Raw genomic sequence first — 72089 nt, 5'->3', positions numbered from 1 at the left:
AAAATTCATGAGCTGATGCAAAGCATTAACGTCATAATAAATCATTTTCACTGAATAATTTATCAAGGAATGGTTCATTTGGTCATGCTCAACTATGGAGTTGGTGAATCCGCGCATCGGAGGAATGTGTGATGACTAAAGCCACGGCTAATTGGTGGTTAAAAAAAGAATCGGTGATTCAAAGGCGTAAGTCCAAAAAAATCTCTCCAAACATTCTCTCGTTAATATTTGTTGGACTTGTCTTGCGTGACGACCCTCTGTTCTCTTCTAGTCACCTGTCTGTTGAAATTACCGGTCATGGTTCGTTAAGGTTCATTGTTCCGAAGGTTCGTTAATTCGATAATGTCATAAGGTTCGTTAATCCGACAATGAAAAAAAAAGGGGGGGGGGGGGTTCGATAATCCGACAATGAAACGAAAAGTTCGCTATTCTGATGAAGGTTCGTCAATACACCTTTTTTTTTTTTTCATTTTCGGACAAACATATCTTCGGAAAGAGAAAAATTATATCATTCAGGGGTGAACGAACCTTCGGGTTATTAAACTAACCTTATTTCAATTTCGGATTAAAGAAATTTTTGGACAACGATTGTCATTTTGTTTCCTAAAAGCGAACCTTTGGATTCATAGACCTTCTTACTAAGTTTGGGTTGTTCAAGCATCTTTCATTTCCCGGATTTACGAATATTTAGTTATAGGGAATTTGTGTGTTTCAGAATGCATAATCTTCGGAAAAACGAATCTTTTTATCATTTTTGGATTAACAAACCTTCGGAACAACAAATGTCATCCGATATCACCCGTACCAAAGGACCTTTGACAAAGGGTACGTGGGTAGTTTATCTTTCCATCTCACACTTTAAACTTGACTTTGGATGCGTTAGTCGATCGTTGCCCCGTAATCGTTCTCCCAAATGTCGAATATTTCTTTGAATTTATCACCTGGCACGTTTGGATTGATATCACTCTCCTTCAGTGCTGAACACCTTTAGAGGATGGCTAGTAAGTGATCAGTGGGAATCAGTGGGAATGCTGGGGGATGATTGTTCCAATCCTTGTGGGATTCATTTAAGAGTACATTATAAATCTATTGTTGTGTGAAAATTGTTTCCTTCAGAATGGTCTCATATTCAAGAAATGTGCAATTTAATGTTTCCAGGTTAGCATGCCTGTACAGTGACGGGGTATTAAACTGCACGTTACTTGAATATATAAGAGTACATCTATTGTTGTGTGAAAATAATTTTCACACAACAATAGATGTACTTTTAAATGAATCCCACAAGAATTGGAACAATCATCCCCCAGCATTCCCACTGATTCCCACTGATCAGTTACTAGCCATCCCCTTTAAGCTCTTTGTCGATAGATTACATAGTTAAACTTTTTATTGTCATACGATGATAAGATATCTGGCTGCAAATCGTCAAGAGGACGCGGTCGTGTGGGTGAACACTTTGAATGGCGGGGAAAGAAAAGAGTATGGAAGCAGCAACGAATATGACCCACCGAAGTCCAAAGTCACCTAACGTCGAAAAGCCCAAATTATAAAGAAAAAGTATTGTGTGTATGTGTGTGTGTGTGAGGGTGTGAGTGTGTGCAAGTGTGCGGTGTGTGTGGATATAAATATAAAAATATATATATATATCATAGAACTAGGGGTGAACTTAGATGAGAAATAATGGCTATGCGCAAGTCAGAGATCCCTGTCATAAATTCAAAACGTTGAAAATGAAGCATCTTCAAAACATCAAAACAAATTGTCCGAGGAAAGTCAATGATTGGAGCTGTATTGACCAATCAGCTGCTATCTGGGGACGTCACAAATGTCATAATTCGACTGCATGCCTAAAAAGTTGGCAACTTGCCAACGGAGGTCTCTCCGGGTAAAGTCGAGTCGTGTATACATGTCTACTGTAAAGCTACTTACGACTCACGGAGAGAAAATCTAAAAAAAAAAAAAATATGTGTTCATAGCCAAGACATCATATTCACAAATCATTTTCTTTGTTCTGGAGATCCAGCTATTGACAAATGCTTTAGGCCAAAAATTTCAAAAATTCCCATGTTATAAAAACGAAAGGTTAACTGGATAGAGAGCTCGGCATACATACCAAGCATTTTTACGAAATAGTGCTTGGAAATTTGCTTTTATAACTTCATCTGGCTTTAACATTTGTTCTTTCCATCTTATATAACACTATGAATGGTCAGACTTGAATTAAAATAAGGAAGTTGCACCACTAATTTGGCATGCATTTTCTCTTTGCAACTGATACGATAAAATCTAGAATAATTATGATATGCTCGTACCAAAAAGAAAAGCAGCGTAACATTGCATGTCTACGTTGTCTGAAGTGGGTAGATCTTCAGATAGGACGCAAGAAGTTTCGTTGAAATATATTTCTGTTCTTTATATCCATGCAAATAAGATGTCTTAACAGTCTCCAATTGACCCGTAAATAAAATCTTCCATGAATTTCCTGTTTCATGAAACCTGTACGCTGTCTTTATCAGTCTTAATTGATTGGTTTTACAGAGATAGGTGGAACTGTAGACGTTTAAATACTAGCTCAGAATACCAACAGGTGTAGGAAAAGGGAATGGAAGTATACAAGATAGATATCACCCATGCATCTTTACAAAACATTTGCAAGTTGCCACGTGACAATTACATTGCCCAAATCTGTCTGGAGGGATGCACTATTCTATTACGTACATAGACCACTGATAGTCTTTCTGACATATGTCTATATAAATCATCAAGTAAGTGCTATTATACCAGGACTTTCACCATGCAAACAAGGGTTGTTAAAGACCATTGGCTATTGAGGTAGGCCCCTTCAAATAGTACCTTTAACACGACTAAACCCATTGGCGGGGTCCAAGCGTGGGTGCTCCGGGCGCCCCTCTTTTATTTATTTGTTATTATTTTAACAAAAGAAATAAAAAGGAAAATGGGCAGGGCACGTGCGCCCCCTTACTTTTCTAAAGGCACCCCTCTTTACGGAATTCCTGGATCCGCCCCTGAAACTCCCTCAACATTTATCTGCAAAGCTATGGCGTGAGTTTCCTCGAGGGAGCCTGTAGACCAAAAAAATGTCTAGGAATCTTTTCGTGTGTGTACATAGTATACCTTTAACAATAGGAAGTGATCCTTGATACAAGCAGAGCTCCAATGCGACATGAAACATATTAAGTCCAAAGTCCTCAACCGCCATATTTATACATGTTGGCCCCAGCCCCCCCCCCCCCCCCTCCCCCCCCCCCCCCCCCGAAGTGACGGGGGTGGATGGGACAATGTGTGACAACAAGGGCTTGCAAGGTATAGTAACATAGTCTTGTTTGAACGTCTTCAATTCATGCCAGGTGCAAACATCGGCGCTTTCATCCAAACAAACTCAAGTAAATACAGATGCCCCCCCTTTTTTTCAGCACATTCTGTGAAGACCATGAACATTCGTATTATCCCCAAGTTGGAACTACACTGAACGCCAACTCATACTACAACTAAAAAGAAAAAAAAAACACACACAGACACACACACAAAACAAACACTCGGAGACGGCAGACCTCCACCACGCATCTCATGCATCAGGGGAAAATAAAAACTCCTTCAAACAATGCATATAAGAAAAAAAAAATTGGATCCCGACGGTGATCTGGATCAATACCAAACCTGTTTCTGTTGTCATCATTAACTCTACCTGACAGTAATTCATATTAATACGCTCACAACTTATTGCATATTTTGCAAACAAACAGGCAATCAAATCAACAATCCAACAAGCACGGAACCGCCGTGGGGATGTGATGTACAAACGAATACCCACCGGAAAATTATGTGACAGTGGAGCTACAACTCCATGATGCGACGCTATACGCTTAGGCAAATATGAACACTATTAAAGAGAAACATCAAGTCTCGGCATATTGTTATTTTCTTATATGCATTTATCTGCTTTGTGAAATGCAGTCTGCTAATAACATTCGTGCTGGGGTATCAGAACTTTTCACCTCAATATCTATATTCTTTGAGCCTTCAACTCTTCCGTTGGGAACCATGGTGTACAAGAATTCATTGAGTGTAAGTGTGAATCAATTGTTATTTTGTAATCAACCTTTTAACCGTGAGACAACATAACGAAACAAATGGCCAAGAGTCTGCTTCATATAGATGAAAGGGAACTACATTGTAACGTCTTAGCAGTGATAATGCCCAAATAGATTAACGATTTTGCTCAAAATCTGACATTGTACGAGGAGAAAATATTCTAAATAAATCCAGTCTATAAACACATTCATGATTCAGATTATGATAATGTCTTAACCTTTTTTTAATAGAGAAAATTATTCGTGATCGCGTCTCAAGTTCACCATTTCATATTACAACTCAGCCTACTCAGACAAAATGATAAAAAAAAAAATGATTGTTCAACTACCTACTCCTCTCTCTCAACGGCATTTAAATGTCAAAGGCGCTGTTCGTATTTGTTTTTCCCCCGCCTTGCATTTCTCCTTAACCTTTGACCTCTTCCTCTCTGACTCTACCTTTCTTTTGTGCGTGCATGTGCGTTTAAGAAAGATCACCTTGTTATCTTCTAAATTGTTTTCCTGCTTTCTTCTTAATGAGCGTGCTTGTGTCATTTACAGTTCGACTCATGAATGAATTAGCCATATAACTCACTACCTGAGCGTGACATTCTACTATAAATCCATTACGTGACATGGAACTCAAATGACTTTACTGCGTTATAGTGGTGGTACATTGTACTTCATGATATCCACAACATGCGAAAGTTTATGTGCAATTATGCACTGGTGTATATAGACAAGAGTTACGTATAAAATCATAGCAATTCATTGCACACCAAACATATACAGTTGAAAACAAAATAAACGAAACAAAACTGATAATTCTTGACCATTGACGATTGAAAAAGTGGAAAAAACACCGAACAAACACATTTACTGATGAAATGGCGGTGATTTGGCTCAGCCAGTGGCGCGTCTGCCGCTAGATCAAAAATATATGAATAAATGAATGAATGAATGAATGAAGATATAAATAAATAAATGAATAAATGAATAAATAGATAAATAAATAAATAAATAAATAGATGAAGAAATAAATGAATAAATTAATTAATAAAAAATAAATGAATAAATAAGTAAATAAATAAATATATAAATAAATAAAGAAAAGGACATGGATTCGATTCACGAGTACGGTCCTGAACAACACTGTGTGTCTTTTCTCACAGGGTTTCATCTGGTAGTAATGTTCTGTTTCACATTTAAAGGGGATGGCTAGTAACTGATCAGTGGGAATCAGTGGGAATGCTGGGGGATGATTGTTCCAATCCTTTTGGGATTCATTTAAGAGTACATTATGTATCTATTGTTGTGTGAAAATTATTTGCTTCAGAATCGTCTCATATTCAAGTAATGTGCAGTTTAATGTTTCCAGGTTAGCATGCCTGTACAGTGACGGGGCATTAAACTGCACATTACTTGAATATGAGACCGTTCTGAAGCAAATAATTTTCACACAACAGTAGATATAACATGTACTCTTAAATGAATTCCACAAGGATTGGAACAATCATCCCCCAGCATTCCCACTGATTCCCACTGATCAGTTACTAGCCATCCTCTCTAACGTTCTGATTTACACGTGACTGTGCATTGGTGATTCACAATGTGTTCACACTGTTTAAACAGTGTGAAGAGATTTCACACTGTGTTCATAATGTGTTCACACTGTGTTTCACATTGTGTTTCACACTGTGTGACACTGTGTTCTTTCCAGCAGGACAGTTTGATTGTAAAATATTGCCCCCAAAACACAGCGAAAGCATCGTAGATATTAGGTTGTCTGCAGGCTCATTAATCGGAACACACTTTCTGAAAGACATCGGACATCGCACACACTTAGAGCTTACACCATATAAATATTTCGCGATAAAGCCTAAAATATAAGGAGATATCACAATTTGTCTCAATAAATCATAACTGTAGACTGTTTATGCTAGAAACATCATAAATATTGTTCACATTTTGTTTATTTAACAATACTTTCATTTCATTTCATTTCATTTTATTGTTCCTTAACATTGATAGTACTAATTTGCATTGGTTGTTTCTACCCCTAACTCACATTTAAGAAATATTTTAAGCACTAATACTGGCTTTTTGTTTCATCTGCAAATAGTGAATAATGCCTTCAAAGAAAGACGTATAGGCGATGTACACAAGTATGCACACCCTCCTCACTGTGAAAAGCTGCCCTCTCTTGGTAGCTAAAGGTCCAATCAATCTGGGTCAAAGAACTCTTACTTTTAAGATGTCAGGCTAAATGATGTGAAAGTTTGCCGAACTTTCGAGAACTTTCAGTGGATTTATAGCTTTGTTGTTGTTGTTGTTGTTGTTGTTTTTTTTTTTTTTTACTATATCTTTGCAGAGGTTGTTTGTGAAAGATTGGAGTTGGCTGGAAATTAAAAAAAAAAAATGAGGTGCTGGAGTGTTATCGAATATCACTATAACGGGAGGCAGCTCATTAGTGGTACAGTATCAATTTCTATGTATTAATGATGAAGCCTTGAACTCATCATTTTGAATGGATGGAGACGTATGGCAAGGATATCAAATCTGTATCCGTATCAGAAGAATATTGGGTTATGAGTGATGGTACTCAAAAAAATAAAGGTACAATGTTCAGATGGAAGCCCGGGGGGGGGGGGGGGGGGTAAAGAACTTTAGACATATGGCACATGATGCTTTAAAGGACCTGGTCCCGTTTACCTTTGGAAGCAGTGATTTCAAAAATATTCAAGATACCACTTTTTGATGCATAATAAAGTGTACGTCAGTTGTATCATAAAATATCCTACCATATAAAATAATTGCAATAAAGCCTAAAATATAAGGACATATCGCTATTTTTCTCGTTAAACCATAACTGTAGATGGTTTAGTCTGAAACACTTTTATTATAACTATTGTTCACATTTTATATACATGTATTCAACAATACTTAACATTATACTGGTTCAATTTTTTACATTGGTTGTTTCTATCCCTAACTCACATTTTAGAACTATTTTGGAGCAATAATGCTGGGTTTTTTATTCATCTGCAAATGGTGAATTATGCCTTTATTGATATTTGGGCTTTGGTAATTCCGGGGTAGTCACGATAGCAATCTGACGACGGACGCGCTGGCTATTTGAACTGAATCGCGGAGTTTGAAGTGACAAATCCATCAAAAATTCAGAGAGATTATTAGGTGTGCGTTGTTTTATGCCTTAAAACAGTAGTCTGAAATGTATAAATATCACCTATTTGTCTTTTAATTGATGGTATAGGGGACTGGAATGGAATGAGATTAAAGTCTCTTCGGGATCACTCACCAGAAAGCAACAAATTATATTGTTTCGATAGCGCTCCCAGCTCACTCAATATAACAGGAGAACCAATTATGTTTTCTCGATCTATCGATAGTACTCACTAGTTCACTCACAAAAGGAAACAGATTATGGTGCCTCGATATCGCTAACTGGCTCACTCAATAGAGGGGAACAAATTACGTTATCTCGATAGTATAGCACACTCAATGGCCGGGAACAAATTATGTTGTCTCTATTGTACAAACGAGATGACAATAAAACATAAATGGTTGATAGCCTGTTGCTAGGATACGTGAAGACAAAATTATTCAATAATATCATTCCCCATTTTTCCAGGAGGAGGTAGGATAGCCTTCCATTGTGCGCATGTTTGTGAAATTCCTAGTCTGATACTTTGTTCATATATGCAGTGGTGGATCCAGAGGGGGGCGCACCAGGCGCGCGCCCCCTCTTTATTTTTGGTTAAAACAAAAGAAATAAAAAGAAAAATGGGGGCCCTTTAATTTTGCAAAGGCGCCTCCCCTTTACGGAATTCCTGGATCCGCCCCTGTATCTGTATGCTATTAGTGGCACTATAAGTTCCACATTTTCCATAAAATATAAAGAGTCGCTAGTTGCGTCGTCGTCTTGTCCTGTGCTTCTGTCTGCCACACAACTTGACATGAATGTATAATTTCTATTCACGATCTCATCACTCGGTGAATGCATCTTTTGAAAAATGACCCCATTGTTGTACCCAGTGAATGGCGCTACAGAGTTGCTTCGTACTTGACGTAAGTAGGCCCTATATAAGATATAACCAACGGAAAGTCAAGCCAAAGCTCATGTTTGCCCATCCCCTCGTATAAACAGTTGTGTATTGTTGCTGTACGCATTGTTCGTGATATAGTCATGTACACGAAAGGTACAGACGAATTCAATGTATGTCTCGATGAACGGTCTGGCAGAAATATTTTCTCTCATTCCCGCCCATTCGTGTTAGTCACTCTGTCGTCTGTCTCACGGACAAATTTTCTTTTTCCTAGCATTGGCATCTCTAGCGCCCCCTCCCCCAATCCATATGATAATACAAACAGATACAAGATGAATCAAACCACACGACCTCTTTTTCGCACTGTATCCTTGATTAAAATCAAGGCTGGATGTGAGCGTAGGAGAATAATCATAGTACATAGTTCTGGTACAATTGACAGTTGAGTGCAAGTGCGCATGCAACTCTATTATTATGAAGTTGATGGGGGGGGGGGGAATAATAGAGGTATTTACTATACGAAGGTAAGACATTACTCAGACTAACAGGGGATTTCCTGTATTCTGATTTTGTTGACGTTCTTTGTTCTAATGGAAATACTTTACGGAGGAATGTCACCCGCTGTGTTGGCTAATAAAGCTTGGCGCGATTAAAGTTTCTTTTGAATCATCGAACAGACATAACGAAAGTATATAACACAATAAATAACTTTCCCATTGCTAGCCTGTTGTTACACAAACTTTTTTTTTCACACTTTCATTCGTCCAAGAGATCATGAACAGTCACCAAAAAAAATATGAAGGGTATAAATTATAAAAAGTCATTCGGTCGAATGATTTCATACGATTTATTCTCTGAAGAAAAGATCACATCCCGATCTTGAAGGGACTTATGGTAACGTGATCATTGTGTTAAAGAACATTGCTGCTGTTTCGTAAAGTTATGATGACATTACTAAATTCAATTTTGGTGATCAGTTTGTTAGTTGGATTAAGGTTTTGTATGCAAAAAGGAAAAGTTATGTAATTAATTATGGAAACTTAACTGAGTGTATTAATATGCAAAGAGGTACTTTCCAAGGATGCCCAATATCCCCTTATTTATTTTTGCTAGTAATTGAATGTATGGCACATGCCATTAGACAAAACCCTAACATTAAAGGAATCCCTGTCGAAAATATTGACTTAAAAATTTCCCTTTTGGCTGATGACTCCACTTGTTTTATTGATGGCTCGAAAACTTCATTCCAATCCTTATTTGATATTATTGAATTTTTTTTCTGAGAGTTCTGGTTGCAAGTTAAATATTGGTAAATCGGAAGCTATATGGATTGGATCAAAAGTGGGCTCGTCTTCTCACCCGTTTATCGAATATGGTCTGAAATGGAATAAATATACTTTTAAAACACTAGGTATTCACTTTTCATTAAATATATGTCACTTGTATAATCTCAATTATAAAGTAAAGCTTAAATCAACTGAAACTATACTAAACTGTTGGCGAGTTAGAAATGTATCACTTTTGGGAAAGATCTGTGTGATAAAGACCCTATTGCTACCACAACTCCTTTATTTGTTCTCAGTGTTGTGTATTAAAATTCCTAAAAGTTTTTTTAAGCAATTGAATTCACTGTTGTTTAAATTTATTTGGAACAATGGTAGTGATAGGGTCAAAAGACAACTTATGTGTAATGATTTCTCTAATGGTGGTTTACGCATGATTGATCCCTATATTTTTTCTATCGCACAAAAGATGTTATGGGTGAAATTGTTATTGGAAATAATAATCAGAGTTTATGGAAGGTTATAGAAATCTCTCTCTTGTATAAGTTTTGTCCTAAGAAAAATATGTTATGGCATGCTCATGCTCCTCAATGTGTTCTTGACAGATTATCTTCATCACAATTAGCTGAATCGCTTCAAACGTGGTATATATTTAGAGAAAATGTTGTTAAATTAAAATGGAATGTCCCCTTTACATCAATTGGTGATTGCCAGACTATCTGGTATAACAAGAATATTAGCTCTAAATCTAAGAAGTATTATTTTTATCAGGACTGGCTAGATAAGGGAATAGTATTTATTTCTGATTTATTGAATCCTCCTCTTCCTGGTAATAAGTTGTTTGAAGAATTTATAATAGAATTTGAAATTAGCCCTTGAGGTAGGAGGAAATATAATTTTTTGATGAAGAATATCCCAGAAAGTTGGTTAGTCTTACCTGTACAAGTATCAGGATTAACTCCTGATATGATATTTGATGAAATTAAAACAAAACTTCTTTCTACAAAAAAATTCCAAAATATGCTTATGAAGTAATTCGAGAAATTCATGTCCCAGAAAAACAAATTAAATATTGGGGGAACTTCAGTGATTTGGATGGAAATAATTGGGAGAAAATCCATGTTAATAATTTAAAATCTACTATAATTACACGTGTACGCTCATTTTATTTTAAATTATTTCATAGAGCTATAGCTTTGAACGATTTTTTGTATAAGATAAAGAGGAAGGACTCTCCAGATTGTGTTTTTTGTAGCTCTGTCCCAGAAACTTATATTCATTTGTTTGTGGAATGCCCTGTGGTTAAACCTATATGGGATCGGATTATAAATTTTATTAGTAAGAAGAGAAATCAAGTTATGAACCCAACAGTTTTTGAAAAAATGTTTGGTTATGAAAATGATAAATTTGTCACATTTCTGTTTCTTTTACTTAAATATTATATCTATGTTTGTAAATTTCAAAGTAAAAATCCATCTTTTGAAGGATACAAAACACATGTCGTTAGTACTAAAGATGTAGAATATGCTATTGCAAAAAAGAATAACAAATTACCTTTTCATTTTAAGAAATGGAGGTTTAAATTATAAATATTTCATTATGTAATATACATGTAGTTACTGTTTAATTTATGACTGAATTCAAAATGACTGCCAACAAGTAGCTTAAGTGGATATATTTTGTATTGCTGCTTAAAAATGTTAAAACAGTGTTTCTCTGGGGTGGGGGTGGGGGCTATTTTTTGTTGTTGTTTTTTCTTGTTTGTTGTTATGTTTGGTTTGTTTAATCGTTCCGAATTGTTTGTGAATGCTGTAATCCACTTAATTCAATAAAACACATAAAAAAAGTTATGATGACATTCAAGATTTCCCAACTTTTGCCCCCCCCCCCCCCGCGCTTGTCACATGTACTGATTCATAATACCCTCAACATCCCATACGTTGTGAAATGAAGCTCTAGATACGTGCCAAGTACTTTATGATGATATTACTTTTCTCCTATTGTCTTTAGATAACTTGGATCCGCCTTTAAAAAACCTTCAAAACCTTCAAAGCCTTGTAAGTGGGTCTGTCAATCATTGCTGAAGTGCTAATATGACAAAAGATGACACTTTCCCCAAACTGATTATACCTTCTATTTTCCACGTTACTAATAATATTAGTATTTCCCCAAGAAAATACACCGCAGTTACAGCATGCAAATTATGTTTGGTATGATATAGGGGGAGGTGTCATAATTATTGTCTTTTGTAAATCATATTAATACTTTATCAGTGATTAACAGGATGTCACTGGCATAATCTTGGAAGGATTTTTTGTTTTTTTGCGGGAGTATCCAAATAATTTGCGGAAAGATATAAAAAATCATTATGAAATATCTGACACATATTCAGGCATACTCCAGGGCATATAAGTCAGTATGATCAGGGTGTTATAATTATGTCAATACAAGTTAACGTGAACGTGCATATCACAGTTCCTTTAACTCTGCAGCTGTTACTGAACTTTGCACAACTGAAGATTTCGGCTCGCCTATTCTCACCCCGTGAAGATTTCTTGAAGTGTATCCAACTGATCTGAGGAAAGATAGCAGAAAATCATTATTAAATCTATGACACATATTCAGACATACTTTAAGCCACGTAAGTTATGATCAGGGTGTTACAAATCAATACTATATGTTGTGCATTGCACAGTTCCTTTCCGTATCTGTAACAGCTGTTACTGAACTTTGCACCACTGACGCGTCCTGTTCTTTCCCAGGGAAGACTTGGAGAGCAAACATTAATACTTCAACAGTTGTGACCCTTGTTGAATCGAAAGAAAAATAGGAAAGAAAGGGACCAATGTTAAAAGAGGTAAATAGAAATTTATCACCAATTAAGCAGCAGAAGCGTCGGTGAGTCATGCAGTGAAGGTTCCTATGGGCGATATGATTGGACTTGGAGTAATGTGCAGTTTAATGGTTCCAGGCTAGCATGCCTGTACAGTGACGGGGCATTAAACTGCACATTACTTGAATATGAGACCGTTCTGAAGCAAATACCTTTCACACAACAATAGATATATAATGTACATGTACTCTTTTAATGAATCCCACAAGAATTGGAACAATCATCCCCCAGCATTCCCACTGATTCCCACTGATCGATTACTAGCCATTCCCTTTAAAGGTGACACACGAACAACTGAAAGGGGGGGGGGGCTTGAAGGTTTCTCTCTTTTTACATGTTCCTTATCATGACGTCAGAATGACAGGATGGCAAGGTGTGACGACTGGACAGGTGGTTCTGTCCTTGATCTCTTTAAAGATGAACTCATCGTATGTTACACATCAACTGCGGGATACAAGTTATGAAGTATGCCTCATACAATAAAACCCGGCTGAGCAGCCTGGCGAAAGACATAATTTGTATTTGTATCTGGAACATTGTGTTTGTATCTTTTTATATTGCATAAGCGTTTATTCATTGAAGCAAGAAGATGAAAAAAAATATTAAGCTAGTCCGTACAAGTTACATGCAAAAGGTTTACAAAGTGAATACAAAAGTATTAAGACATCATGAAGAAGAACATTACTCTGCAAATTCAGCAAGGTAGAAGTAAATTTCTATTACCCCTGCCCATCCCCCCAAAAGAACACACCCACACCCCCCCCCCACACACACACACGCAAATACAGTCAAGCCTGCCTTAGCGGCCACCTGTCTATAGCGGTCACTGAAAAATCCCCCCGAGAGAAAAGCTCTGTCAAAGACCCTGTGTATAGCGGCCACCTGTCTAACGCGGCCAGCAGCCACAAATAATTTCGTTTCCCGCGGTAGATTATAACCTGTCTATAGCGGCCAAAAACCCAATGGAGCCGTAGCCTAGCCGATGATTCAGCATGTTTTTTTTTTTTTTTTCTGCTTTTGAAGCCGTTCGAGCAACGTTCAGTGATCGCCACCGCTGCATTCATCGATCATTCAGTCATAATAATGCACTAGTGTTGAGCTTTCTTCACGACAGTACAAATACTACTGTGCAACAATTTCATATACACCGGCATGGTTTAATGCATGAAACACACGGTGTGTGCATTCGTACACAAATACATGTACATGTAAGGATACAACGATGATACATGTACATGTAGGCAATGCACACAAAGTCTATAGCGGCCACCTGTCTATAACGGCCAGTTTTTTCCGTCTCCCTTGGGTGGCCGCTATAGACAGGTTTGACTGTATTCCTCGAAAGAACATGTACAGTGGCCTTCAATTAACGATGGGGGGGGGGGGTAGAATCACATTTTTTTTTTTTTTTGCTCTGTCTAGAATAGATATCTTCCTACTGAAACTATTGAAACTGTCTAGAATAGATTGAAATGTTAGTGGACAAAAGCTCTGAATGATGAAGATAACATACTCTGGAATGATAAATGTGGAAATACGGAACTCCAGGGCTTACGAAGCATGGGGGTAATACCTTACCCCTCCTGCGACACTTTATACCATTCGCCGTGTTCGTATGTCTAAATCAATAATGTATGCATTGCAGCTCTTGTTTCGCTCTCCCTCCCCCCCCCCCTCCTTCTCTCTATCTCTTTCTTTCCCCCAATTTCCTGTCGATGTTGGATTTAGTCTATCTTTATTAGAAATTATTTACATGTTTGAGTTGTTGAGGAGCCGCATGTGATCATGCAAATATGGAAATTATGTTATCAATTTTCATATCATGGTCACTAATAAGTTTTAAAGTTATAATTACTATACCTAAATATGATATACATAATAATTATTGATATAATTTACTCACAAGATCGTCGTATTCTAGAAAGCGAAAGAGAAAGAGAAAGGGGGATGGGGTTGAGAGAGGAGGGAGAGAGAGAGAGAGAGTACATATAATTCCGCAGACAATAAAACATTGCTTCACTAAAACGCCGGAGCCTTTATACTCTTGTACTCATACACGTTTAGTCTTGCGTGATCCGTACGGTGTGTTCGCTATTTGAAAACCGGGTATCGATTTGAGTATAGAATATCATTTCTCCATTGGACTATTCAAAAAAAAGCCTCTCCCACATCATGATTCACATTTTATCTGGAGCAAACACCAGAGGCAGACAAGATGATAAAATGTATGCTCAACAAAGCTAGATAATGTGACAAGGTGTTATAATTGAACTTCCAAATTAGGCTATCACTCATTTTCATTTGAAGTCCATGGACTTTGGTACATTGGTCCGCGTACCCAGCCCGCCATTGACTCACACAACCAGCACACGTCTGCTCCGCACGTCGCAAAAGAAAAGCGGGCTCCTCTTCCTTTTTGCCGAGTGTCGACGGTGGAAGAAAAAGGAGTGGCCCGACCATGGGGCGGATTATTGCAAAATGGACCTTAATTTCCCTCTTTTGCCTCGGGATATTAAGTCGTAAGTAAAGAATTCCTATTCGCTATTTATAAATGCGTAATTTTTCCAATCATCATAATGGTTGTTTTACTGTTGAAAATGTCATTTTGGATAGATGCACAGGTGATATAAATGGGCAGTTGTTTCGATTTTGCCTTATTAGCATCCGTGTCTCATGGCGACGAATGTTTCGTGACGTGTTATTCCACAGTCAGGCTGGATTATGATCGCATTACTGTATCACGCCACTGACGTTAAACAGAGGTAGTAGTGTTGTGTATGACTCATGAAGACCAGCACTGGAAATCAAGCTTTTTAACTGCTTTATGACTGCAACTAACATTAGTACTATTAAGGCTATAAATCTCTTTAACTGCTACTAGAATGATATGAAATTCGTGAAGCATTTGCAACTACCTGTCCAACACTACGTCTGCTACAACTCCGCGATTACCCTGAATCTAATATCAACTACCACTATCACAACCACAACCACTATCACTACCACTATAACTACTACTCTTCCTCCTCCTCTTCCTCTTCCTACTTGTAGTACCACTGCTATTACTACTACTTACTATTTTTATTTCTACTGCTACTATTACTACTACTACTGCTACTACTACTACTACTACTACTACTACTATTTATACTAATGTTTGAATTACCACACCACATTTTTATCAGAAAAATGAAATGGTAAATCCCACATTTTCAGTGTTAGATTTAACATTTACAAGAGGTTCAAGTGTCAAAATGTGACAAAATTTGAAATGTTGAACTTAACATTTTCCTTCTAAATTCAGTGTTAAACAGTTACAAAAGGTTCGAGGTGGGGCAAAATCTGAAAATGTAACAGTTCATGTTTTGTTTTTGTTTTTGTTTTTGCTTTTTGTTTTTAAGAATGTAGTATCATAGTACAGGTAGTCATGACACGATATTTGCTCCTGCGACAGTTGCTCCAGTCTTATTTTTTTTCCCCAAGGATGTAGGGTTAGGGTAAGGGTTGTGAAAGGGCTTTACGTTTATAGTTCGATATGAAGATCAGGATTGGGTGGTTATGATAATGCGTTGAATTTATGTTTGGTTTAGCGTGCAGATATTTCATGGGAGAAATTGTCGCAGGAGAAAATGTCATGGAACCAGTAGTACAAATAGTAGTAGTAGTAGTAGTAGTAGTAGTAGTAGTAGTAGCAGTAGTAGTAGTAGTACTAGTAGTAGAAATAAAAATAGTAAGTAGTAGTAGTAGTAGCAGTAGTAGTAGCGTAGTAGTAATAGCAGTGGTACTACAAGTATGAAGAGGAAGAGGAGGAGGAAGAGTAGTAGTTATAGTGGTAGTGGTAGTGGTTGTGGTTGTGATAGTGGTAGTTGATAGTAGATTCAGGGTAATCGCGGAGTTGTCCTATCAGTCTTCCCACGTCTGTCAAAATATTTTTTCTTTCTCGCCACTTTCGATGACGCTGTTTGGTTTAGGGTATTTTGCATAAGCTAATAATGTTTCAAGATTCCAAAGGGATTTGTGTTTTTCCTAAATTATGCCAGTTTCAACCAATTTCATGAAGGAGACGTGCACATCTCTACACACAGCTCCATGCAGGAAGACTAATATTGTCTTAATAACAGAAAAATATCACAACATGAAACCTATTTAAAATTAATTTAGATTCGCATCTATGTAACGGCGCTCTCTCCTTCCCTCGCTATCTCTCTCCCTCTCTCCCTTTCTCTCCTTCTCTTTGTACTTCTCTGTCTATCTTTCTATGTCTTTCTTTTTCCTCTCACTCCCTATTATATAGATTAAGTGTCTCTCCATTGTATCTATCTCTGAATTCATCTATCTGCATGGTCTGTTATTCTACTGTATTGCATCTAACTATGTCTCTCTACAATAATTTCGTCCATCTTTCCAACTACATTTCTTTATATTCAATCTTTTCTGTATCAATATATAATTATATATATATATATATATATATATATATATATATATATGTATATATATATAATCTATTTATTTATTTTTTCTATCTCTAAATAGAACTTAGTATCTATCTATCTATCTATCTATCTATCTATCTATCTATCTATCTATCTATCAATGTCATAATATCTAGGGAAGTGTCGATGGCAGCGTTAGCAAAGCGACACGTGCCTTAATTGAAAACCTTGGAATTGGGTGTCGTCTGACACACGACAGTGGTCAAAGGCACTGGCATATTATTTGTTTGATTAATATTTTCTTCAAGACGTTAATGACGGCCACTTTCGGCTGCCTATCAAGCAAACTCTTCAAAGGTAAACAATACCTGGTATGGGTACTCTTCTAGAGGTAGTCACATTCCGGTTAGATCAGTTATAAATCTTATATTCATCACGGTAATGTCCTTAAGCACCATTAAATCAAATTAATGCTTCTTTTCTACTTTAGTTACTGGTTCTCTTTAGATTTGACTCGGGACGAAACAAATCAATTAGCGGTTACCGTTTCGGTGAGAAATGACATTGTGTACTGTTTTCGATACCCCCTTCCCCCATTGTCTTCTATCAAAGCTAGCGTGTGAATAACATGCTATGACGTCACTGACTGCCTTTCGATCCCCAACCCATCCAACTCAGCTTTGAATAAGAGCCCTTTTTATTATCCATGCACATTAAGTCTATTACTTCTATTGTACGAATCTGACCCTGTCATGGTGCCTGTAGCTCCTCGTGTTTCAACGACTTATGATTCATCAGCTACTTCTTATTGTCATGTAAGAATTTTTGCTCATTGATAATGCTAATAATATTCATGTAAAAACGCTGAAAAGAAAAAAAAAAGAAGGAGCTTCAAACATAGAGACAGTTCCCTTTCCTTTGGAAAGGCATACTCCTCATTTATTATCCCTTCTGTTGGTTGCACGCATGGTCATCCCTATCTCCTAGAACAAAAAAAAAAAAATCATCAATTTGACCATCTTGTTTGATTGACTACCATATAAAATGTTGATGGCTGTAATCGGTTTTTTTTTTTTTTACATGTGTACAGGTAACTTGTATGTTTGCTTATAGTTTCAATTCTAATAATAACTATCACGACTACATAGCACTAACAATGACAATGATAATAATGATGTAAACATCAAAAAGGCGACTCAGAGAGTGAGGAAAACCACACCATTGAGTATTAAATTCCGAATGTGCCTATGATTTCACATCAACATCTCCATGATGTCCGATACGTCTTTATAGCAGTAAAGTGTTCCAATGGTAAAATGATGGAGTATGGTTGTTGTTGTTAAAATGATAAATTAATAAAAAGCATAATATCATTCGCTGAGAATCATAAGAGATATTGGCCTAGATACCAACAGAGCAATGGATTTTTCATGAAATAAAAGTTTATTGAATCACAAATAGCTAGATTTGTGTAAGCATCGTTCAAAATATGAGTAAATGTCATTCTTGTGGTTTTAATTTGTACTATTTTACTGAAAATCAAAATAACATAAGATTGACACCATAATGTAGAGGATATCGAGCTCTCCATTTTGATACCAATAACTCAATACCCCCCCTCCCCCCCAAAAAAAAAAATAATAACAGTAAATACGATACAGCCCTTTTTGCTCTCAGCCAACTATATTGCCTTAATAAACATAATCAAGTACTAGTACATGTATATAAATTCAAAGTGAATAAAATAAGTATATGCGAAATTTCTTAAATTCATACCTTTCGATAGATGAATACGTTAACAGAACAGATCAGATTTTCCTAAGGACAATGAAGTTCTTCTGTCTGCTTAGACAATGTATATAACCTCCACATATGAAATTAGTTTTCAGAATGCATTTTAAATAGTTAAAATAATGAAATGAATTAAGTAATTGAATTGGCATAGATTGAAAGTGTTTCCAGCGTTATCCCTTAGCTCTGAAATATCAAAGCAATTAGTCATCAGTGGTAATAATGATATCAGGAGAGCCTGACACGGGTGCAAAGGATTATTTTCTTGTTGTTTTAAGTTTTCCTTTCATTTTTGTCACCACTTCTGTCCTCTTAAGAAAGGTGCATTCATTGAATCATTGTAATTGTGTAATAATTTTGTTGAATATCATTTTTCTTTATTATTCATGCACGTATACCATGGTAGTCTTGTTAAACTATTCAATTACTTAATTCATTTCATTACTTTAACTATTTGAAATGCATTCTGAAAACCTAATTTCATATGTGGAGGTTATATACATTGTCTACGCAGACAGAAGAACTTCATTGTCCTCAAGAAAATCTGATCTGTTCTGTTAACGTATTCATCTATCGAAAGTTATGAATTTATGAAATTTCGCATATATTTATTTATTCACTTTGAATTTATATACATGTACTAGTACTTGATTATGTTTATTAAGGCAATATAGTTGGCTGAGAGCAAAAAGGGCTGTATCGTATTTATCATTATTATTATTTTTTTTTTTTGGGGGGGGTTATTGAGTTATTGGTATCAAAATGGGGAGCTCGATATCCTCTACATTATGGTGTCAATCTTATGTTTTAATTTTCAGTAAAATAGTACAAATTAAAACCACAAGAATGACATTTACCCATATTTTGAACGATGCTTACACAAATCTAGTTATTTGTGATTGAATAAACTTTTATTTAATGAAAAATCCATTGTTTTGTTGGTATCTATGCCAGTATCTCTTATGGTTCACAGCGAATGATATTATGCTTTTCATTAATTTATCATTTCAATAACAATAACAACTACAACAACCAGACTCCATCATTTTACCATTGGAACATTTTACTGTTATAAAGACGTATCGAAGATCATGGAAATGTTGATGTGAAATCATAGGCACATTCGGAATACTCAATGGTGTGGTTTTCCTAACTCTCTGAGTAACACTAACATTAAACTATTCAGTTGTCGCCTTTTTGATGTTTACATCATCATTATTATTGTCATTGTTAGTGCTATATAGTCGTGATAGTTATGATTAGAATTGAAACTATAAGCAAACATACAATTTACCTGTACACATGTAAAAAAAAAAACCGATTACAACCATCAACATTTTACATGGTAGTCAATCAAACAAGATGGTCAAATTGATGATTTTTTTTTTCTGTTCTAGGAGATAGGGATGACCATGCGTGCAACCAACAGAAGGGATAATAAATGAGGAGTATGCCTTTCCAAAGGAAAGCGAACTCTCTCTATGTTTGAAGCTCCTTTTTTTTTCTTTGAGCGTTTTACATGAATATTATTAGCAATTTCACTGGGCAAAATCTCCTCAATCCATGTATTTATTTGTGTGTCATATCGACTGATGGGAAAAATTGCACACTTTATCTTTCTCTCCTGTAATGTAGATATATTATTACATGACAATAAGAAGTACCTGATGAATCATAAGTCGTTGAAACACGAGGAGCTACAGGCACCATGACAGGGTCAGATTCGTACAATAGAAGTAATAGACTTAATGTGCATGGATAATAAAAAGGGCTCTTATTTAAAGCTGTGATAAATTAAGGGGTTGAGTTGGATGGGTTGGGGATCGAAAGGCAGTCAGTGACGTCATAGCATGTTATTCACACGCTAGCTTTGATAGAAGACAATGGGGGAAGGGGGGTATCGAAAACAGTACACAATGTCATTTCTCACCGAAACGGTAACCGCTAATTGATTGGTTTCGTCCAGTGTCAAATCTAAAGAGAACCAGTAGCTAAAGTAGCCAAAGCATTAATTTGATTTAATGGTGCTTAAGGACATTATAAAGACATGATGAATATAAAATTTATAACTGATCTAACCGGAATGTGACACTACCTCTAGAAGAGTACCCATATCAGGTATTGTTTACCTTTGTAGAGTTTGCTTGATAGACAGCCGAAAGTGGCCGTCATTAACGTCTTGCAGAAAATATTAATCAAACAAATGATATGACAGTGCCTTTGACCACTGTTGTATGTCAGGCGACACCCAATTCCAAGGTTTTCAATTAAGGCACGTGTCGCTTTGCTGATGATGCCATCGACACTTCCCTAGATATACGACATAGATAGATAGATAGATAGATAAATAGATAGATAGATAGTGATAGATAGATAGATAGATAGATAGATAGACAGATAGATAGATAGATAGATAGAGAGTGATAGATAGATAGATAGATAGATAGATAAACAGATAGATAGATAGATAAATAGATAGATAGTGATAGATAGATAAACAGCTGGATAGATAGATAGATAGATAGATAGTGATAGATAGATAGATAGATAGATAGATAGATAGACAGATAGATAGATAGATAGATAGACAGATAAATAGATAGATAGTGATAGATAGATAGATAGACAGATAGATATATAGATAGATAGATAGTGATAGATAGATAGATTGATAGATAGATAGATAGATTGATAGATAGATAGATAGATAGATAGATAGAATGATAGATAGATAGGTAGATAGATAGATAGATAGAGATAGATAGATGGATAGATAGATAGATAAGTGATATTGAGAGATAGAAATATAGATATACTAGTAGACAAAAAATAGATATAGAAGGAAATATAGATAAAGATAGAAATATAGATATAGATAGAAATAATAGATATAGAAAGAAATATAGATAAAGATATGGAATATAAAGAAATATAGATGGAAAGATTAAGACGAAATTGATGTAGAGAGGCAAAGTTAGATGTAATAGAATAACAGACCATGTAGTTAGATGAATTCAGAGATAGACACAATGGAGAGACACTTAATCTATATAATAGGGAGTGAGGGGAAAAAGAAAGACATAGAAAGATAGACAGAGAAGTACAAAGAGAAGGAGAGAAAGGGAGAGCGGGAGAGAGATAGCGAGGGAAGGAGAGAGCGCCGTCACATAGATGCGAATCTAAATTAATTTTAAATAGGTTTCATTTTGTGATATTTTTCTGTTATTAAGACAATATTAGTCTTCCTGCATGGAGCTGTGTGTAGAGATGTGCACGTCTCCTTCATGAAATTGGGTGAAACTGGCATAATTTAGGAAAAAAAAAACACAAATCCCTTTGGAATCTTGAAACATTATTAGCTTATGCAAAATACCCTAAACCAAACAGCGTCATCGAAAGTGGCGAGAAAGAAAAAAAAATTGACAGACGTGGGAAGATTGATAGGGCAAGAAGGAGACAACTGACACGGAATAACTGGAGGTAGACCCCATTCCGTCGGTAAAGAGACTCATGTAACCTCCAGGCCGGATGAACTAATTGCTATTTTAAATAAGCGCTTGATTTCACCATATACATGAGCAACAGTTGAGCGAGCCCTGGGCTACTTAAGCCACTTGATTTTTTCCTTACATTTTTCCGGTGTTTGTTGTCATTTTGTTTTTCACCTCCACAGGAAAAAAAAAAAACAGATGGATTTGACACTTCGGCTTTTCTGGTAACATACTTGCCAATATACAAAATGTTCAGCAATATGATTCCCATACTAGAGAGGGAGAAAGAGATGGGGGGGGGGGGCAACGTGAAGAAAAAAATACAATAATGTGAAATGCAAGTTTGATGCGACCTCCTAACACACACACACATTTACACACAATATATCATCAACATTGAAATCATGAATTACTTTACATAATTATGATCATAAATAATTATAAAGTTTGATTCCTGCTATAGTGAATATCAAAACTGTCTGTAGCAAAGGAAAATTATTACTGAAGAAATACATCTAAATCTCTTCCCAATATTTTATGGAAAGGTAATCATTGTATGTGATGACAATGATGAGAATGATGATGATTATATGATAATGACAATGATAATAATGATAGCAACAGTATAGTTTATAATACATATAAAATGATAATGATTGTCATAAGGACATAATATCCAGGGTTGTCTATTCAGTGTTAGCACTACTATTTCATTGTGACATCCAACTGTTTTGTTTTATTTCCACCCATTTTTCATGATATACACATATGAGTGCATCAATAAGGGTATCGTAATTAACTAATATACATTTTAGTTTAAATCTAAAATTTGTTTATTGTCAGTTAGAAAATCAATTTGGATTCATATTTCATAGAGACTCAAAATATTAATATATTGCAAATGTGTCTGTCATCTTTTCTCTTGATAATCATATAAACGTTGAATTTCTGTTAATTTCTGCAAAATAACACCTTTCTCATCTGTAATGAAAAATTCAAAATTGTTCTTTTAATGATTAAAGGAGATGGAGTCATCTGCATAGAAAACTAATCTCCAGGTATACGGATATCTGCTATTTTTGTAAATAAATAATATGCTGATTACGTTTTGGGGAAAAGGAATGCTTTCACCATTCATGACATAAACTGCGAAGTCCATGTATTCATGGACTGTGAGAACACCGGCTCGGGTCTAGGGCAATTAACCCCTGGACAATTCCCCAAGACCTTTCCCCCTGACCCTAATCCTAATCCTAATTCTGATCCTAATCCTAATCCTAAGCCAAACACTAACCCTAAACCTTACCCTATAGAACCCTGATCTTTACTGTAACCTTATCAATAATCTTTGTTTAGCTGGGGGGGGGGGGGGGTAATTGTCCTCGCGGGCTAATTGCCGTTGAACGCACAAGTGGTATCATGTAACGGAAACTAAAAGGCGGAACTTCCTCTGAATCATTTACGAAAATTGCGAAATCTGGGGGAAAACCGCCGATGTCGTTTTTGAGGGTAGTCATACACGTACAGGTTAATTGGTAGTGTGGGAATACATATGTTAAGGTGAAACGGTGTTATTCAATCTCAATTGTAGAATTATATTATATATATATTTATATGTATACAAAGAGAGAGAGAGAGAGGATGAGTGATCGGAAAACGGAATAACTCCATTCCTATCGAGATAATTGTGTGCTGTTAAAGCTGCGAAAAACAAAGAGAATAATGATTTGTTCTGTTTTTTTTTTAAACTACCTTAAAGGTGGTTGCGATCAAATATATATATATATATATACATATAAATTATATATATGAAGGGTTTCTTTGCAAAAACAGATAAGTCCATTTTTGAAGATTTTGAAGTACGATTTCTGTCATAATGCACAAAATAATACCTTTTAAATGATACATTGGTCACTACATATAAAAGTATATTTTTGAAGTTACGGTCAAAAGAAGCAAAAATTTTCTTCTCTTTATTTTTCTTGACCTTTAATCGCAAATATCTCCATTTGGCAAATATGGACTTATCGGTTTTTGCAAACAAACTCTTCATATATATATATATATATATATATATATATATATATATATATACATCGCCAGGACCCAAGAACCAAGCAGGTTCATTGTGTCCTCTTGAATTAAAGAGTCTTGTCTAACATATACCATTATCCCTGTCACGCAAACAGGTGGAGAGTAATGTATATCAGGGTAAGAGTTTTGTGCGTGTTAGATGAATGCGTTCATGGCTTTTGATAGTGAACAATACTATTATCGATAACGATAACGATGAGACTAGGAGTAGTACTAGTAGTAATGAGAATAACAGTAATGATGGCTTTTTTATTAATAGAAAAGTATACCACCTATAATGATAGTTATGATAACAGTTATTCTCAACGACAATAATAGTGGTTATGAAACTGGGAATGGAGGGGACAATATAGGACCATGAGGAAGAAATTATTTGCTGTCATATCCAGAAGACACGCATGCACAAAAATACACCCACCCACACACACAAACACACATTACCAATAATTACATTCTTGTGATTTATATGTGACTTAATTTCATTTATACTGCGATTAATGACAAGTGACAGCAGTTTCCCCACAGCAAAATAAGATACAACTACCATTATGAAATAATTTGTTGAAGTTCGCTCCCTGTTAAATGCGCTTAAATATGAGGCGCTTCCTCCCTAGACATTGATAGAAGTTAGTTTAGGAACCTAAGGGGGGAGATTGCATCGCCTGTGTCGACACACGATGCCGAGTAGTGTTAGGGATGAGATGAGAAATTGATCCTCCTGCTCTTTTGTTAGTCTCGCCGTGCAATTCCCTAATGCGTATAAAGGGAGAGTCACTCTACCCATGTGACAGAGTAATCTAAACGAGAAAACTGTGAACGTTATTGAATATTATCTGTGTATTTGTGTGTATGTGTGTGTATGTGTGTGTGTGTGTGTGTGCGTGTGTTTGTGTGTGTGTGGGGGGGGGAGGGATAGTGGGAGTGTGTGTGGGAGGAGTGTTGATTCCAGTGATGTGAACACGCTAATCAAATCATGATACCTTCCCATCTTACAAGCTTACTGAGATGCACATACCATATTTCAAAAGTTTGCGCTCTTCAATTGTGAGTGTTGACATGGATGTAAGAATGACTCTGAGGATCGAGATGTCACACTTTTGGCGGAACTTGATTACCAACGTATGTAGACACACATTTAATGTTAATCAAAGAGTTCATGCGTGCGTATGTGTTTATGTGTGTGTTTTTTGTGTGTGTTTCTGTCTGTCTGTGTGTGTATTGTGAATTAAACCCCCCCCCCCCCCCAAATTAACATTTCTCCAAGACCTGTTCAAAAACTTACTAGGGCAAATCGTAGTGGTGCGTTAAACGCAGTCAAGATATGATTTAAGTCCCAAGCTTAACTTACTATGATTGCAGTCTGAACATGATTTAGGAGTGGGAGTTTATCTTAACCTTTTCTACACTGCCACCATGATGACTGCAAAACATGCGAACATGCTTCACGACATTGAAACCTGTTGAGCCCAGAAAACGAAAGTCGTTATTTTGTTACACAATTAGGATTACCATAAATGAGCCACTCTCGAACCACACTATAATCGATCATGTCGGAAATCACTGTCGAGACTATAAACATTACCGTACCATTTTGGTATCGTTTGCCAGATTTATAGATCAGATGCGAAAGAGTTTGTTTTTCCATTGGAGAACATAAAAGAAAATCAACAAACAGTGTGTAACTGAATTTTATTTGACTATTGTCGATTATAACATTCATTTTCATGTGATTCATGTCTTGCCATGGATAAACACAATCATATAATGAGGATTTCTTCTACATTCACTGACCATGTTATATTTGATTCAACAGTTCTTACATTGTGTGAAATACATAGATTTTCTTTTTAATTCTGCTTCTATGAACGATGTTTGCTAAGAACACACTTATTTACACTGGCCCAACTTACTGGAATTCCCTGAATAATGATATAAAAAATGCCCCCTGTATATATATATATTCATTTAAAAGAAGATTAAAATTTTCTTTATTGCAATTTTATGATCCCACGGAATTGAATTAGCCTGTTGGCTTATTTCAATTCCTTTTCCAAGAACTTGGCTTACAAGTGATATACTGTCACGTATTTTCTCGTCTCTCTTGTCCTGAGACACCTACAGAGTAGGTTTGATTTCATTTATATTATTTCTGCATCTATTTCTCTATACTTTTCTATGTAATCGTATCCTTTTTACGCATCCCATCATTTTTTTTTCAATGAATTCTGTCGAGGATCACTGGATCTGTTTTGTCTTTCTATCCGTTGTATTGTTTTCCTGATGTATTAGTCTTGTCTCGTTCTGTCTTGTCTATGAGTCCCCCTTTATTAGTTTCGTCGTCCCAGTTTCGTTTTATGTTTACTCGCCTGAGTATGTATGTCTGTTTGATACTCTATCTTCCTAGTGGGCTTCCAGACTATTTTCTTTTTTTACTTTATTCCCAGTCTTTCTTCCCCTTTTTGCATCAATTCAATTTCTATAGACATTCTGTACTTGAGGGACCCACATTCTACAAGCATTGTCTTTTTAGTGGGTCCCTCCATTTTTCGATGTCTTACGTATTATATGAAGGGTTTGTTCGCAAAAACCGATAAGTCCATATTTGCCAAATGGATATATTTGCGATTAAAGGTCAAGAAAAATAAAGAGAATAATAAGAAAATTTTTGCTTCTTTTGACCATAACTTCAAAAATGTACCTTTATATGTAGTGACCAATATATCATTCAAAAGGTATTGTTTTGTACTTTATGACAGAGACCGTACTTCAAAATCTTCAAAAATGGACTTATTGGTTTTTGCAAACAAACTCTTCATATCGTCTTTATCACTTCAGTCAATTTTCTTTACAACGCATTTCTTATTCCAAGGTTCCTCAATTATATTTTTCTCAATTTACTTTGTTTTGACTATGCAACCTTATTCTCTGTTACCAAAGAAAGTGGAATGTTTATGTTCTTTTCGAAAAATTAAATAAAGCAGGAATTGAATTGAATTGAATTGAATATGAAAACTACTTAATTTGTAAAGTTTTCATAGGTAATATAACAGTATTTGTTTTGTAACTTATATCATTCCATTAGAAATGATTTATTGAAAGTAGCATTAATAGTTATCTGAAAGGGTTTCGACTGTTTCGTTAAAACATTTTAGTTTGATATAATTACTAAAGAATTTACAAACCATTTTGTAGACATGCCTTATAATATTTCAGTGTTTGTTTTGTAACTAATATCGGTCTATCAATAATATTTCATTGGTAGGAAAAATACATAGTTTTAGAAAGTTTTTAAGCAGTTTCGTTACATTTTAACAAAACCTGTTTTCTAAGTTGTACACCCCAGGAACATGAAAACAATGCAGATCAATGTCAATCGAATATAAAGAACTGTTGTTTGAGTTCAACTTGGCTGTGTTTTTTCATAGTTTACAATTTAAAAGCCAACTTTCATTTCTGTAAGTTTGTCCATCGCAGGACTTGTCAAATTCGTTTTCTATCATTCTGTAACAAAAGATTGTGTATTCAGTTGATTTGAAATCATTAACTTTGCTGCTTAAAATTATTCTTGAAAATCATATTCCTCGATGACTTGTCTCCTGAATGCATCAAATTGATTGCATGTAAATCAAACCAAATTTTCATACTTTTGGACCAACATTTTACCCGGTCACTTTCTTTCTGAGACATCAAATCGTAATTTTTGACAATAATACAGTGTTTAAATTTCATAAAGCTTGCATTGTTTCATTATTTGAAGAAAGTCATACAGTGATCTTTGTATTCATTATAACACATTGTATAATGTACATGTTGTCCGTGCAAGAAAGATTGACTTTGCAGCACAGCTGCAGTTGATTTCCAATGGAGTCCTTGATGTACATTAATATTATAAATGAAAATAGTTCAACATTGTGTCAGTAGATAAAGCATATATACTGCAAAGATAATATTATTTCATACTTTCATACTACACAATCTTTTTAGTCTAATCCAGCATAAACCATTCTTTCATGGCATTGAGGCATTATAACTTCGTTTTTTGAAAACAATAATTTCTATTTCATGCTTTATTGCCCTTTTGGAAATGTTTACATTTCCATTCGGTTCATTCTGAAGGTAGTAATGCTCTCATTTTTTTCTTTTTCTGAATGCTTTCATAGGAATAACGGAAGGGAAAGTTTTATGGGTCGGCGAAACCGGAGAAGTAGAGTGTAGAGTGAACGGTACTCTCATTACCGCTGGATTCTCTCAGGGTACCGACCAGCTGGTACAATGGAGTCCCGAGCAGGGCGTTACGAGACCAGGCGGCGAGCGGTACGACATGATGGTAGAGGGTACTCTTTACACCATGATAATCGATGACGTGGTCCTCTCGGATGCCGATACCTACACCTGCTTCTGGTCCCACACTTCCGGATCGTTTCAAGTCGACAGCACCGACGTAAAAGTTTTCGGTAAACTGTATTTAATCTGTCAAGCTAAATTCATTTGAAGAACACCAAACAAAAAATTCTCTTTGGGAAACCTAGCTCTGCATTTTTGCAGACAACCGAAATTGCATGATCTACCCGGAAATTCAAATCGTTGCTTTAATAAACCTTAAAGGGCGTGTACAGTTCTGGTTGAGGTGAGGATTTAGATTTAATTTGCGAGATATTCAGAAACCACTCTATGAGATGTCAAAGAGCATGCAATTCTAGGGGTATCAAAAGTTTACTTGATGAAAATCGGATTTGAAATGGCTGAGATATCCCAAAACAAGGTGAAACAAAGAGATCATAATAAACGATGTGGCCTGCAAGTTTTCGGATATCTCACCCATTTTATAGCCAATTGTCATCAAATAAATGTTGAATCCTTCTTTCATACTTCATAAAAGGTTTCTCATTATCTCACTTATAAAATGTTCAAAACACGAATTCCCACCTAAATCAGTACTGTACAGTCCCTTTAATCACCGTTTGTGAAACGGTGATTGCAACCTTTGTAACGAAGCTGTGGCATAAAGCAAACTCACGCAGACTTTATTTGACAGAGCAATCATTGTCCCAACACTAACAACTGTGAGTTACATTCATTACAAGTTATTCAATTGCCTTATATGATTAGTGATTAATTGTAGTCATTGTATCTTATCACAGACGCCCCCAACGAGCCATTTCCGACAGTGTCGCAGTGCCCCCCTATGCAACCTCCGAGCCAGGGATTGGATCATGGAGTCAATTACTGCATGATCAATCTCGTCAACAAAACCGACACGCTGAACCTCACGTGTAGCGCCAGTGGCTTCTACCCCAACGCCACCCTTGCTTGGATGGTCGCGGGAAGTGAGCGGGCCCCCGTTGCCGAGTCATGGACATTGAACAGCGACGGCACGGCTAACGTCGAAGTCACTATTGAGGCGGAAGTGAGCAGCAACCCCTACATGTGCATCATCTCTGGTCTGCCTATCAAGGGAGAATCAAAGTCATTCAAAGTCATGGTCCAGGTGCCTGAAGTCAAATCGACGACGATTTCGCCAACGACCGCGGAAGACAAAGATCCTGGAGGCGGTGGCGGTAGTAGCAGCGTAGGTAGGTTCATAGGGCATTAATCCGTAATAGTTGTGGAATATGTGTAAGGCATAGTCATGTATGAATATGAACTTGCAACCATTGTTTGTCATATGTTTGAGTTTCTTCACTTTGTCTCCCTCTACAAATGGCAACTACTGATCTATAAATTAATAAACATGTCGTAAAAAAGGAACCAGTGGGACTCGAAACTGTCATCTACTGCTTTCCGGGCAGCGACACTACCATCAGGCTGTCCCTGGTTGCAGGCAGTGACACGATGAACATGGAACAAATACCCAAGCTCCGAGATTCCGACATTGTTATGTTAAGTAGTCCAAGGCGGACAAGGCATAAAATAAATAAAAGAAAGCTATTATTCAGAGGGGTGAAGGCTCAGGTTTGAGTTTCTTCAGTTTGTCTCCCTCTACAAATGAAAATTTGTTAAGATCGTAACTACTGATCTATGGATTAATAGTAACACGTTCATCGGCAGTGTCCCTGCCCGGAAAGCAGTAGATGACAGGTTCGAGTCCCACTGGTTCCTTTTTTCCGACATGTTTGTAAATTCATAGATCAGTAGTTGCGATCTTAACAAATTTTCATTTGTAGAGGGTGGCAAACTGAAGAAACTCAAACCTGAGCCTTCACCCCTCTGAATAATAGCTTTCTTTTAATTATTGTTTGTCTTGTTGGTATCGCAAAGCTCTCGAGAGATCAACACACCTGCTGGAAAGAACACAGTATGAACACAGAGTGAACACACTCTGGGGGTATTGGACACTGTGCCCTTTCAGTTACAGGGACGTCAGAGAGAACAGAAAGTCATGGATGCTTAAATGTTTCGTCATCTCTTTGACATGTTTGAAATTAAAAATCATTACATCTGTCAGAATCAGTCAAAAAAAAAAAGACACAAAACAACAACAATAATGTTGTAAGAAGTAAGCATTCACAGTATTCCATAGTGTGTGTACCCCAAGCACCAGAAACACGTCGATATTTGGTAGCTATGTCTAAATGTAATCATTTAAATAGTTACGTTTCTTCCCTGTCTTCAGACAATTCAATTTGTCTTTATGATTATCTCTCCATCTTTCTCGGTATGTCTTCCTTTCTATCTATCTTTATCTCCCTCTCTATCTCTTCCATTCTGAATCTCATTCTTTCCAGGACTCTGGGTCGGTATCGCTCTCGCCGTCGTCGTCGCTATCGTTGTCATCATCGTTGTTATGTACAAGTTGTGGCCAAGAATTAGTGAGTCCTTTAGCCCTCAACAGGGTGCCTTCTAATCACGTGATATGCTAGCTGGTAACTCGAATTGCTGGGTTCTTTAGCGTAATTACACTGGCTACTCTCTAAGATAACTTTTTCACCTGCATGCGCTTCAATTTTGCTTACTGTCAGCCGCTTCAGATAATCTCTTGTAAAGCTTGTCAAAGACATTCCGCAGACTTCCTGCGAGCATAGATTATTTCATATTGAGCTAGCTGTCTGTGCTCGTAGTTTAAATCCACAAGCTATCTCTATAGACAATGCTAAAGGTCTGCACTCTATGTTTCATGAAATACGTATCTTAAAGGCACTATTTACATTCCATGGAATACACCATCTTAGTCAGTTCCTCTCATTATATTAAAAGTTTTCGTTTAAATGTACGACTCAACAGGGATGGCAACATCCAAATATTATGTCAATACATTCTATAGGTTGCATTTCTTCTGCTTTCATTGAATCTTGGAATGTGTTTTATCAATCTATTGCATGCATGTTCGATTCATTCTTAGAAAATGTATCTCGTCTTCATTAAACTGTTAACATTTTAGATGGTAAGGACTTTCCTAAAGCTATACAACAGCAAGACCACCACCGAAAAAAAAAAAACAACTTCTATATCAGACATGAGTTCAAGTAGGCCTACATGGGAATTAACACTTCTTGTATCCCCTTTCCATTCCCCAGTGGAATACTAATTTCAATATGGGTCAAACAGTTTGTCTCACGGTACCGTGGTCTGAAGTCTTTCCTATACCAATATTTCCATTCACACTACTGTGACATTAGACACTACAGATGGAGACTTCAAAATTTTCATCCATACAAAATAATGGTATATTGTATAATGTCAATGGACAAAGCTATAAATCACCAAAATACAAGTTGAACCCTAAAAAAAGTAGAATAGTTAGTAAATGCAATGCTATGATAGGGAGTCTTATACCTGCGACGCCGACGTTAAAAGGGAAGAAAAACACAACAAAACAAAACAAGACAAACCAAGATAATCCTGTTCTGCGCATCGATCTCACTTCGTCTTAGTTTTCACGATCTCGGTCACCGGTCACCGTTGTAGGTCATTATAACGTCAGCTCAAATTCACAACTCAGAGCTGCTTGATGCTATTATTACTAAAAGCATAATTATGGGGGCGCTTTTTACTTTGTATGGGCTGCATCTTTCAATATAAGATACATTGTACATGTACTTAACATTATGACGCTGGCAGAGAGGAGAACGGTCACAGCAACTGTCGTTCTATTCCGCGTCGCAGATTTAAAACTTACTATAAAAAAGGTGGTCGATACCAGCAGAAGAGGAATGTGAATTAAGAAGGAACCAAGAAGAAAATAATTCTTTGTCTAAAAATGCTTTCATGATTAATGATAGAAAACAAATCTAGCCGTGAGAATACAGATTATTCAGTTTCAGCTGACATTTTTGATAAACAACAAAAAGGAGAAAAAGATATAAGAATCATGCTTATGTCACTCTATAAATCATACCTTTGAAAGTTCAGGTTGAAGACAGAGAATAATGAAGGTGTCAATCGAATCTAATCAGATATTTTCTCAATATCTCGGGTCCAAAAAGGATATAGGTCACGAAATAGACACCTACGAGTCATTAAGCTCACGAGTCATACAGACCACGACTCACACAGCCCACGAGTTAGACAATAAGTGTACGACGCCCAAGAGCTTGACATCATGTAGGTCTAATATAGGCCCACGAGCTTCTTACAAGTCCACGCACTAAACTGGACACCTAGCAAATAAGACCCACGAGTTAGACCTCAGGCAAGAAAGGTCCAGGAGCTTGACATTACATTGTGGGCTCAATATACGTCGTACAGAGCTCATGGACCCTTTTTTGCTAAGCGTTGAGCTCGTCGGCCTTATTAGCGTATAAGGTAGTGTGTAGATCGTGGGCCTTATTTGCCAAGTGTCCAATATCTTGCTGGCTCGTATTACTTTGTTTCTTTCTCGTGGGCTGTATGACAAGTAGGTGTCCAGCTTGGGTGCTTTTCGTTATTCCGAAGGTTCGCTATTCCGAAGGTTCGTTGTTCCGAAGGGTCATTAATCCGAAACACGCGAATTCCCTATACCTAGAGGTTCGTTAATCCGAAAATGAAAAAGGGTTCGTTAATCCGATACTTTGTGGCGTTATTTCGAAGGTTCGTTATTCCGAAGATCGGTTAATCCGAAAATGAAATTCGGAACAATGAACCTTCGTAATAACGAATATTAGGAATAAAGAGCCTTCGGAATAACGAACCTTCGGAATAACGAGCTGTAACCTCTAGCTCGTGGCCTGTATGACTTGTGGGCTGTGTGGCTTGTAGGTGTCCAGCCCGTGAAATGACCACTGGATTATCTCGCCTCCTCTGTGACTACAAGTTTTCATGTTTGATAGCTCTACTTTCTACCACCGCCTTCTAACTTTAACATCATTGTCATGTATACATTAACATTCCATTGTCTGTCTCATAGTTTTGTGGCGTGTACTTTCATGCATTTAGTCATGGTTATTGTCTTTGGATTGTATTGCCTGTATTATACATCTCTTGCCATGAATACAGCTTCTGAATGTGTTCTTTTTTGGGTATTGCACTAACATTATATAGATGTCCATTCTTCTTTAAATAATCGTTTTCAAGCATCAATAAAATCATAGCTATCGTCTATCTCTTTCATTGCTCGTGCTATCGTGTCATATTCCAAAGTCTTCTCTATGTATTCTTTGTGTTCTATGAAGTACTGTTTGTCTGCGATCACCTGCTATGTTTGACAAGATTTCATCAGCCCTATCTATTTCATCTTTCTCTCCTGCAGTCTAAAGTCTTGCCTGATATGTAGGCCCTACATAATTTTAACCTAACTCAAGACCTTGCAACACACGGTTTTTGTCAAAAGTAGTTACGGTGAAAATTCAAAACAAACCAAACCAAAACAACACTTCTTACCATTCATAACTACACATCCCCCTAAAGAAAAGAACAAACCAAAAACAACAACAAAAACCAAACTTATGCATCAGTCACAGTAATGATCATACAGCTCTGATTACCCTCTGAAACTGTGCAAACTGCGCATGCCCATGGAAACTTTGTACCTTTGCGTGTTTTTCCCCTCACACTGTCGCTGCATTGATTCATAGCTTAATCAGCTGGTTGACTGCCGCTCTTTTTCTAACGGATCTAGAACCACTATCATGTTCTGCTCAAAATTCATGTTCTTCTCAGCTAGTGGCATTCAACGTTGTTCTTTTTGTGCATATCTGTAGATTAAAATAACGACTTTTTGCTGCAGTTGTCACTTCTTACAACGTTAAAAATGATACAAATGAATAATTGAATACGGGGAACTTGGTAACTGTGGTAACCAACACTGCAGTATGAAATTCTAAATCTGGCAGCCTGTCCCTGAGTAAATGTTGAAAAAGATGACTCCTGGTGCCAATATATAGTACGTCAGATATGACATACAGATATATAGTGCTTTGAAATTGCTGGCATAGAAAAGGAAGTAGGAAGATCGCGTCGCTACTCTTAAAAAAGAGAGTGTTTTAATTCTGCTTCTCTTCCGTCAACACGTTACATACAAAGCTGCAAAAATTATCGCTATTATTGATAAGCATCGTTATTCTTTATGTATGAGTTTTGATTTTCATATCTGATACATGAATATTTATGTTGTATTTTATCCGCACGGACCTGCGGAAGAACAGTCTCCGTGCTGAAGTATGTGCCGGGCTCGAATAAATGAATGAAATGAAATGAAATGAAAATGGAGTAGGTTAGACAAGTACACGTATAAGACTCAGAGGTGACATTATACATGAGTTGGACTTGCGTCTTGCCCCTGACTCGTCTACCAATATAACACGTGGGTCATTGAAGACTCATCAAGCTGCTTGCCTTCATCTTCAGGTATGATCCTAATTCTGTCATTTTTTTTTTCATTTTTATCTGCACCTTTGATGATTTTCCTCCTGTACATTGATTTTGAAGGATCCCTTTTCTGCAGCAGAAGATTTATCTTCTACAGAATGAATTGAAGTCACCCAATAGAAAACAAGAATATTTCTTGAAAGCAATCATAAATATGGAGGGAGGGTAAATTTATCTTGTCTTTTTTTCACGAGCAGCTAGAATAATATTTTTTTAAAGGATATATGGGGAACTATAAAACTGCACGGAGGAATCTTCTCTCAAAAGGTTTTTTTTTTTTTTTTTTTTAAACGAGAAATAAGGTGGCATCAATATTTTACAATTTAACGAATAAAAATCGTGGTCTTCAGTCGTTATTGCAGTATACATAGTTCTCGAAAATGGAATCTTCATCCCTTCTGTGCATCGTGTTTTCTGTGAAATCCGTAAATTGACAACAAAAAAAAAATACTTTCAAAAGCTGCATTGCTGCCGTTTGGTATTTCTCAGAGTTGAAGATTGAAAGCCTCTCGAATAAAAGGGTTCTATGCGGCTTTACAGCTCCCTTACTTGCTCATTTATAACCGAAACGAAAGTGACTGCAAAATCCTCTAAAAATAAGTGACTTAAGTCCTCCGGTGACGGTAATTTACTTATTTGTCCATTTGAAAGTCTTATCAGAAATATCTAACATGTTCTTTCATTGCATCATTCAAATGGAGCAAATTAATACGTACCATTAGATCCCCTAACAGCCGCAGAGTAAAGACTGTAACGTACGACAGTCAGCCGTGTTACTTCACTGACGCACGATATCCTGTAGCGCCAGCTATAGTTGAGAGGCTGTAAGTCTAACACTAACTGCAGTATTAACTTTTCCTATCGAATGGCCCATTTGTGTGTGTATCATTTCTGTTTTTTCCCTTTTATTGTTACTTCCGTCAGCATCTCTCTCTACATGATATCATCACCTGCACATTTTTTATTATCTGTTCACCTGCTACCTCATGTTGTATACTCGCTTCTTCTATAATTCGCGACCGTCAAAGTAAATTTATAAGATTTCATTAAATCCTTCTCCGTATAATTCTAACCATATCGTGCCCTTTTTAATGTCTTCCCTCTTACCGGTAGCCGGTACACCACGACCCGCGAAGTACAAAAAGACGGAGGTTCGTGACTCCGAACTAGGGAAGAGCACGAAGTCGAAGAAAACTAAAGGTATGTATGGAAGGCGATGACACAAACACGGCAAGAATTTCCGAATATAGACAAGACTCGGCAACAACACAAAATCCTTAAAAAAAAAAAGAAAAAAAATACTCATTGTGTTTCGTGTTTGGAATGCAGTTCAAGCAACTTGTTTTACTCAGATTTTTCACACGTGTCACGAATTCACCCCGAAATCTAATGTCTACTTGTAAGATAGGGTGCCTTTTGCATAACTGTCACTAGTCTTATGAGACACACGTATTATATTATATATTTGAAAGTTTTGGCATGGTGAAATGAGTTACTTATTATGGTATCTTTATTCAACAAAACATTGATTGCAGCCAGAGGCTGAATTGCAAATGATTTCACAAAAATGAAAAATATACATACACAGTATTACATAAGTATTAAAAAAATGTAAAATCACAAAACATGAGCAATTCAAAAGGAAAAAAAAAGAAGAGAGAGAACCCCCAGGCACTGCATATATCAAAAAAAATAATGAAAGTTTGAATTGACCTTGACCTTTTGACCCTAAAGTTTCCGAGACAATGAATGTAATGAATTACACGAGAAGATCATGCTAACAGTAAAACGGTCTTTGTGTATGGCTTTGAAGAATATCATTCTATCAAAGAAAAGTGGCCGTTGAACCAGAGAAGAGATACAACATCTGAATTTGAAATGTCTTAGAATAATAAATGATTTTCTGCTTTTTGTTTTTCAAATGAAATAATTTTGAATTGAATTTGCACATGCTTAAGTAACAGATTTCACATAATTATATCCAGTAAAATTTCTTTAAAAAAAATCTAACACTTTCTTTAATTCTAATCAGTATAAGTTAGGCTGATATCTAACAAATGCACTCTATTTTGTATTAGGGCTTGCATACGAGCACTGTATCTCTTGATGATGAGCGTCCAAGTTGGAGTCAATAATTACGTCCAAATCAAACGAGTTTGATGTCACCTGGAATCCTTTCACTCTGGGGCTGATAAAAGGCAGTTACACACCAAAAGAAGTAGTAGCCACGGGGCTTCTCTTTCTCCCCCCCCCCCCCCCACAAAAAACAAAACAAAAACAAAAACAAAACAAAACTGCATTACACTTACACCTGGTGGGTTCTTCCAGGAGGATGGCCTGAAGACCCAAGTCGTTTAATTGGCTCTTTTCAGACCCGGGCTGCCCAAATGGTGCACCCTCGCCTCTCCACTGTTTGTTTGATTTTGAAAAATGTAATATTGATATTTGTGCCAGAAAGCCGAATAGATGATAATAGTAATAATAGTTATAATAGTAATAGACAATAACATGAAAGTCCAAGAAGTACCAAACTGCAGTTTGGTATTGGGGTTTAGGGCTGGAAACGTCTTTCCTCTAGACGAGATAGCCACCATCTTGTCCAGTGGAACCATTTGTCAGCAAGGGACATAAACGTAAAAGTATGTAGTTTTGCAAGCAGGATCCAAAAAGATTGGAAAATTGAAGAATGGGATAAAGTTACCGTCAGCTACATATCGGCCATTCAATTGCTACCAACCCCGATGGTTAAACACAGTGGACCAGGATATTGAGAGTTAGAAGGCCTCTCTTTGTTTTCTTCTTACCATGAAATGGCCTTCTCCAACACTTTCTGGGTTTTTGTCTTAACTCGTCCAGCTTGTAGAAGTCTGTTTCCATTCTGTGTGATTATAGCAGACGGCATTTGATGGTGACTAGCAGTCCTTCTGTAAATCATTCGATGTCATTCGGCAATTTTTGACACATCACTGACAAGATGGCAATCATCTCGACTGGTCGAGAGATATGATTCCTACCCCTATACCATGCTGTGATTTGGTACTGGGTTTTCCTGTTTCTTCTTTGTGAAGTGCAATGCAGTTTTGCAATCTACGTCGTAAAACAAAAGGGGCAAATATAACTATCTTGGAGGTATTCTTAGTCAAATGTTTTAACTCTTTTGTTGTCTAACTACGGTATTTCTTGGGAAAAATGAAATAATGTAAAACGTGAGATGGAATTGCCCCCTCAAATTTAGATTAAAAGAAGTGTATGTCTCATATTTTCTTCTAATGGCTGTACGCGTGTGTGTGTTGCTGATCATCAACTTGTGTCCCGTCTTTGTTTCTTAAGACAAAAAGTCCGACTCGGATGACGACGGCGACGAGTTCTTAGAAGCCACTGAGATGCTGAAGAAAGAGTCGCAGGATGATGACGCTCCCGTGAAAGGTTGGAACAAAATAATGATAGTTAAGAATGCTTCCTTGTGATTACAAATGAAAATTGTATTCCTGAAAATAAAGTTCCTAGATAAAGAATTGAGAGTACTGCAGTCAGTAGAACAAGTTCAACAGTCAATGCCAATATTTTGTACACATTTTACTGGAAATCACTTTTACTAGGACCTTTTTAATTACACCTTATACAATATGTAATAATATATATATATATATATGAAGAGTTTGTTTGCAAAAACCGATAAGTCCATATTTGCCAAATGGAGATGTTTGCAAAAACCGATAAGTCCATATTTGCCAAATGGAGATGTTTGCAATTAACGGTCGAGAAAAATAAAGAGAATAATCAGAAAAAAATTTGCTTCTTTTGACCATAACTTCAAAAATGTACCTTTATATGTAGTGACCAATATATTATTTAAAAGGTATTATTTTGTACTTTATGACAGAGACCGTACTTCAAAATCTTCAAAAATGGACTTATCGGTTTTTGCGAACAAACTCTTCATATGTAGAGAATACAGTAATTATGCACTAAGTTCGTTTAAGCATTGATATCAAGTCCATTATGTTTTAGGACATTGAAACTATGAGAGTGCAATTGACAGGCAGGACTTGAGTGCAAATATCCAACAGATTGAGGAGTGTATAAAGTTCGATTAGTCGGAGATATTGAACCGATCGATGATAACTCACCAACGTTGTCATGTCCTCATGATAAAAAGAAGCAGAAAAAACTAGAAATGTCGCTTTGGCGACTGGTATGCCTCCGCCATAATGCATGATTTTCCCAATAGGTCTAGATAGTACATGTGGACACTGTGTGATTACATTTTCACAAAATTGGCAAAATATTGGAATGACAAGTTTGTCACAAATGTGTTGAATGTTCACCTTCCTTGACGTAGGTTTAATTGGATGAATAGGAGAGCATGTATCTAGGGATTTAAGGACTTTAACTTGACTTTGATCCATTCATACATTTAGGCACTGAGTAATTTTCAAGGTACAGGTGTGGAGAAAAAGTGCAATTTCTGGATTGAATAGTAAATTGTTACCATTTTCATCTGGCCCTTGACCCTAAAATTCATAAGATAATTACTTTCAGGTAGAACATGCATAATATGTACTAAGTTTCAAGGTAACTTGAGCCACTTCCGAGATATGGAGGAAAAAGTTAGTTCAGCACTTTCACTTGATCTTTGACCTTTTGACCTTTGAGGCAAAAAGAGAAAAAAAAAACTTTCCAGAGAATTTCTATTAGGTTACACACGCATACACCAAGTGTAAAAAAATAACCCTGCTGGCATTGCATAAATATGAGGGTAATAGTAAAATTCTGAAGTCTTGCACTTGACCTTTGACCCCTGACCTTTGACCCCATGAACCCTACATTCTCTAGATAATCACTTCCAGTCAGTACATGTATATACTATGTTCCATGAAGATACCTTGAACAAATTTCCAAGGTACGGAGAAAAAAAAAGAAGTTTTAATATTTTTACTTGACCTTTTGACCTTTGACCTCATGACCCAAACTTTCACCAGAGAATCTTAATTGGGTAATACATGTATACACTAAGTTTCAAGAAAATCTCTTCAGGCATTCAATAGATATGGTGGAAATAGTGAAATTCTATGTATTTGACCCTGACCTTTTGACCTTTGACCTTTGACCTCATGACCCAAACTTTCACCAGAGAATCTTAATTGGGTAAAACATGTATACACTAAGTTTCAAGAAAATATCTTCAGGCATTCAATAGATATGGTGGAAATAGTGAAATCTTATGTATTTGACCTTGACCTTTTGACCTTTGACCTTGAGCACGTGCACTCAAAAGTTGATAGGCACAACTTCACCCCCCAATACACATACATGCCAAGTTTCATTAGGATACCTCTACAGGTATTGATAGTTACCTTGTCCACAAAATTCATTACGGACGGACGGAAGGACGGACGGACGGACAGACGGACGGAAGGACGGACGGACGGACGGAAGGACGGACGGACGGACGGACGGACAACCCGAAAACATAATGCCTCCGGCACCACTTCGTGGCGGAGGCATAAAAATCTAGCAAAGGTCCTCATCCTTAAAGCCTAGAGTGCACTACTGTCTATTCGAGACATTACCCCTTGTAGCTCGTTCAGTACTCACGGATGTTCACCGCCTTTAAGAAACTTCGTTAAACGAAGAATCTTATTCTCTTTAACACTTACGAAGGAGGAGACACAACGGCTGACACCGGCCACGAGTCGAGCGGACACGCCGCTGACCATTCCAGTGACCATACAAGTGGCCACACTACTGGAGGAGGTCACTCCACGTCGGATCATTCTACTGGACATTCTGGTGGTGATTCAGGGGGCCACTCCACCAGCCATTCTGGCGGCGGTCATTCTGGAGGCGACCATAGTCATTCAAGTGGCGGTGGTGGTGGCGGTCATTCAAGTGGCGGTGGTGGTGGCGGCCATTCGGGTGGCGGTGGTGGTGGTGGCCATTCGGGTGGCGGCCATTCTTCAAGCGATCATGGTCACAGCTCCTCTAGCGGCGGCGGCGGTGGTGGTGGCGGCTACTCTGGAGGCGATAGCGGTGGGGGAGGTGGTGGCGGTGGTGGTGGCGGCGGCGGTGGTGGCGGTTCGGATGATTAGGAATTCGATGGGATACATAAAGCGTCAATATCTTGAGCGCCACGTTTTAATAGATTTTTATCGGACGGGTGGGAAGCATGGATCTCTATAGGAAGTATCTGGATGCATCGTTGGTCAAACTCTTTGAAGCCACCCGCCGCCATCTTACCACGTACACCCAGTCTTTACCAGCTACGCACATCGCCCGTATAATTGTGTACCGAGCTCACGACATTAATGATTTCGGTAATAGTTTCTGCTAAAATATTGCGTGAGGGTCTCCATTGGACGTGATAACATGACGGCTTTACTTCTTTGAGCAGCGAGCCGATGTGATATCCAGATATTTCAAATATAGATCAGTGGTGAAATCAGTGGTAGGAAACAACGAAGCACCTGCTACCCAAGCATTCGCTTGCTTTTCCAGGTTAAGGTATTTTAGATATCTCAGTAACCACTGAAACACTGGATACTAATGCAATCTAAGTATATTTGATAATTACCTAATGATTTAGTGATTCATGATATTGTTACACGATAGATGAATCAATGAAAACTCACTTGTAGCCATTGTTTTTTGAGACCTGATGTTTGGTGTTAAAAGGTAAAAGTGAATGAACATACAAAAATAAAGCCCAGTTAATTAACAGCATCAGAGAAAAACAGTTCTCACTCTGTAGCTGTAGTTTTTTTGATTGATATTGCCTGAATATAGAAATTGTGCTCTTGTCTCTTATTTGTATTTTTTTTATTGTTTATTGTGTGTGTGTGGGGGGGGGGGGGGGGGCATCATCCGCCTAGCGTAAATAGAGGAATTTTTATGCCATGTACTTCTTTTTTTTTTTTGCATACCTTGGTAAGCAAACAGCTTCCTGAAAACCAAAAATCTAGGATTGGACTTTCAACTGGACATCCCAAGTGGAGTCGAAGTGGATGTATGCAAATAAATGCAATACCTCCATCCCAGGAAAATAAAAATATCCATCATTTTAGGTATTGCTGTAATTATTCATACCATCAGATGAAATCCATTTGCATTATATTATAAATTAGCAATAGCATGTTAGAGCTGTGTCAAAAGTATCATTGTTTCGTGAATTAGTATAGTTCAAGTAGTGAGAGAAAAAGTAGTTATGACAGGAAAATATATGATGAATGTGTGGACAGATTTACTTGTCTTTGAAATAAAGAGAATGACATGGAAATAATGTCATGATGATGAACCATTACAAGATTAGTAGTCATTTTACAGGTTATTTTGCACTTGTAAGAACACGTGCATTATTGATCGTTTGATATTGCGGCCCATTTAGTTGAGTGAATTATGTAGATACTGTATAACTTGAATCTACCGAATTTGTCTTTCAGATTATCTGAACTTAATTGTTTCACATGTGTCAACTGGCATCAACCATTTTGGTGTGTTGTGCTTGTATGCCAACAGTATTTATTGCGTCCATGACCAATGCCTTGATCACATTTCTAGAAATTAGTATAAAATGTTTCTGATCTTCTACCTACGATTTTAAGTGATATATAGGATAGAAATTATATAAAATGTAGATTACCTACATCTAGGATAGATAGGCCTTTCCTCCACTTTCCTAGAATTCATGTCGAAGGAAGGCAAATGTTTTTTTTTTTCTTTTTGAAGTTTTCTTTTGAGCGTTACGACTTTTAACTTCTACCTTTTTATGTTTTGTATCTTTCGTGGTTTGAATCTCGCTGGGTTTGCTCTGTTAGCAAGAACACATTCCCTCTAAAAACCAGTAGTCTACGAGCACAATGAGAAATTGTTCACCAAGTTGAAAAGTAAGGAGTTATTACCATAACGAAGACCGAATATTGAAAAAGACAACAACAACACATACACACACAAAAAAAAGAAAAAAAGAAGCAAAACCAGAAAAAAAAAAAAAGGTTGTAGAGAATTACAGAAATTGAGATTTCATAACACGTAGTGTTTAAGATTTTTTTTTTTATTCTTTATAACATTCCTGAAATCTGTAAAACATTTGTCCTTTTGCAGCTGATAATCCTATATAACTTAGTATAGACACCAACTATAAAACATTTAAGTTCAATACATCAGTCTGCAAACACTAAAAAGAAAAGAATAGAACAAGAGCAAAGAATATTCCCAAATTCAATTCATTCTTTAAGTTTGGGTTTAAATGGACTTTTCTTAAGTCGATCTTATCAAACGTGTGGGTTGCCAATAAAGTTTTACTACCAAAACTACTTATCCTCTGTCGTATATTAGTGATGCGTGATGATAATGTGCCTGAGTGTGTGTGTGTGTGTGTGTGTGTGTGTGTGTGTGATAGTGAGATAGGGAAGAAGAGAGATAGATGACAGGTGAAATAGAGAAAGAGAATATGAGGAAGAGAAAGAGAGAGAGAGGGGGAATATAATGATATAATATACAGCCATCAAAAGTGCTCTCAATGTCATCAGGGAGGGGAGACGATGTCATTCATTCATTCATTCATTTTCCCATATTCAACAAAACACGTAAACTATGCAACTTTTTTTTCAAACATAAGATTCAAGTGCATAAATTATATATCGACATTACAAACATGATAAGTGAACGTTTTTGATATACCATTGATAACGTATAAAGAAAAAAAAAACACAAAGAGCAATCTGAATTACTGAAAATTCTGGAGATGGGGAGGAATGCTAAAAAAAGGAATGTCTAACGAGCGTAGAGAATGTTTCTCTTGTTATCTGATTTTGTTGTAGGAAATTAGAAAAGAGCAAACAAAATAAAAAACACATACATAAGAACAAGATCAAAACACAATATACACTTCAAATGCACAATTCGCCCTCGTGTCGTTCTATTTCACCTCGGTCTTTGGCCTCGCTGAAATAAAACTGCACTTGGGCTGACTGTGCATTTGTCGTGTATTTTAATCCAGTATAGTGCATTGAAAATCACGCACTATTTGTATTATATAACTCATTTTAAAAGACAACTTTGCTCGACTTTATGGAAATCAGTATGTGCCAATATGGTGAGAAAGAATGACAAAAATACTAAAATACATGATAAAAATACTAAAAATACTAAGATGGGGAAAGTAAGAGTGATGTAAAGAAAATGTAGTGGAGATTGGAAGAGACAGAAAACAGGGGCGTGCGAGAAAAGACAGAAACAAAATAGAAAAGTATACAAGATGCACAGCATAGAGTGCGTTAGTGGAGGCGTAGCACACTCGAGGGTATTTACAATTGTGAAACATGCACTACATTGTAAATACCCGAGAGTGAGCTGCATCTCCACTAACGCCACGAAATAATCCTGGGGTGGTATTCTGAACACCGTTTTATCTCTGTTGTAACTTCTGTTGTAACTTGTGTTGTAAGTCTGTGAGTTACAACACCGCTAAAACAGTTGTAAATTGGTATTCTGAAAACTGTTTTAACGGTGTTGTAAGTCATGATAACCACGCCCATCGCAATAATCATATCCAATAGGAAATATTGTTAGAAGTAGCATCTCAGACATTTCAACCAATAAGATTACTCCCTTGGGCAAAACGCGCCTTGCTTAACTATGCGCGTTTCAACAAGCGCTCATTCTCTGGCGTGCGCACAAATAGGACAATGGCATGCGCAGGTAAAGAGAGCCAGAGATAAAATAAAGTTACAACAGAAGCTTGATCATTATGCCTTCTTACCGGTTTTGACATATAGTTGGTGCGGTAGGGGATTCGCAAAGCTATCTCAGATTGAGTCTTTTTGTTTTAAATTTTGTTTAAAAAATAAGATATCTGGCGTTCATAAGAGGAACCCAAATTTCATGGTTTGTGGGGAACTTGACGCTTCTAATTAAGTTAAGCCCTTGCAATGCCATGTTATTATCATTATTATTATTGTTGTTGTTGTTGTTGTTGTTGTCACTATCTTCACAAGATATCTCTTGGAGATCAATATCACGTCAAGTTCCATCATGGAACCTTAGACTTCTAATACTTTTCTCAGGATTCGCACCATCCCCAGCAATAAATATTTTTGAAACACCCAAAGGTACTGATAATGAATTCTTATTGGTGAAGATAGTGAAATCATATAAAAAGATGTTTAATATTTTGAAAGATATTTTTGAAATGAATAGTGCTTAGAACAAACTGCCGACGGTGCCGGTAGCCTTTCTGTTCATGTGTTTGTGTTTTTATCTATGTGCATAATTATGCGACGCGTATGTACTTGCAATGTTACTGTTACCGAATTTTGTATTGTGGAATGAGTTTACAATTTGTCAAACTGCTATATCTTTTGCCTTTCTGTACATACATTGTTTTTATTTTTTGTATATCTTTTTTTATTTTGAACTCGCATACCACAATACTGAGTTAATGAATTATCTCACTATCTAACATAAGTTAAAGCGAAAGTTACAACGGAGTTAAAACACCTTCCACCCTGTTTTATCTCAGAAGCATAAATTTGCACGGGGCATGACTTACAACAGAGGATAAAACAGTTTTCAGAATACCGTGTAATCTAATGGGTGTTCAGGTTTGCGCCCACTGTTACGCGCGTGCGCATACCCTAAGACAATGGTATGCGCAGGCAAAAAGTGCGCAAGATAAAACACAAGTTACAACACACACAACAGAAGTTACAACAGAGATAAAACGGTGTTCAGAATACCGATTTGTTACAACAGACTTACAACAGAGATAAAACAGTCTCAGAATACCACCCCAGGGGTGGTATTCTGAGACCGTTTTATCTCTGTTGTAAGTCTGTTGTAACAAATCGGTATTCTGAACACCGTTTTATCTCTGTTGTAATTTCTGTTGTAACTTCTGTTGTAACTTGTGTTTTATCTTGCGCACTCTTTGCCTGCGCATACCATTGTCTTAGGGCATGCGCACGCGCGTAACAGTGGGCGCAAACCTGAACACCCATTAGATTACACGGTATTCTGAAAACCGTTTTATCTTCTGTTGTAAGTCATGCCCCGTGCAAATTTATGCTTCTGAGATAAAACAGGGTGGATGGTGTTTTAATTCCGTTGTAACTTTCATTTTAACTTATGGTAGATAGTGAGATAATTCATTAACTCATTATTGTGGTATGCGAGTTCAAAATAAAAAAGATTCAAAAAAAAATAAAAACAATGTATGTGCAGAAGGGCAAAAGATATAGCAGTTTGACAAAATGTAAACTCATTCCACAATGCAAAATTTGGTAGCAGTAACATATTGCAAGTACATACGCGTAGTATAATTATGCACATAGATAAAACACAAACAGAAAGGTTACCGGCACCGTCGGCAGTTTGTTTTAAGCACTATTCATTTCAAACATATCTTTCACTATCTTCACCAATAAGAATTCATTATCAGTAACTTTGGGTGTTTCGAAAATATTTATTGCTGGGGATGGCGCGAATCTTGAGAAAAGTATTAGAAGTCTAAGGTTCCATGATGGAACTTAACGTGATATTGATCTGCAAGAGATATCTTGTGAAGATAGTGACAACAACAACAACAGTAATAACAATAACAATGATAATAATAAAATAACAATAATAATAACATGGCATTGCAAGGGCTCAACTTAATCAAGAAGCGTCTAGCTCCCCATAAACCATGAAATTTGCGTTCTTCTAATGAACGTCAGGTATCTTATTTTTTAAACAAAATTTCAAATAAAAAGACTCAATCTGAGATAGCTTTCCGAATCCCCTACCGCACCAACTATCCGTCAAAACCGGTAAGAAGGTATAATGATCAAGCTTCTGTTGTAACTTTATTTCATCTCTGGCTCTCTTTACCTGCGCATGCCATTGCCCTATTTGTGCGCACGCCAGAGAATGAGCGCTTGTTAAAACGCGCAGAGTTAAGCACGGCGCATTTACCCAAGGGAGCAATCTTATTGGTTGAAATGTCTTAGATGCTACTTCTAACAATATTTCTTATTGGATATGATTATTGCGATGGGTGTGGTTATCATGACTTACAACACCGTTAAAACAGTTTTCAGAATACCGATTTACAACTGTTTTAGCGGTGTTGTAACTCACATGTTCAGAATACCACCCCTGTGCATCATTTGTTTTATAAAATGGGTCAAAAACTAACAGCATTTTCACGTACCTTTGTGGGTCAATAGACCAGGGGTGGTATTCTGAGACCGTTTTATCTCTGTTGTAAGTCTGTTGTAGCAAATCGGTATTCTGAACACCGTTTTATCTCTGTTGTAACTTGTGTTGTAACTTCTGTTGTAACTTGTGTTTTATCTTGCGCTCTCTTTGCCTGCGCATACCATTGTCTTAGGGTGTGCGCACGAGCGTACAAGTGTGCGCAAACCTGAACACCCATTAGATTACACGGTATTCTGAAAACTGTTTTATCTTCTGTTGTAAGTCATGCTCCGTGTAAATCTATGCTTCTGAGATAAAACAGGGTGGAAGGTGTTTTAACTCTGTTGTAACTTTCGTTTTAACTTATGCTAGATAGTGAGATAATTCATGAACTCAACATTGCGGTACGCGAGTTCAAAAAAAAAAAGATATACAACAAATAAAAACAATGTATGTACAGAAAGGCAAAAGATAAAGCAGTTTGACAAAATGTAAACTCATTCCACAATAAAAAATTTGGTAACAGTAACATTGCAAGTACATTCGCGTAGCATAATATGCACATACAATAGATAAAAGCACAAACAAATGAACAAAAAGGTTACCGGCACCGTCGGCAGTTTGTTTCAAGCACGAAAACACAAACTCAAAAATACAAAACTTCCTATTATATATACCATGCCAAAACCCTTCTTTTAGAAAGTTTCCTCTGAATTATACTTAATTGATACTGGATATAAAAAATGTAAAAGTCATTTAACATTATTTATGGTACCATTTATGGTCATTCATCTTTCAAAATATTAAACCCTTTTTTTTTTTCTTTTTACGTGATCTCACTATCTTCACCAATAAGAATTCATTTTCAGTATTTTTGGGTGTTTCAAAAATATTTCGTAAGTGCTTGTTCTACGAGAAATTTGAAAAAGCTGACATCGGATATTAAATTTTTCACAATATATTAAGAAGTTAATTAATCTTCTGAATGCTGTGAGTGCCCTTAATAAACAATTAATAGTTATAGCGTGATGATTTCCTATATCCCTCACAATCCTGTGCCAAAATAATGATAATGATAATATTAGTAATAATAATAACAATAATAATAATAATAATAACAAGGCATTACAAGGGCCTATGAAGCGCATAGTTCCCCATAAACCATGAAATTCGGATTCCTCTCACGAACGCCAAATATCTTATTATTCTTTAAACAAAATTTCAAGTAAAAAGACTCAATCTGAGATAGCTTTTCGAATCCCCGTACCGCACCAACTATACGTCAAAACTGGAAAGAAGGCATAATGATCTGGGGTGGTATTCTGAGACTGTTTTATCTCTGTTGTAAGTCTGTTGTAACAAATCGGTATTCTGAACACCGTTTTATCTCTGTTGTAACTTGTGTTGTAACTTGTGTTGTATGTGTTTTATCTTGCGTACTCTTTGCCTGCGCATACCATTGTCTTAGGGTATGCGCACGCGCGTAACAGTGGGGGCAAACCTGGACACCCATTAGATTACACGGTATTCTGAAAACTGTTTTATCTTCTGTTGTAACTCTCACCACGTGCAAATTTATGCTGCTGAGATAAAACAGGGTGGAAGGTGTTTTAACTCCGTTGTATCGTTCGCTTAAACTTATGTTAGATAGTGAGATAATTCATTAAGTCAATATTGTGGTATGCGAGTTCAAAATAAGATGGATATACAAAAAATAAAAACAATGTATGTACAGAAAGGCAAAAGATATAGCAGTCTGACAAAATGTAAACTCATTCCACAATACAAAATTTGGTAACAGTAACATTGCAAGTACATACGCGTAGCATACTGTAATTATGCACATAGATAAAAACACAAACACATGAACAGAAAGGTTACCGGCACCGTCAGCAGTTTGTTTTAAGCACTATTCTTTTCAAAAATATCTTTCAAAATATTAAACATTTTTTTAATATGATTTCACTATCTTCACCAATAAGAATTCATTATCAGTACCTTTGGGTGTTTCAAAAATATTTATTGCTGGGGATGGCGCGAATCCTGAGAAAAGTATTAGAAGTCTAAGGTTCCATGATGGAATTTGACGTGATATTGATCTCCAAGAGATATCTTGTGAAGATAGTGACAACAACAACAACAACAATAATACCAATACTTCTACTACTACTACTACTAATAATAATAATAACATAGCATCGCAAGGGCTTAACTTAATTAAGAAGCGTCTAGTCCCCCCATAAACCATAAAATTTGGGTTCCTCTTATAAACGCAAGATATCTTCTTATTTTTTAACACAATTTCAAATAAAAAGACTCAATCTGAGATAGCTTTGCGAATCCCTTCCCGCACCAACTATACGGCAAAACCAGTAAGAAGACATAATGATCAAGCTTCTGTTGTAACTTTACTTATCTCTGGCTCTCTTTACCTGCGCATGCCATTGTCCTATTTGTGCGCACGCCAGATAAAGAGCGCTTGTTAAAACGCGCGGAGTTAAGCAAGGCGCAGTTGCCCAAGGGAGCAATCTTATTGGTTGAAATGTCTTAGATACTACTTGTAACAATATTTCCTATTGGATATGATTATTGCGATGGGCGTGGTTATCATGACTTACAACACCGTTAAAACAGTTTTCAGAATACCGATTTACAACTGTTTTAGCGGTGTTGTAACTCACAGACTTACAACACAAGTTACAACACAAGTTACAACAGAGATAAAACGGTGTTCAGAATACCACCCCTGGTTTCTGTTGTAATTTTATTTTATCTCTGGCTCTCTTTACCTGCGCATGCCATTGTCCTAATTGTGCGCACGCCAGAGAATGAGCGCTTGTTAAAACGCGCAGAGTTAAGCAAGGCGCATTTGCCCAAGGGAGAAATCTTATTGGTTAAACGTCTTAGATGCTACTTCTAACAAAAATTCCTATTGGATATTATTATTTGGGTGGGTGTGGCTTTCAGGACTTACAACACCGTTAAAACGGTTCTCAGAATACCGATTTACGACTGTTTTAGCGGTGTTGTAACTCACAGACTTACAACAGAAGTTACAACAGAAGTTACAACAGAGATAAAACGGTGTTCAGAATACCACCCCAGTCAGCTACATGCAAAGAGGTTCTATATGTAATAGAGTAAGCGCTCACCATTCAGTGCGTACAAATGAAAACGGGGCCAATTGAACAGTGGCGCGCGCGCACGAAAGAGGTCGACTACCGAAGCCCGAACCTGAAGTGCCTATAGTAATACACGTAAAGTACAGCTTCGAAGATGGGGTTGGGTTGGAAAAATCATTCTAATTTTAAGGAAAATCATTATTTGTCCATATGCCTCCTGATTTTATAAGTGAGATACATTCTCAACATAGTATACGTGTTTTGATGAAAAAAGGACTTGCTCTAATGTGTCAAATATGTGCCTTAACATGAAGCCAAAATTGCCAAACAGGCATTCATGCATTCATACTACATATAAAGACTGCAGAAAGGTACAGTGTATACTCTTTGGTGTGGGAGTACTGAGTTCATTATTATACGTCACTTAGAAACATCAGACACACATAAAACACACACTCCCACACGCATACAGCACACACTCCCACACACACACCCACACCCACAACAAACACACACACACTCACAACAAACACACACATACGCACACACACGTACACACCAAACCACATTTTTTTTCAAATTCCAATACACATACACACACACACACAACACACAGTGTGTTTTTTTTTTGTGTGTGTGTAGGAATTTGAAAAAAAAAGTGGTTTACTGTGTACATGTGTGTGCGTATGTGTGTGGGTGGGTGTGGGAATGTGTGTTGTATGTGTGTGGGAGTGTGTGTTGTATGTGTGTCTGATGTTTCTAAGTGACATATATTATGTGAAATCAGTACTCCCATACCACAGAGCATACACTGTACCTTTCTGCAATCTTTATTATGTAGTATGAATGCATAGATGCCTGTTTGGCAATTTTGGCTTCATGTCAAGGCACAAATTTGACACATTAGAGCAAGTCCTTTTTTCATCAAAACACGTATACTGTGTTGAGAATAATCTCTCTTATAAGATCCGGAGGCATATGGACAAATATTGATTTTCCTTAAAATTAGAATGATTTTTCCAACCCAACCTCATCTTCGAAACTGTACTTTACGTGTATTACTATAGGCACTTCCGGGTTCAGTCTTCTGGTAGTCGACCTCTTTGCTAATGGCGGCGGGTCGTTCAATTGGCCCCGCTTCTGTATGCGAGCGCGCGCTCTATTACATATATAGAACCTCTTTGGCTACATGTAGCACTCGATCGCTCGAGAGAGTCGAGTCAAGCACGTCGCACTCGGAAATCCCGCACATGTAAGTACTGTACGTATTGGTACTGTATACGTACGCCACATAATATGTTATGCACACAAGAAAGGCCGGCCCGAACTAGAAGTTGTTTACAGGTATTGACAGCGCGTATAGTAGCGCGCGACGCACTTGTAACAACTGATTGAGAGCGCACTGGTACTGCAGTGCAATGGTACTAAAAGTAATCAAAGCCCACGTGACTCATTTCAGCGCTTCCTATTGGCTACGTTCTTGAACCCATTTTATAAAAGATATTAATACATAGAAGAGAGGAAAAGAACAGAAAAGGTATATGAGGAAATAATTCAATTAAAGTTGATCGAATTGAAAAGGAATGTCCTTGTCTACTTGAACGAACCTGTGTTGAGCTCACAACCTTTATTAAATTAGCCACAAATAGTTTCAAGGATCAACTTATTCCATACGGGAATCTGGTGGCCTGTGTGTTATATCTCTAGGAATTTCCGAATTCAGTATGGCATAGGTTAAGATATCGCACCGTAACAATATTGCAGTGTTTCATCATTGCACGCTTTACGCTCCGATAGATCTAGCAATCCTATCTGATTGGTACTGTCGAGGGTTCGATGAATAATGGATGTATTATGACAAACCTGACACTTGGTAGGATGCATGTTCCCACTGTGAAAACCATATGCGTGTTTCCATACGATATTGTTACGTTCAGATTTAAAGGGATGATATAGTATTGGTTGAAGTGAGAATTTGACTTTTAACTTTTTGCAAGATATCTGGAAACCACTTAATGATAATTATGTTAAAAAGCTGAGCCTATGCTAAGAGGAATTCAAAGTTTGATTAAGAACAGTTTTGAAATGGCTGAGCTATCCCCCTCCCCCCCCCCCAAAAAAAAAAAAAAAATATAACAGAGCGATCCTGATAAAAAGTGGGTCCCACCTTGTGTTAGGATTGTTTTGTTTTCGATATCTCAGCCATTTTAAAACCAATTTTTATCAAATAAACTGTGCATTCCTCTTAGTACTATGCTCTTTAATTTTTCGTACGATGTTTCTCATTATGTCAAAAAATCATCATAGGAAAAAAAAAAAACACAAACACTTTGGAAACCTCAAACCCCATCTCAACCGAAACTGTACCATCCCTTTAACTTCGAGGATAAGCTCGTAGTTACATTTGTAGCTATGGGGCGCCAAGTGTCGCATGGTTTTAGTTGACGAAATAACAATTTCCTCACGAAACGGCAATTTTGTCAACGAAATAACAATTTTGGCACGAAATTGCCATTTCGTGACGAAAGAGACTATGCGAGACGTCAGCTCCATACATAACTACGAGTTAATCCTCGATGTTAGCTTATGTTAAGGATTACGATCTGAACGTAACTATAGAGTGGAAACGTGAAACGTGGGCTAAGTTCAAGGGAGAGTGCAATCAAATATCTTTTGTTAATCACATCAGTAACGTAGCAGTGATTGACATACGGTGACATTGACATAATCTTGGTTTGGAGGAATCTTTGTGGGCGTATCCAAACAATCTGGATAAAATGTTGTGCAGAAAAAAAAAAGAATAAAAACTCTGCACATGATAATAATTGAGATATCATTTTGGCCACAGGGGTGATGAAATGCGGTATCGTATAATTCAATACAAGTCAACATGCGTGACTGGATTGCCTTTACCCTTTAAAAGGGAATTTCCACGCGACACATAGCGTATATACACCAAATGCCCACTATTGGCGACATAATATCCACTGAAAGCGGTTGAAAACTCGGACAATCTAATGACGACAAATTGTAAAATGACATCTTTGGTCTCATTGACGTCATATCCTGCCTGGATTTGAACTGTTTATTCATTCTGTGTATACAGCGGTATAATAACGTCAAATAACGTAAGGACTGTACAACTGTACAAAGGTGATTTTATGATTAAAAAAAGTAAAAGCATCTTTCTAGGACATAGGTTCATCACATGGGCTCAGTAGAGAATAATACTGCCTAAAGATTTAAGTACATGTAGCAGGTTGAAAGGATATGGCCTTCCAATGAAGCAAAAAAGAATGTCTGTATTTCTGCTCAGGTATGAAAGCTGATTAATACCTGATTGCATATATATATATATATATATATATATATATATATATATATATATATATATGTATATATATATATATATATATATATATATATATATGATATAAAATCGAGTGAAAATATTCACTCTTAAAGGAGTGAATACAAAAGAGAGTGAATCTAGAGTGATATTGGAGTGAATTTTGAGTGGAAATGAACATTTTCACTCAAAATTCACTCTTTTTTGTATCCACTCCTTTAAGAGTTAATAATTTATTATTTTCACTCGACTTTTTTAGAGAGTATGTATATATGTATATACACCATATATATATATATATATATATATATATATATATATATATATATATATAAATATATATATATATATATATATATATATATATATATATATATATATATACATTCGGAGAGTGCAAACAAACACAGATCGGGTATTATCTGATGATACTTCCCCTATATGTAAAAACCTTCCCTCGTCCTGAGAATGGATAATTCCAATGTTTATTCTCTTTCGCAGAACTTTGAAGAAGTAAAGATTTTTTTTCAAAGGGCTGATACAGTTCTGGTTGCGATTGGGAATCAGCTTATAACTTTTTCTTTCTTTCTTTTTTTGCTAGATAACTAGAAATCACTAATGAAACATATAAAAAACATATAATTCTAAGAAGAATCATTTTTTTTGAATGAAATTGATTTTGAAATGGCAGAGATATCTAAAAACAAAGTAAAAGAAAGCGATCCTGATTAAACGGTGTCGTGGAGGTGTCGTGGCTGGTGTCGTGGCTGAGTGGATAAGAGCGCTCGTCTGTGAACGACATGAGCGTGGTATGGTTCGTGGGTTCGAGCCCATGCCAAGCCCGACACGTTTGCCCTTCAGCAAGGCACTTTATCCACATTGCTGCTCTCCACCCAGGAGTATAAATGGGTACCCGGTAGGATGAGAAAGCTTATGTTGGTTGATCAGCATGTGCGCGCCTGTAAAATGGCTGCGACTGGCTGGAATGCTCCCCAGGGAGTGGAGAATGAGCACTGTTAGTGCTGGTTGGAAATAATGTATCCAGTGACCGGGGTAATAATAGTCTGTAAAGCGCATTGAAACCCTGAAGTGTGTGAAATGCGCTATATAAAAACCAGCTATTATTATTATTATTATTATTAAACGTGGGTTGCATCTCTATTTGGATCGCTTTGTTTTGGATATCTCAGCCATTTCAAAACCCAAGTTTATCAAATAAACTTTGGGTTCCTCTTGGAATTACATATTTTTCCTATTTCAGAAGAGGTAAGTTATTATCAAAAAAAAAAAAATCATCATCAAAAAACGTTGGAAACTTGAATCCCCATCTCGACCGAAACTGTATCATCCACTTGATATTCAATTCGTGTTTATTTCATTCACATCAGATATCCAAAATTGAGTATGACAAAGTGATCCTAATAAAAATTGTTATTGCTAAAAAAAAATGTAATTGAATGGACATGGAACGCTGCAGTTTTGGAAAAAAAATGAGATTCGTGTCCGTGATTTTGAGATTCGTGAAAATCACACTAAATAAGCAAAATAACTGCACTTTGCATTTTATCTAATGTATGCATAATGCTTCCCTTCAGTCTAACAATATCAACAAAGCGACTTAAATTTCCAGTAAGCATCAGAGCCCCACCCAGACCACACCCCTGCGTACTTTACTGGTAGAGGATTCGGGTCTGTCCAGTCGAAGAAAGGAGCAGCGTCGCCATGGCGACCAACTCGGAGACGCCCACCGTTGTACGAGACCCAGAACTGGTCGTATGTTGGTATCGTTGCTAGTCTGGACTGAGTTGCATGCGATGTACCAACCGTTACACATCCACCACCAGCCGCACCGGTAACGGTATCGCATTCTCGCTGGACATTTAAAAACATGTTGTTTCCTGCTCCGAAACCTGCATGCGGAAAGAGAAATCACGTGTATTAAAGTACATCATATTTAATGATTCAGTAAAATAAATTGCAACTTTTATTCTCTCCCGTTTGTTTTCTCACATTGTCTGTGCACAAGCATTTGTGTTTTCAAAAATAAGTATGGATATTAAATGAGGAAGAGTTTGAATGCAAAGCAAGCATATCCAGGCTAAACTAATTTGAGAAATGAAATTAAAGCGTAATAAAAAAAAAAGAAAATGAAATACATGTATAGGCCTATGTGATGATTTTAGTACTACATGTATCACCAGAAATTTTTATTAAAATTTCTGTCACGAATGCAGTTTCACTAAACAGTTAAATATTACTTTTCTTTCGAAAATTGTTTTTTTTTTTGTCATCAAATATTGCACACGTGTACTTTATGCGTGTGTGTGTCGTAGTATCACAATGTATCTTTACGAAGGGTAGATCACCCTATATTCTTTCACCCGATCCTGAATTTAGGTAATCATACAATTATGTAATAAAATATTAAAGTGAGAACTATATAAGGCATGAACGCCTTGTTCCAGTAACATGCCTTGCCTATTCGAGTTTCGACTGTGAAATCTGATTTTGGATTTTTATTATTATTGCCTATTTACACAGTTAACAAAACTTAATCATGAATAAACGATGTAACAGGTACAAAAATAACCGATTGAACACAACTGAGCAAAATTCAAGTTAGAACAAATATCATCAAAAAAAAAGTGGTAATGGCAAAGACAGCATTATGGTGACCACAGAAATAAGAATATGAGGCTGAAAAAAATAAATATTGGTAGTTAAAAAGAAAAAAAATACAATAACATGTTACTAGATGGTGCTCTATCATTTTAACGTGATGATATCAATTCAAAGGGCTGGTATAATATTGGTTGAGGTAAGGATTCACCTTCTATTTTGGGGAAATGCCCAGAAGCCACTTTATGGAATGTTAAAGGGAATACAATTCTCAGAGGAATTTATATTACAACAATCGGTTTTGAAATGGCAGAGATATCAAAAAACAAAGTAAAATAAAGCGAACCTAACAAAAGGTGGGTACATTTTTTTTTAAGGATCGCTTTGTTTTGGATATCTCATCCATTTCAAAACCAATTTTCATGAAATGAAATTGGATTCCTCTTGGAACTACATATTTTTCTTACTTCGTAAGACATACCTCATTATCTAAAAAAAAAAAAAAAAAAAAAAAAAAAAAAAAAAAAAAAACATTAATAAAACGTTGGAAACCTGAATCCCCATCTGGACCGAAACTGTATCATCCCGTTGATATCGAAGAGAGGGGCAATTTTGTTTTTATTTTGTAATCCAACAGTTAGGCACGATCACCAACTTTAGATTACATCCCTTTCTCTTCATTTACTACAATCAAAGCTTCATAATAATGTTATGTTATACATTCCTCCTTGGAGTTTCTTGTCTTCAGCCGACAGACGTACAGTGTATTTTACGTTACTTTCGTCATATATTATAGCAACAACCTCACAATAAACAAATTGTCATTACATAAGTGCGTATCATTTTTCGATTCCAACTAGACAAGAATTGAACAATATTGCGATTTTAAGAGCAAGAATCGAATCAGAGCTCAGATAAAACAAACATTAACCTGTGTATCTCTCATGCATTGAATTCAGAGCATCTTCTTACTCAGGGACTTTTTTTTTTGATAAAGTAATTGGGAAAATAAAACTTCTCACATAAGCAGGTCATGAAAAACATAAAATTAAAGAAATGGTTTTATCGTTCAATTAAATTTATCTTGGTTGACAGCTGGATTATTGATCCTGGAAATTTCGATGTGTTCTCTAAAAAAAAAAAATAAAATAAAGGAAAGCAAAAGAAGGGGCGGAAAATTTACCTAATCTGTACATGTATATCTCAGCCGCGTTGACACCAGATAGGGCAAGGTGGGCATCGTGGTCAGCGCTGACCTCAAACTCCAAGAGCGATGTGCTTCCGGTCAGGTCAAGTTGGATTCCGGGGAATAAGTAATCTCTAAAAGTAGATCCTCCATCCAGCGTATGAATTACCGGGCACCGTAATTCTAGCAGGTCAGAGTGAAAAGTGATTACTCTTTTCAATACAGTCCCGAAACCCCAAACATTTATTTGACCGTGCAGACAGATAAAGTCAACGCATCCAAGCATTGAACGTACTGTATCATGAAATACCGATTGAAATAATACATTGTCAAACACAAAGAAAATTCCCACACCTTTCTCTCTATATATTCAACAGTGCGTTTAGAAACATCCGTATTAAAGAGAACCCAAACCCAAAGAGCAATGTGGATTGAGTGAAAGCAGCAATATTAGTAGAACACATCAGTTAAAGTTTGAGGAAAATCGGACAATCGATGCAAAAGTTATGAATTTTTAAGGTTTTGGTGTTGGAACTGCTAGATGATGAGACTACTAGAGGTTATGACGTATAAATGGACAATATAAAGAAAATATAAAGGGAATGTCACACAAAAAAATATCATGTTTTCAGCATAATGAATGAGCGCTTGACAGACCGCTTTTAGAAAGCAGGGGGAATAACTGCTACCCTTAACATATGTCAGTTTCAAGTTGAAGGAATGTGTAATTTTCATGAAAAATTTGTTTTTGTGGAATTCCCTTTCTTTTTTTATATTGTTGTCCACTCATACGTCATAACCTCTATTAGTCCCCTCATCCAGCGATTTCAACACTAAAACTTTAAAAAATCATAACTTTTGCATTGATTGTCTCAAACTTTCACTGATGTATTCTACTAATAGTTGCTGCTTCCACTCAATCCATACACATTGATCTTTGGGTTTGGGTTCCCTTTAAGCGCCTTATAAACGTATTGTATAATCTTCTGTCCTCTTCGATGTCCTCTCTGTTGTTTTTGTATTGTAATGTTATTGTGTTGTCTTCCTTGTGTCCCATATCGCGTCCTTTGTCAATGTGTTCATCTATTGTTGTTGATTGTTGTACGCATTTTTTTTTTTAAAGTCAGAAGTATACTTAACGGGTTTAGGTCTGTTGGTTTCATATCCTGATGATAGAGCCAAATCGAGTAATTACATTAGAGTTGAAAGATGTGCATCACGGTTTTCCCAAGGGTGCGTGATTAAATCCAAATGGTTTTCATTAAAGGAGTGCTCTCAGTGGTGCGAACATCTGATTCAAACATGACTTCTCACTTGATATTTGGAAAAAAAAAAACTACAACAAATTCTACATTAAACCCTGAAGCGTGACGATACCTCAAATCAAACTAATGCATGGAAGAGGAATTTCGGGAGAGATAGCGTCCTTCGAGTAGAGCGGCCTCTAAAGGGGTGATAGTGTTGGGCCGACACCGATTGGGGCTGTTTCATTCTTTCCATGGCGTGAGCGCTGTCTTATACCATGAACACTTGCAGGCTTTACGTGAATAACATCGTATACAATGTGTTTACAGAATGGTACCGATTTAGTAATTAGTACACCTCAATCCATTAACAGAGATAATGGGAAACGTACCGCACTGCGGTCCATAGTAGTCAGCGGAGCACGAACAATTGTAGCCCGTATCAGTCTCTGCACATGATCCGAAGTTCTGACATGGCATTGAGAGGCAGGCTGTATGACCCACCAAAGCCCACAAACAGGGTAACAAGGATGTATGACAATGATAAAAGAACATCCAGTAACCAAACTCCCCTATAGTCTGCAATCAATATAGTTTCATTACAACTTTTTATGAAAGGACAACGACAATGAAGAGTTTCATACAAAGAAAGAAATAATGGGACTGTAAGAAAGAAACACACACACAAAAAAGGAAATTTTGGCCTATCATGGTATAATACAAAATTGAACAAAGAGGTTCAGCATTAAAAGATAAAAAGGTTCAGCATAAAAAAAGAAGAAATATATACATACATACATACACATAAACGTATTATGCATTTCATATGTTTCATGTTTAATTGCAGACAGCCAGACAATAGGTCAGATAATACGAAAGGATATAACAATCAGCTAAAGTAGACTCATTTCTATTTTCAAGACCAGTCAAGGCTATATATAAGGAACAAAAAGTTATTGAAACGAACATTGTTTTCTGAACGTGTTCCCAAACTGGATATCCATTTTGGACAGTTATTGATTGTTTATTGCTGTATTGGGCAATCATAGATTGGAAAATTATCATGGAAGCCTTCTTATGCACAATAATCTCCATATTCAAATCAATGAATTCTTTTGTGGGGTTGTTTTTATTGCAATTGATTAACAAATTGTTCTACACCAACATGAATAACCATCAATTATCAAGTGTTTTAGCAGCATGGTCATGATAACAAAAAAAAAAAAAAAAAAAAAAAAAATCAGTATACGTACTCGGCCTGGATTCAAAGCAACGATCTCCTCATTACAAGACAGGTGTAAAGTTGTACCTCCTAGCTTCTAATCCTCTTGGCATATTTACATCGATGGGATAAATATAAGTTCCCATAAAAACATATTGACGCAATAATTCATTAATTTGAATAAATACGCAGTACAGGCAGCATGCCACTATGGATTAGAACTAGAACTGGCTTATCGACCGGAAGGTCTGTGCTCTGTGAGTACGACGCCTGACCGGTACTCAGGAGATCATACAGTTTAGGGAATCTGGTTATTGCAAACTTTCTTTAAGCATGAACATGCAAAAGGGTGGACGAAAGTGGAACTTACCTGGAACGGCGCAGATATACCTTTTCTTCCCTATTAACAATGGATGATTCATTATCATAGCCATCTCTTCATCCCGCATCAACTTGGAAACCATGGCAACCGTCTCCCCGCTGGGTAGCGTATGAGTAAATGTTCCACAACTGAATTTGTCGGCGTGGCACATTTCCCCGCAAGCCAAGCTCAAGGAGACTTGTAAATGAGAACAATGATGATAGTACTTTATTCAAACAATAGGAAACCGTCAATTTTACCCTGGTTTGCAGCCACACTACGCAAAGCTATAACAAATAAGTTAAATGAATTAGTTGTACTTCTGCCTCCATTCAAAGCTTATAATACTACTTCAATGTACTACTTTTACTACTACTACTACTACTACTACTACTACTAATGCTACTAATATTACTGCTTCTATTACTACTACATCTACTACTACTACATTGTATCATAAATCATACTGCTACTATACTACTGCTACTGGTACTACTACTACTACTACTACTACTACTACTACTACTACTACTATTACTACTATATACATGTACTTCCACTACTACTACTACTACTGCTATTACTGTTATTATTACTACTACTTTTGTACTACTACTACTACTACTACTACTACTACTACTACTACTACTACTACTACTACTACTATTTCAAGACCTAACCATAATAATGATGATGGTAACAGCAAAGGTAATAGTCCCTCTACCTCATTCTCACTCCTTTTCCAAAGGGCAGTCATCAATTTCCTTACTCCCACATGTACTACTTTTCTCATTTTTATCATATGGGATAATTTCCATCAATTTGTCTTTTCTATCTACCAAATCGAAAGAGTTGAAGCTCAGAAACTTCGGATTTCATATGGCAAATCGTCAGTCCTGTACGTTCAATTTGTCTCCAGTTGTGATATCCGTCTTAAATGTATATGCTGGTAATTTCACTGATCTCTGACTTAAAAAGAAATGAGGTTTCACACGGTCTCACTTGATGGCGATGTAACATTTACAACATTCTTCACTTTATCCTTAGATGTGGTGCTATCCGTAATTCATAACAATGCAATTGTTATTAAACAGTCTTTTGGTGGATGATCTCTAAACTACTATCACTTTCCCTGAACGTCCAGTATGCTGGGTTATTGCACCACACGAAAACACAGCTACGTCAAGAAATGAGTGTATAATCAAATAAAGACCAAAAATAAAGATTAAAATATGGTAAATTGGAAAACAGGATTACAGCTCGTGACAAAATGATTAGTACCGAAGAAGAAATGGATATTATTATACTTAATGTAATTGAAGTTTTGGTTTGATGCTGAATAATTTGTATGCTTTCCTTACAAGAGCTATATACATGTAGAAGTGCCTTATCATTACACCCTTGTCCTCCAGAATCTTTAATGCTCAAAGTTCGAAAGTTGTTTTGTGAGTTCATGAGAGCTGATGAATATATTATATCTGCTAGAATAAGACCAGGGCATATAGGGTGCTTTCGAGCGCTCTCCTAAAGCGAACTGTAGCGTACCGTACCCGCGCCAGAGGAGCGCTCGAACGCTCCTAAAGTGTACCGTACCGTTCTGTACCGAGCCAAAAGTGGACCACTTGCCTATGTGCTCCAAAAGTGAACCAAAAGTTCGCTGTAAAGCATGCGCGTATCATGCGCATATACGTCACAGTACAAATACAATACAATACAATACAATACAATCAGATCATTTATATAGCGCCCTTACACAGTCAATGACTGGTTTCACAGCACTTTACAACAACATTCAGTTACAGATTGGCATCAAAAAGGAAAGTCTTAAGATTCTTCTTGAAGACATCAAGGGATGGGGAAATGCGGACGAACCGAGGTAAACCATTCCACAATCGCGGTGCAGCCGTCACAAAAGCATTGTCCCCCGCTCTACTGATTGTTTTGGGTACATGGAGTAAGGTGTGCTATCTGCACTTGAACAAAGACATCGTTCTCTTTGTTCGGGACAGGTGCAAGTACTTAAAGCGCCAGGTGGATGACATTCTTGCTACAAAATGTGTGACCTTTTCTAAAAATAACTCGTGAAGTACGCTTTCTCAACAGAGCGTTCGAACGCTCCAAAACTGGCATGGTACGGTACGGTACGCTGTAGTTCAGTTCTAGGTTCGCTTTGGAGCGCTCGAACGCACCCATAGATATAAAAGATAAATGAGATGCTCTTACCCAAACCAATGATAACAGGTGCTAGCAGAATGATAGCTAGTGCTTTTCTCTCCATTTCGTCTGAAAATAGCGTATTGTTAGCTCGTCAATAGAAATCAAAGTGTATTAGGCCGATTCTCAGAAAGCAGACTGGAATTCTCCGATTGTTGGTCTTTTTCTTTCAAAACAGATGCCGGAGCTTTCTGTCGAACATCCAATCTCGCGTCAGCCTAGACGTGGAATGGTGCAACGACAACCTTCAGAGCATTAATTATGCAGTCAAAGGCGAACAGGGACCTCGGTGTTCCGCCTGCCACTACGTTGCCAAGCGGTTAATTTCTTTCATAAGAGGATATTATTACTTTTTATTACCTCCGCGAGGGAAGTTGTATGCTTTTGCTCACTTTTGTTTGTCTGTCTGCCTGTCTGTTTACGAAATAAATCAAAAACTTTGGGACGGATTTGAATGATATTTTCAGGAAAATTTAACATTGATTCAGAACAGAGATGATTAAACTTTGGCTGTGATCCGGATCCCCGTTTTGATCTATAGGGATTTTTGAATGATTCTTCACCTTTAGGACAATCTATGGCTATTTTCAGGTCATATGTGGCTCTTTGAGCAGGCGTTTGTTTGTTTGTCTGTTTATGTGCATGTTAGATATCAGGATTACATTACTGTAATGATGAATGGATTGAATGATACTTTCAGGATAAATGTATGTCATTGTTTGGTGGTGGATGATTAAACTCAATGACTGAATCCGGGATTTTTGTTTTGATTTTTTTTTTGGAACAATTTCTTTATTTATTTCATTTTATTATTTTCTTTTCCCTGCTGAAGGCATTGATGATTGCTTGCCTACTGTCTCAAGATGACTTTGGCCGAGTTGTAACTTCCAAGTGATTGCAGTTATTCACGTTCTTACCACTGAAAAGCTATGACATTCTGGCTGTTGGATATAGTAACTATTAGTCCATGGACCAGGCCAGATATTGGTACCACCTGAGGTGGCAAAACCTTTTTTGTGTCATTTTGTTTGTCGGGCATAGATATGCTTATCAAGCTGCACTGCAGCTATGATAGCATTTCCAAATGAGTAGCTTAGTCATAATAAATGAATTTTTAACCAATTTGGTCTCGTTTTTATATTCCTATACTTCTGAATTGAAACTAACCGCATACAAAGAAGAGCACTGTCTTATGTATGTCCACAGGTGTTCTGTTGTAAACGCGGTGCGCTTAGGCACAAGAGAAAAACTATGTTAGAGAGATATCTTCGTCGCGACGATATGAGACAAAAGATCGTCGCCAATCGTCCCCGACGATCTAAATTTTTGGCCTAATGTGCTCATTACTGCGCTCTTTTTCGCTCATTAAAAAAGTCAACAATAGATGGTCCCGACGAGTCGGAACGAAGACGTCTCTTTTCGTCGCGGTTAATCAATTAAGGAGATCTTTTGTTGATCGGCGAGGCGTTTCAATGATTGTTCAAACGTCGCACATCGTCCCCGACGATTGCGTATTCAACTTGACTCACTGTTTTGTGAAGGGATTTGGTGATGGCTTCGCGTCGCACATCGTCCCGACGATTGACCATTGAATTTAAATCACCGTTCCGTGGCGAGTTTGTCAATCCATAATTGTTCAAACGTCGCACTTATCGTCCCGACGATTGTCCATTCAACTTGAATCACTGGTCACATATTCGTTTGGTAATTGCTAAAGCGTCGCACATCGTCCCTAGGCTTGCCCATTAAACCTAAATCACCGTTTGGTATGAGTTTCAAACGTCGCAAATCGTCCCGACGATTGCTCATTCAACTTAAATCGCCGCTCGATACTGAGGTTTTTATTTTTTTCTAACGTCGCGAGTGGTCCCGACGATTGCCCATTGAACCTGAATTGTCGTTCAATGATGCCACCGGGGTAATTCATCTTCTATGAAGGCTTGCTCTTATGTTTGCCATACTTGTCTGTAAACAATACAAAAACATCGTAATGAGATCCGATGGCTATCAGACTCCTGAAATTCTAGAATTAATCATGAAAAAAAGTGACGAACATACATTATCATATCTTTCCGCAAGTCCAGGGCTTGAAAGCAAATATCAGGCATTTATTCTATCATCGTACAATGCGGAGTTGAATATCATTGTTATTCATTTCCGACGGTCAAAGCAAATATCCGACATTAATATCATAGTATCTTTCGGAGCTGAATGTTATTGCTATTTACTTTCGAACGTAAAAGCAAATATCCGGCATTTATTTTATCATCATACGGAGTTGTAAATTATTAGCTGTCATTTCTGAACGTCAAAGCAAACATGCGATATTTATTTCATCATCGTTCATCATCGTACGGAGTCGAATATTATTGTTATCCATTTCCGGACGCAAAATCAAATGTCTGACATTAATTTTAGCACAGCACGGAGCTGAATCTTACCGTTATTTAAACCCAAAAGTATAAGAAAACATCCGACATTTATTTTAGTATCATACGGAGTCGAATATAACCGTTATTCATTTCCAAAATTAAAAGCAAACATCCGACATTTAGCGTCTTACAGAGTCGACTGTTTCCGCTGTCCATTTTCAATAGTAAAGGCAACCATCCGACTTTTTTTGGTGGCCCCGGTCCTTCGGGCCACCGTTAATAGTGTCGAGCCCTGGTGTATACCTCACTAACCTCAGCTTATTGGGGGAAACTTTTAGTGCCATACAAGGGGAGATGCTTTCATCTGTTCTGGAGAGCTTCCGATTGAAAATCTTTGTTTGGTATTTTCATTTCTGTACGCCATAATCATTTGTTGTTTTCAAACATTTTCATGATGTCGGTATTTCAATATTACAATATTTCATTAATGTATTCCATTTTCACTCCTTGACCAAAGTCAGTAAGTCCGCAACAAGATGTAATCGCTACATTTCGCGCAATGTGCCGAAGTGCGAAACACGTGGTGTCAAGTTCAGTGAAACGTGCCATCCTTGTGTGCGTGTTGTTTGGTTTCGTACTTTGGTTTCGGCAAAGACAATAAACGGAGAAGCCACTCTGTTTAGTATTTTTCGTTTACGGTAAACGGTTTACATTCGATACAAATAAAATGATAGTCACGTCTTTTACTGTATGATGATCGCCAAGTCAGAAAGAAGTATCTAGAGGAACTTCTTGGTTGATATGTCGGTGATGTTCATTTTAATTTTCACACGCAGTGGTACGCAGATTTTAATGAGTGTGAGATCGAAAGAAGTTTCAAATTTATGTTGCTATGATATGTAGGCCTACTGTTGGGTAGGTATAGTTCTTACACTGTAAACTTCAGCTTGTTGCAGCGGCATCTAGGAAAGCGATATTTTCCTCTGCATTCGAGACCTTTTTATATTATTTTTTGACACGTGATTCGATTGTTAGCATGAAGCGACGAATAACCCCTTTGTTTTGTTTTAGTGGTAACATTAAAGGTCCAGTTTACCTTTGGGAGCAGTGATTTCAAAAATGTTCAAGATATCACATTTGATGCATATGTGTAGGTCTGCTGTATCATAAAACATCCTACCATATGAAATATTTGCAATGAAACCTAAAATATAAGGAGATATCAGGGTTTTTCTTCATAAACCGTAACTGTATACGGTTTAGTCTGGAAACATCTTTGTTATAGCTATTGTTCACAGTTTGTGTATTAAACAACACTTAACATCGATTATACGGATTCAAATTTTGACAATGGTCGTTTCTATCCCTAACTCACATTTTAGAACTATTTTAAAGCACTAATGCTGGGTTTTTGTTTCATCTGCAAATGGTAAATTATGCCTTTAATGTGTAATACACCTATACTGTTCAACGTGTTTTTTTATTGTAAAGATAAGGCGACATTTTAATAGAATTATGCCGTTCGGTCGGTGTTCCCAGGTGATTTACAAACTGACAGTAGATAGATAGATAGAGAGAGAGAGAGGAAATACAAAAAAAAACAAAAAAAAAAAAACCGTCGCCTGCTGTACAAAGCAAACGAATTGCAAAGTATATCAAGCAGGAAGGTGGATTCCTGGGACATGTAATAATATTCAGTATGTCATGCCAGTAATACAAACACGTTACTGCAAAAGAAAATGATACAATGTAGAACACGGCAAGCGAGCAGGCTGGAATCAAGCCTCGTGATGGTGATGATAATTACTGATGCTGGTGTAAAAGACGGCTTGCTGAGCAAACCTCTTCTTTCCCATCCGGCCCATGAATGATGAAAAAAAATACATACACCTCGATCACAAGAAGAACCAGGTGTTAGCAACCTTCGTAAAGTTAAATCTAAATGTTCATTACCAACAAATGGGAAACGAAAATATTGTGTATGCAGTCTCTGGTCTTATTCTTACGAGAAATTTGACACCCCACCCCCTCTCCCTTCGTGGAAATTGCCACAAAACCAGGTGCCAAATCCCAGGTGCCAGACGAAAGAATGCGCGCACTGGAATAAACAGCGTGTATAGATAGCCTGGAAATATCGACCAAGGAACTAGCTCGTTAGTTGAGTTGAAGGAATCAACGCGAAGATCATGATTATATATTAAAGCAACACATCATGCTTCTATAGCCTTTCTTTGGACCCATAGTAGAAATAACGAACAGTGGTGAAATATGATTACTGAACTGTAGAAAGGGATTGATTAATCACTTGATTAAAAACTAAATCACAGAAATATATGAAAGATCTTGTCTGCCGAGACAAATTCACTGCAAGTTTGTGATGCAGCCATTACCCAGTTAGACAGCAAAATCCTGACAATTTCACGTTCATGAAAACTGAACGGGTATTAATCTTTAAAAGTTTGAAGGAACTTCAGTTTACGAACTGTACAGTTATTTAGCTAGCAACATTCGTTCGTTTTTTGTTTTTGCTTTGCTTTGTTTGTTTGCTATTTTTTTTTCTCGTAAAAGGTATAATAATCGTCAAATCAACAAGTGATCAGCAACAGTAAGAATACTGCTGTCAGCTGTGTCAGCTTAAGTCAACACAGCAAGAACAGCTTACTCGGATATACAGTTCAATAGAACGCGGCAGTTTCCTTTTTAATGGACTTCTACTATCTACCTACTTTCGGGAGATTAAAATTGCCACGCACTCAACATTTAACGTTATAAAAGGACCTCTGTCATCTTTATCCCCATCCCGACAATACAAAGCATCGCCTAAGCAACCACATCCATGTGTACTGATGTTTTTTCGTCCCGTCTCTTTTGGGAATATCGGAGCAGTAGACTATAAAGTCTTTATAGATCCGAGCATGCATCGTAAGAGGGCTTGCTCCAGTCGATTTGAGCTACATCATTAGTCGTCTTTAAGATGACAAAAGCCTTTCAAACACAAAGTTCAAAATTGATACGCCCCTCTAGCGTGAAGTAACTATTATTCTCATATTCTAGAGACGCATGGTGTCCACCAAGTACAAGAAAAGAAGAGTTTTGCTCTTGCATAAAAATGGCCACATGGTGCAAATATTCAAAGCATAAGACACTCATTCACATTGTAAACTTGCCCCAAAATTTGATAGAATGTATGTAATTAAAAGTAAAACAATTTTGATATGTTTAATGAAACAAACCATTGTCGAGAATATCTAAGCACCATAAATTATGATACTCTGTTTCATAGCTAGAATGACCCACGCCGTTTTAATACATATTAATAGATATATTGAAAGTTAACGCTAACGACGAAAATCGCAAAATTATGGTAATCAAAGATTACAATCATGTAAATCCTTGTTTCTTTAAGCGATGTACAATAATCAATGGCAGTGTATCGTATAAAAACTCATACATTAGTCAGCTTTCATTACATACTACATTCCGCTGCTATCGAAAAGAAACTGTTAGTATTGACATCCGTCAATGACAATGTAAAGTGACACATTAATTATAAGTTATGAGTTCAGTATATAGTATTTACATATAGAACAAATCAATTGAAATTTATTCTCAAAGGTAGTCGTTCATGACGGATAGATAAACTTGTGTGTGAAGGGACCCTACATAGGAGCAGATGCTTGTAGGATTAGGTTCCCTGAAAGAACATCAACACAGCACTCACACACACACACACTGCACGCACGCAAGTACACCTGGACAAGCGTGCGTGCACTCTCACACGCGGAACAAGGAGAAGAGAATGAGAAAGAGGAAGAGGATAAATCACCAACTTAAGACCGTCATAGAGACAGCTATATAAACGATTGTACCTGCAGCTGCAAGAGGACAGAATAATGAAAGAAAATAGTAAAATAAAGCCATGTTTAGACCTGCTCTACAATCATGCTGAATAATCTATATCAATATCCATCATTTCAAATCATCAGCTAAATCAAGTTATTTCGTATTATCACCAGAATACTGCGAAAAACGTTTATATTTTGAAACTTATGTTTGAATGTACGCCACCAGCAGTTCGTCGTAATTTGCAATCTAAAGAATTCCATAATTTGGGGCCACTGTAAATAAAAGTATTATGTAATAATCGTAACCTGATTTTCGGTATAAGAAACATATCACTCTGTCGTGTGGGATATCTATGTAATTCTTATTTTTCTTAATCATTATGATAACATTAACATTCTTAATCATTATGATAACATTAACAATAAAAATGATAGTAAATGTAAAAAGGTCTTCTCTATTAAACATGTAGACTCTTCGGTGCTGTCAGTGCTATAGCAATCAGCAGGGGTGGATCCAGGAATTCTGTAAAGGGGGGGGGGGCGTGACTTATATTTCTGGTGTCACTTCCGGGTTTCATTTCATTGCTTTTCTTTTTATTTCTTTTGTTTTTTACGAAAAATAAAGGGGACGTGACCCGGTTGCGCCCCCTCCGGATCCGCCACTGATCAGAGTGCCTGACATTATTGCCCTATCGTTGCCATAGGACGAAATAGGACGTAATCGCTGTGCGGGAATCGAATTCGGGTCTTGGTGCCACAGTGCCCCCATCACCCCCCCCCCCCCACCCCATCAGAAATAAAACACCAAAACAAAAATATGTGAATTGGCATAAAACCGTTCATATGGTTCATCCCTGCAATAGTGAAGATTTGCAATTCTTGATATTTTAAAAGTATCCTGTCAAAAAGAGTATTCTTGGTTGAGTGTCGTCAACACAAAGAATAGCTTTCTCGGAGATACAGTTCAATAGAATGCGGCAGTCGCTTTTTAAATGGATTTACTGTCTAGCTACTTTCAGGAGATTAAGATAGCCACGCGCTCAACACTTCACGTTACAAAAGACTAGGACCTCCATCATCTTTATCCCCATCCCGACAATAAAAAGCGTCGCCGAGGCAACCACATCCTGTGTACCACTGATGTCTTTTTCGTCCCGTCTCTTTTTACTGGGAATGTAGTAGCATCAGACCATTAAGCCTTTATAGATCCGAGCATGCATCATAAGATTGCTTGCTCCAGTCGATTTGAGCAACATCATTAACCGTCTTTAAGAAGACAATAGCCTTTCAAACACAAAGTTCAAAATTGATGCGCCCCTCTAACCTGAAGTAACCATTATTCTAATAATTCTATTGACACTACGATGTCCACCAAGTACACGAAAAGGGAAGTTTGGCTCTTGCATAATTGGCAAATGGTGAAATTAAAAGCATAAGATACTCAATCGTATTTGAAAACTTGCCCCGACAGTTGGGGGCATGCACGTAACTGACAGTAAAAAAAAAAAGTAATAAGTTGAAGGGAACAAACCCTAGTCGAGATAAATTATCCAAAAGAGATTATCATGCACGATTTAACGTCTAAAATGGCAGACGCCCTTTTGATACATAATAGAGTATTGAAAGTTAACGTTAAAGACGGAAATCGCAGAATTATGATAATCAAAGAGTACATGTTAGTCCTTTTTCTTAAACGTGTTGCAATAACAGTGTATCATATTAGACTCGGTAACTATGTATCAACCATAAGTTGACTTTCAATACGTTCATTGCATACTATTCCGCTGCTATCAAAAAGAAAACTAAAAAAAAAGAAACATGTAAAAATTACAGCCTCAGTATTCCAGTTTCGTGTAATCAATGTGCTACAACATGTTCTACATGACTTGTTAATGAACTGCCCGCATTTTTTTTTTCGATAGGCAGAGAAGCCTATTCACGGTGTTAAGCATGAAAAAGTATTGGCTGAGATGAGGATTCAGCTTTTAGTCTTTCTCGAGATACTTTGAAAGTGTTAATGAAACGTTATAGATCACACATTTCTGAGTTTACTTGATGAAGATCTAGACAGAAATGGCTGGGGTATCCAAAATCAAAGTCAAAAAAGCGATCCTTGTAAAAGGGGGTACATTCTTTTATAGAAATTGCTTTTCGATATCTTAGCCATTTTAAATCAGACTTCTCCTAAATCATATTAATAACAATGAAATGATAATAGTAATAATAATATGATAATATGCAGTAATTGCAAAAACGAATTCTCTGTATTTAGAGAAGCCTCTTTGGTGCTGTCAGGGCCGCAGATTAGAGGGCCTGATATTATTGCCCTAGCTTTGCTAAAGGACATAAAGGACCTAATCACTTGGCGAGATTCGAACCCGAGTCCTTCGACTTCGAGTCGTAATTCTTATCCATGGTACCACAGGGCCCTTGCCCCCGACACCCCCCCCCCCCACAAAACAAATTTGTGTGAAATGAGAAATACGACTGATTCGCAGCCTGAAAATTTCACGACCGGAGCCGACAATTTTCTCCGCGGCATGAAAACTTTGCTTTTTGCCGCGAAATAGGCAAGGACTTCCACGTGCATGCTAATCTCTTGGTTCTCGGGAAATTCGCGACATTATCATGCACGCGAACATTTCTCGTTTTAGAGTAAGAACCTCTGTTCGTTTGTTGCAACTTACGCGGTAAAACGATTCAAAACCAAGCGAAGTTTAAACCTCGTCTTCCAATACACATCACTCTTCGGATGGTCAGTGACATTAACAACTTAAGGACTAACTGTCTTAAAATTTGATCGACATTGTTGGATTTATACATCTTACGAAGAAAACGTGAAGCATAATCGCCAAATTAGTTTCAAGTATAAGGCAGTAAATAATTGTCAAACTTATTCATCTACGGATTGTTAGTATCGTATTCGAAATTCCGTCACACTCCCAAGGGTTCATTTTGAATATTCTATTACATGTAATCGTCAAATCATCAAGTGATCAGAAAGTTTGAATACCGCTGTCAGCTGTGCCAGCCTGTATTCAACACAGCAAGAATAGCTTTCTCGGATATACTTCACGTTACAAAAGGACCTCCATCATCTTTATCCCCATCCCGACAATAGAAAGCATCGCCTAGGCAACCACATCCTGTTTACCACTGATGTCTTTTTCGTCCCGTCTCTTTTTACTGGGAATGTAGTAGCATCAGACCATTAAGCCTTTATAGATCCGAGCATGCATCATAAGATTGCTTGCTCCAGTCGATTTGAGCAACATCATTAACCGTCTTTAAGAAGACAATAGCCTTTCAAACACAAAGTTCAAAATTGATGCGCCCCTCTAACCTGAAGTAACTATTATTCTCATAATTCTATTTACACTTCGATGTCCACCTGTCCAAGTACAAGAAAAGGGAAGTTCGGCTCTTGCATAAAATGGGCATATGGTGTAA

At 36.9% G+C, this 72089-nt stretch overlaps 1 protein-coding gene and 1 pseudogene across 1 annotated transcript; both read left to right on the top strand.

Moving 5' to 3' along the window:
- The first annotated feature begins 9216 nt into the window (after positions 1-9216).
- LOC140229778 (uncharacterized) lies at positions 9217-11030 on the top strand (annotated as a pseudogene).
- A 17293-nt stretch (positions 11031-28323) lies between these two features.
- On the top strand, positions 28324-41020 carry LOC140230221 (uncharacterized). Its single transcript, XM_072310402.1, has 6 exons — positions 28324-28600; positions 29288-29719; positions 30872-30955; positions 36042-36128; positions 38259-38354; positions 40593-41020. The coding sequence occupies exons 1-6, from the start codon at positions 28468-28470 to the stop codon at positions 41018-41020; spliced, it is 1260 nt and encodes a 419-aa protein (XP_072166503.1). The 5' UTR covers positions 28324-28467.
- Positions 41021-72089: the final 31069 nt, after the last annotated feature.

This window comes from Diadema setosum, chromosome 6 (assembly GCF_964275005.1).
Source record: "Diadema setosum chromosome 6, eeDiaSeto1, whole genome shotgun sequence".
Taxonomy (NCBI): Eukaryota; Metazoa; Echinodermata; class Echinoidea; order Diadematoida; family Diadematidae; genus Diadema; species Diadema setosum.
The sequence above is the reverse complement of the archived record's forward strand: the minus strand, read 5'-3'. Positions and strand labels throughout refer to the sequence as shown.

What these genes read in the sequence shown, in the direction of transcription:
- LOC140230221 (XM_072310402.1), top strand. Translation starts at nt 28,468, where the DNA reads ATGATGGTAGAGGGTACTCTTTACACCATGATAATCGATGACGTGGTC. An exon ending in TGGCGGTAGTAGCAGCGTAG is followed by an intron (nt 29,720 to 30,871) that starts GTAGGTTCATAG and finishes CATTCTTTCCAG; the next exon opens with GACTCTGGGTCGGTATCGCT. An exon ending in CAAGTTGTGGCCAAGAATTA is followed by an intron (nt 30,956 to 36,041) that starts GTGAGTCCTTTA and finishes TCTTACCGGTAG; the next exon opens with CCGGTACACCACGACCCGCG.